This window comes from Ambystoma mexicanum, chromosome 5q (genome assembly GCF_040938575.1).
Source record: "Ambystoma mexicanum isolate Mex_15411 chromosome 5q, UKY_AmexF1_1, whole genome shotgun sequence".
NCBI classification, from domain to species: domain Eukaryota; kingdom Metazoa; phylum Chordata; class Amphibia; order Caudata; family Ambystomatidae; genus Ambystoma; species Ambystoma mexicanum.
In genome coordinates, this window is record NC_090933.1 from 354649343 (window position 1) to 354721431 (window position 72089).

The following is a 72089-nucleotide window of genomic DNA, read 5'->3' on the forward strand; positions in this document are numbered from 1 at the left end:
TGAATTGCACAATGCTGACCAGAATCTGGAGGTATACTGACTGCCCCTGTCTGAAATTATCTTTTGAGGAAGGCCATGTAGCCTAAAAATGTCCTTGAGGAATACATCGGCCATGATCGAGGCAGACGGGATCTTTGTCAATGGTGAAAAATGTGCAAGTTTCGAGAAGGCGTCTACGGTTACCATTATGCAGGTACAGCCTCGGGAAACCGGTAACTCCACAATAAAATCCGTAGAAATGCATTTCCAGGGACCATGTGGGACTGGTTCCTGTTGCAACAGCCCCATAGGTTTCGAGGTGGTATATTTGCTTTGTAAGCACACCATACAGGATTTGACATAGGCTTGAGCGTCGGCCTTCATGTTGGGCCAGATGAAAGCTCTTTGGAGAAGTTCCAGAGTGCCTCGTACTCCTCGATGACCTGCAGTCCTGGAATCGTGGCACCACTGAGTGACTCGTCTTCTGAGATTACTGGAAGGAATAAACAGTCTTCCGTGGATAAAGTGCAACCCGTCCTTAGTGGTGACTGGTTGATTTCCCATATTGTGAGTAGGTTCTTGGAGGTAGGCTCCTCGTACTTCTTCCAAGAAGTTAGACACTGTCGATATGATCCGGGTACGAGGGAACATAAGCTCCTTTCTGTAAGGGAAAGTAACATCGTCTTTGCGGGAGAGAGCATCGGCAACTAGATTTTTAGAGCCAGGGATGAATGTGATGACAAAATCAAACTGGGCGAAAAAATGAGCCCATCTGGCCTGACGGGTGTTATAACACTCTTGCTGCTTGAGTATTTGCAGATTTTTATGGTCTGTTCGTATCTGGAACGGGTGTAGGCTCCCTTGGAGCAAATGCCTCCACTCCACACAAGCCAACTTCATAGCAAGTAATTCCTTTTCTATGACTTAGTAGTTGTGTTGGCTAGGATTCAAGGTCATGGAGAAGTATGCCACCGGATGCTCGAGGTCCTTGACTCTCTGAAGAAGAACAGCCCCTACGGCTGCTGCAGAAGCGTCAGTCTCCAGAATAAAGGGTAGTAGTTGATCTGGTTGTTTCAAGATAGGAGCTGAACAGAACTTTTTCTTTAAGCTGAGGAAGCTTTCTTCAGCCTCATTTGACCAGACGAAAAGACCTGTGGATTTCTTGAGAAGGGATGTAATGGGAAGAGTGAGTAAGGAAAACCTCGGAATGAACTTCCGATAGAAATTTGCCAGCCCCAAAAAACGTTGAATGTCCTTAACTGAAGAAGGCGACGGCCATGACAAGATGGCATCTACCTTCCTTGGGTCCATAGTAACGCCTTTGTCGGATAGGATGAATCCCAAGTATGGCAACGAGGATCGAGCAAATGCACATTTCTCAGGTTTTACCAGAAGACTGTGATGTTGTAGTCTACGCAGAACTTCCTTGACATGTAGGGTATGTTCCTCCTGGCTCCGTGAGAAGACTAAAATGTCATCCAGGTAAACCACTGTGTTAAGGTTCAGAAGGTCGGAAAACAATCGGTCCATGAATCTCTGGAAAATGGAAGGTGCATTTACTAGGCCAAACGGCATGACTTGATATTCAAACAACCCATAGGGAGTGCGAAACGCCGTCTTCCACTCATCTCCTGTTCTTATGCGGAGTAGATGATACGCATTCCGTAGATCAAGTTTAGTAAACACAACAGAGCCTTGGACAGCCTCTAGAATCTCTGATATAATGGGCATAGGGTACCGATCCTTTATGGTCACTCTGTTTAGCCCCCGATAGTCGATACAGGGCCGCAACTCCTTAGTATCCCGTTTGGGTATGAAAAATAAAGAGGCCCCAGCGGGGGATTTGGAAGGTCTTATGAGTCCATTTGCTAAATTATCATCAAGGTACTTTCGGAGCACAGCCTTTTCTGATACAGAGAGGGAATACATCCTCCCAAAGGGGACCAATGCCTGTGGTACTAGGTCAATACCACAATCCTCTGGGCGATGTGGAGGAAGTTCGATGGGGGTCTGCTCCTGAAAGACTTCTGTGAATTTGGAAAAACGTTCCGGTATGCAATGGATGGAACTGCTTTCGACAGCAGACATGGTCTTTACAGTTGCGAATGTTGGTTCCGGAAGGCATTCTCGCAGGCAGAAAGCGGAATGAAAACTCAGTAGATTCTTAGACCAATCCACCGATGGGTTGTGTTTCCTGAGCCAGCCTATTCCTAAGATGACCGGGAAGTGGGCCGCCCGTATAATGTCAAACTTTATGAATTCAGAATGCTGGTGAATGGATACCTGAATCTCCTCGGTGGTGTGAGTAATGAGTCCCGAACATAGGGGTGTACCATCCACTCCTTCAACCTTTTGGTCCTCTTTTTTTTCAATCCTTAGTAGACCCACCTTATCAGCCCAAAAGGTGTCAAGGAAGTTACCAGCCGCCCCACAGTCCAGTAGAGCCTGCGTCTCTACTTCTCTCTTCCGGAAGCAGAGTTTAATGGCGATAACCATGAGACGCAAATCTTCGCTCATCTGAGATGAGGCCACAGAAAGTGTAGTGTAGGAACAAGGTGTAGCCCCTCGATAGTCTGTTCCACTGACTACCGAGGGCGGTCGTTTCCCGATCTCCTTGGGGGCACATCGGGACAGTCTCTCAGCAGATGGTTGGCGGTTCCACAATATAAACAAAGATTTCCTTCTCGTCTCCTCTTCTTTTCTTCGGCAGTCAACGAAGATCTGGTGGTTCCGACCTGCATGGGTTCATCTCTGGCGGGACGCGATACAGGTGAGGAGGCTGACGGGGGTGTTTCCAAGAAAGGATGTGGACCTCGAGCCTTCTTCCTTTCGTTTCTCCGTTCCGTCAGGCGGAAATCGATTCTTAGAACTGCAGTCTGAAGATCTAAAAAGGTTCCTGGGCGCGGGATCCGAGCAAGCTCATCCTTGAGCTCCTCTCGCAAGCCCCTGCGGAATATGGTATACTGGGCCTGCTCTTGCCAACCAGCCTCTGCAGCGAGCTTTTTGAAAGTGGAGATATAGGTTAGTAAGTCGGTACTCCCTTGTCGCACATCCAGCAGGTCTTCGCTAGCCACGTGTGAGCTTTCGGTTCGCAAAAAGGTGTGCAGTAATAGTTCCTTAAAGGCCGCATAGTCCTGCAAAACTGGGTCTGATAGGGATACCAATGGAGTAGCCCATGACAAGGCGTTTCCCGTCATGTGCGTAATCATGAAACCCACCTTGGAATGATCTGTGGAAAAGGCATTTCTGCGGAAGGTGAAATGAATATTACAGGCTTCCAGGAATTCCTTAACTTTTCTTTCCGAGCCGTCGAATTTACCCGACACTAGGGGTAGTGGGGGTAAATCAGTTGTCTGTTGTTCTCTTGCAGCTACTCTTAGTTGGAGCGCCACGTTGTCAGCCTTTAGTGTTTGGACTTCTGCGTTGAGGATTTGGACAGCCGTCACCAGCTCTTGCAGTTGTTGTGGCGTGGCCATGTCTTCTTTCAGGCGTTGCAAGCTATCAGGACTGGCGCTATGGGCTACGGGACTTGCTAAGTAATCAGCTATGTCTTCGTCTTCACTCGATTGATAACTCTCCCCAATCACTTCCTCCTCACCTGAGTAGTCCAGTTTCTTCCGGCGGGTAAGTCCAATGTAAGGCTTCTTCTTTTTTGGAAGATATGGTCTACCTCGGAAGGAAGCCACCGTGACTCCCAGACAGAGAAAACCCGCGGTGACTCCCCTCCGCGATAGCCAGAGGGGAAAAAGCCACTGGAATGGCAAAAAACCCCTGGATCCAAGGTAGTCGTGAAGGCTGTGGAAGTCGTCTGCACTGTAGGAGGTTGAATGGGTCCTCCGCCAAGCACCCAGGAATGGTAAGGTCGGCGTGTCTCAGCAGCTCGAGAAGATTTGATAGGGCGGTAAACAGGTAGGTAACCTCGGAGAGAAGGACAAGTGTGAACTGGAGAGTCCGGGAATATGAGAGTCCTAGAGCGAAATAAATGGCAGCAGAAATTCAGCACGGGAACAAAACACAGGAGAAGGCAAGCGGGAACCAGAGAAGGGGGGAAGAGCCCATACGAAACGGGAGGAGGAAAAAGACCAGAAGTGTACGGAAAGTGTAATAGTAAGGCAGAACAGTCAGGAGGGATACTAGCGCAAGCAACAAGGCGAGGAAAGAAACTCAGTTGCAACGCGCCGAGCCGTCGGCAGCCGAGTGAGATATATGAACGGCGGCGGCCATCTTGAAAACAACTAGACCGAGTCTGGTAGGCGAGAAGGAACGTAACGGAACACTTCAATGGCGTCCTTGTTTCCACCTTCGCCACAAACACCAGTCGCCGGCGGCAGTGACACATGAATCTAGGAAAGCACGAGGGTCTTTGGAGAGCCATCATATTTGTCCACTACTCCTCCCAATAACACACTTTCCTTGGTAGCAGAATCACGAGACAATACCAGCTGCTTTAAGGCAGCGTTCTCAGCTTTAAGGTTTTGAACTTCTGTGGTGAGTTTCTGCATGCCTCGCATGAGGTCTTGAACCGTGGCTTCCATCCCTGTATCATTATCGATTTTGAGGCGTCTCAATCTGTCACAAGTCTCTTCCCTTCTCACTTGTTTTTCCTGTTTGCTTGCGACCTTCTTTTGTGACTTCTTCCGCACGGTCCGGGATTTATATAAGCCCGTGCGCGGTTCTTCGGATTCCGGCGTGCTTCGTTCAGATTGTCCAGGATGGAACCAGGAAGGAACAATGTCCGCGCGCTGAGGCACGGAAGCCGTGACTCGAGCGCGGTAAAAATCCAGGAAAGTTCGGTAAATTGAAGGATGAAAGGAAAGGAGGAGGAATCAACGAACCGGGAATAGGGAATTCAGGAAAATAGCCCAGAGCAAACTCCGGCAGCACACGTCCAGCTACGGTGAGCAGTCGCGTTGAGACGCGCAGAGCCGCGGGGGTGTGTCTGTTTAGTAGTGCACCGAGCGTGGAACGTAAAGTCTGGCAAGCTGCGTTTCGTATTCGATGGCCATGTTGGGAGGGTTACTGCATTCAGTGCTCTATGGGTCAGGGACCACAAGGTCCAAAAGGGATGTAGGCTATGGTTCATGACAAGTGTAGGAGGGCTTTGTGTACCGTTGCCATCTGCTGCATCACACGCTGGCCATTTTTCACGGTCTTATGATTCCTTCTACAAAGGCTTTGTGGGTCTGGGTCAGAAAGGGCAAGGTTGCTTCTCTCCTTCTCACACCTTCGGTTCTCGCTGCCTTTTTCGTCCTCTTGAACTTGAACCTTTTATCCCTGTGGGGAAGGGAAAGGACTGTCAGGTTTGTGTGTGATTCTGGTCAATTGCCTGACTTTGCCTGACCCATGTTTTGGGATATGTCAAGTAAACGGCTCTGGTATTAGTCCATTGTCTTTCCTAATGTGCGAAAGTGTTTATGTCGGAAAAGGGGGGTAGGGTTTCTGAGTATCCTACGTGGTAGGATGGGGAAAGGGTGTTATAAGAAGGGGATACTGAGTCTCACCCGCCGGTGTCCCACTTCCTCTCCCCGAGGAACCCCATCCAGGTGATCCTCCTGCACTGGTCCACCCCCAGGAACTGGATCCAATAGCGATGGCCATGTCCTGGCCACCTGGATGACAGATCCCGGGGACTAGTCAGGGAGACACCTTTAGGTTTTTAACAACCCCTTCTGTTTGGCCGTCTTTCTCCTTTCATTCAACTGCCATCTTGGAACTGTTGTTTCCTCGTTTGCTTTGGCTTGTTCAGCGTGTACTCTTGTGCTCCGCCCTTTATTTGTGTGGGGAAGTGTCATGGAAGTCAGGTGTGTGTGATGATCAGTAATTGCCTGACCTGGCCTGACCATTGTATTGGGGGACATCAGGTACACGGCTCGGGTGTTAGTCTGTTTTCCCTTAGAACAGGCTGTCAGTGAGAAAGTGTACGTATTGCAAAAGGGGGGATAGAGTTCCTAATTTTCCTACCAAGTAGGATGGGGTAAAGGTGTTATAAGGAAGGGGATACTGCATCTCGCCATCCGGTGTCCCAATCCCACTCCCCAAAGTCCCCTTACCCAGGTGATCCTGCCACACTGGTCCACTCCCAGGAGCTGGATCCAAAAGCAATGGCCGTGTCCTGACCACCTGGGTGACAGATCTCTGAGGACTAGTGGGTGAGACACCTTCTGGTTTCTGACAATAGTTGCTTATCGAATTAGGCCTGCTCATGTGCAGTAACACTTTAAACCCTCGTGACCTTCGATTTAATATTTCTCAAAATCAATATTGGCAACAGTGCCACAATTCAAATTCTTTACGAATATGCATATCTACCTGTTTGTCCTTTTTGCAAACCCCAACTTTACCATTGTCAATTCGTTATTACATCATGACAACATATTGGATCATATGTTTGCTTTTTACTTATCAAGTGTTTGCTTCCCATACCGTGTACATCTTTTTATTAATTTATTATTTTTTTTATTTAAAATGATACAGTTTATATATAAACTTTTCACTTATAATCTCATTCAAATAATTCTATTCTCCTTTCCCAATAAATCACAAAAAAAAACAAAAAAATAGTTTTAATATCCTGACTCAACATATGACATATGAGAGACCAACATAATGTATAAAAATCATCAGTCTGTCAATTTTTCAAGTTCTAGAATGTTGGCAAGAAATTGCGTAATTGTAAAAAATTATTTTTTATCTTGGCCGCTCAGCATCTGCCCCCATCTGGTTGCAGCCCTGAGTTGTTGTAACAAAATCTTTAAAAAAGTGCCAAATAAAGCTCTCTTATGGACAAGGGCCGGACAGATCATGGTTAGATGATATATTGTTTCTGAAGCATTCATGTCCATACAGAACCGACAATATCGTTATGTTACTGGTGATTGTCTCATATCCGTTAATCTTTCTTGTGTCGGCAGAATATTCAACCGAATTTTCAGAAACATTTCTTGGACTTTTGGGTCTGGAAATAAGATGAGATATTTCGGAAGTTCATTACTGGCCCGTATATCTGCATCGCAATGGATATTCATGGAATATTTTGATTTCTTTTTGATAGTCTTCAGCCAATCATTCCTTTGCAGCTTGATTTTTGCCTTCTGAGGTCGTTGTATTAGCATTTCAAGAGAAATTTCTTCTTTTATCAATTCCTATTTCAGATGTTTTATCAAGTTTTTCAATTTGGTGTTGTTCATTGTATCATCTGCACATCGTAGTAGTTGAATCTCTGGTGTTTTTTCATCAGCAAGTACCTTTCGCAATAGATCCAGTTGTTTCAAAAAGGACTATCGAGGCCATAGACTGCGTTGCTATTTCGTGCCTTATTCTAGGCATTGGATAGTTCTTTGGCAGTCTCAGAATTTTCTGCCAAAATAAGGCTTCTGGTTTTTGCCAATTGATATTTCCTGCAAAGATCATTGCTTCACTCCCATAGGTGGTAATGGGGATCACTTTTTGTCTGTAATATATTATTATCGGTTTCATGGAAAACTTTCCATATTTTCTATGCAGGAAACATCCTTGTCTCGCCATAGACTGCATTTTCCCCTCCACATTGGTCACCCGTTCAATTTAATTTCTGGATTGATTGATTAGTACACCTAGATACTTCTTCCACTGGTTTGCCATCAATTGAAAACTTATGAGGCCTTTTTCTATTTGGCCTTTGTTTCATCAAAGTCATAGATTCGTTTTTTTTTTATTGACTCGTAGCTCATTGAGATCAATGCATTCTGCCAATTTTCACAAGCTCACTTTTAGACCAGCTATCGTTTTGTCCAATAGTATGATGTCATCTGCGTAAATCAATGCAGGGATCGGAACAGAGTTGTTTTTTGGTGGATTAAGGGCAATGTCTTTGATCGACTCTTTGAAGTCTGCTGTATATGGACTGTACAAGGTTGCCACGAGTGGGCAACCCTGTTTCAATCCATTCCATGTTTTTATTGGAGAAGTGCTCAATCCATCTTTTGATAATATAATAGTAATTGTCGTGTTTGAGTACAACAATTTGATTGGTTCAATTATCTCTAGTGGACAGTTCCAGGCTGTTAATTTGTTCCATAATTTTTGTCTGTTTATGGAATCAAATGCCATATTAAGGTGGACGAAAGTTGCATATACAGTAGACATTGACTTTAGAGATTCATGTTTGATTAAGTTCAAGGTCAAATGGTTGATATTAGTACCTACATTGGCAGTAAATCCTGTTTTTCTTGTCACAAATTGATTATTGTGATTAGCCCATCCCTTCAATTTCTTGAGGGGAAATGTGGAAAATACTTTGCCCAAAGGGTCAAAGAGAGCAATGGGACGATAATTGGCTGGATCATCTCTCGCATCCTGTTTGAAGATTGGTATTAGGGTGGCCTTTCTCCATGACGGCGGAATCTGATTTAGCTTGTTTATCAAGATAAGTAGTTGGTCCATCACGTTTGGCCAGGTTTCAGGATCCTGTTTTATGATGGCGTTGGACAGGCCATCAGGGCCAGGATGACGCAAGGCTTTTAGCTTAAGGATCATTTCCAGAATATCTTGGTTTCCCCATTGTAGGGTCTACTTTTTTGGGATCTGCGGAGGGCATGCGTCGGGTACTCGTGCTTTATAGAGGATAGAGAAGTGTCGAATCGAATTGGTTTCTGTCACATTTGTCACGAGGAGCTGTTGATATTGAGAGTTATTATTAAGATGGTTCCAAAGATCTCTCAAATTTCAGTTTTTAAAGGTGGCCATTATAGTTTCTGCGTCTGTTTGTAGCATCGTCAGTGTATGATTTCTTTTCTCCAGTTTGTATATGCTTGTTTGGCTTTTTTTTATCTTTTGCTTATTTTCTGTATTATCATTTTTCTTCAATAGCCGTATGATTTTGCATAAGCCTTTCTTTTTTGCAGCCAATTCAGGATTATAATGATGTTTATGAGACATTATTCCTGATAGTGACTTTGCTTTCTGGAAGGGCAATAAAAGCCATTCATAGTTCAATTTTGTTTAATCATCCAACTTAGTGTTGCGAAAAAGTCTAGGCAATGTCTTCAATTGAAATTGGTTTATACTTAATCTTGACAGTTTGCTGTTTACTTCAAGGTGCACTACCGAGGATTTCTTGATTTGATGGATCAAGTCTGTGCCATGAATTGTCACCATGTTATGGTCACTTTTGAGAGTTGTTATGATTTTTGATTTCGTTATTGAATTGTAGAGTTGGGTTGACGTATATGTGTAGTCAATAGTTACCCTTGAGTTACCACGACCCCAGGTGGATGTGGTGATGATTTGTTCCGCACTTGATGTATTGATTAAAGTCAGGTTTATTTATTTCTGCCATTGTCGTGCACGCTGTGAAAGGTCCGTTTGGTCCTTTATTTGTCCCATATTATCCAATAAATGAATATTCAGGTCCCCACAGACAATAAACTTGGATTTAGCCTGTACCTTGATGATGGTATATTGGATCCATGGATTTATGTTCACAGACTCGACCCAGATCCAATCCGGGTTGAATTGGATCATGGTGATAAGACCAGAAGAAGGCTGACCTTGTTTTTTCTGTATAGCCGGGTTCAAAAAGGTTAAGAAGCCATCACAGCATGGTTTATTTGTCAACCAGGTTTCCTGGAAACATATGATTTGGAAAGATACCAGTTCAGGAGCTGGTTGGTCAAACAGGTGGGAATGGCCTCTTGTGTTCCACGAACATAGAGACCAGTTATTGGCCTTTGATACATTTGGTGGTGATGAGTTACAGTTTATTCTGTCTGAGTTGTTTGTTAGGTTTCCATCTTATTCCCGGTGAATGGGTTAAGTGGTTTGATGACTTCTGGATCTCTTCCTAGGGCTATCAATTAGCAGACCAGTAGCCCGTAATGTCATGTTTTCTTCTTTCTGTATGTGTTGTGCCAGATGTTGGCCGTCCTTTTTCCTACGATTGTTCACTAATGGCAACTTACGTTTAACGATGGGCTGTGTTTGTTCATCCTCTAGATTATTCTCTCTTGCATACATTTGAATCCCAATTTTGTTAATGTTCTTTTCATTGCTAGTATCTGATTCATAACTGTAATATCCCACAATTCTATTCTTACGTTGTCTAACAGATTCTCTTCATCGAACCTCACCACCTTAATGTCCTCTGTATGAATGGACTTTAGTTGGGGGATAACATGGAATAGTAGCAGAACATTTGTTCAGTTCAATGTCAAAGGGTCATTGCCTTGGCCACTTCTTAATAGCCTTATAGCATGAGGTCTTCTCTGGATCATCGGGTCAATAAATTATGGTAACTTTAGATCATTAACTGGTGCAGTAATCGTGTCGTTAGACTGTGGTTGATGGTGCATATTATGTCTTGTTTTAGGTGAAAAACTTTTACCTGTACTCACATCCTTAATAATACATTGCATTTTTGAACTCTGAGGTTCATTTACATCTGTGGACCCCGTCACTTTTATTTGATCTTATGTCATTTCTCACAGTGCGGAAGTTCTATGGAGTGTTCTCAATGGTTGCTAGAACGAAACATGTTGGGTAGACAATAGATGGTTAGATCTATATGATGATCTATGACAATTGTCCATTTGCACAAAGTTAGGGTGAGGGTGAGAAGGTGTTTAAGGCCAGTAATTCAAACGTGAACTGTGTAGCACATTGCACTTTACGATCATTTTTTTAACAATCATGCTTTTATGCAGATGGTTTTACGTTGTATATGGTTTTTATGTATGGTTTTTATGTAACGTCCTGTTGCTGCAGAACCTCAATGTGACATTGTTTTGTTAAATTGTGGATTGATTCCCTGTGATAATAAACTTTGAATGAGAAAAATCAGTGGTCACTCTGTCCTATATTAGCAGTCCATAGAGGTGTCAAGTGTTGATAAAACTGTCCTACACCTACAACCGCCAAAGTTCATCCAGCACTAAACATCTTTCTAAACAAAAATATCAGTGATCAACATCTTTCTCTGTAAACTATAGCAAGGACGATCCCACCATCCAGCACCAGGAATCTTTCCAACAAAAGTGTCAGTGGACAGCACAAATCCTGCAAAAACGACAGCAAGTTTGGCATTTTGAAGTTCTTCCACAGTTTGCTGTTTTGCATGGCTATCCCTTGTTTATTATTTGGAACATTGGCCTTTGTCCCAGAAAAGCCTAGAGAGCCATGAACATCTTTTTTTTTATACAAGAGAACTGTAATGTACCAGGCTCAAGGTCGCTGGCACTCAACCTAATTTCTTGCACACAGCACTGATGTAATGTACTTTAACTTTGCAAAAGCGAATCTCACAGCTTGCATTTTTACTAGATATTAGCCTGCATTGCATTCTCCTTTAACACGTTAGCATCAATGCTGGATCTATGGCTCAGAAAAATGGTTAGACATAAAATCACATATCAGTATCAATAAAATGAGGAACCTTGACAATGCGTCTCTCATGCTTCTGGAAAGCGTGGCCCTCTTTTCATGAAAGACTCACCCTTATGGGACATGACTGCTGTGGACATGACTGCCCCTTTCATATGCTTCTTTTCTTCCTCCTCTTCCTTCTGTGCCCAACGCCTTTGTGCCACCCATCTGGTGCTCCCAGGTTTGCCTCATTTCTCAACTGTGGCTTCTCCATCTCAACTCCCCCCTGTCCTTCTCCCCTCCCAATACTCTCACGCCCAGCTTTCTGAGTCCCTCTTTTGGCTCTAAAGACTGCTTGTTGCTCCCTGATTTGTTGGTTTGTGGCATGGAACATCGGATGCACATGACCATCTGAACGTGTTGTGTCCTTTGATGAATCCAATGGAGTCATCATGGATTCCCCAGCGATAGCCTCCTCCAATGGGGTCAGGGGATGGCAGCCGCTACCTGATCCTGACCCTGTGGGCGGCTACATGATGGAGGATCACATGGGAAGAGATAGCCACTGGGGGATGCCATGGTTCAATTGGGTGAGACCCGGTAACCCCCACTTTCCCATGAGGGAGACCCCCTGTTGCCCAATACCCTAATGGCCTACGTCATGCTAGTTCTCCTGCAGGTAGAGCAGATTTTTCATTTGAACTTATTAAGAAAGATCTTGCAAGAATTATGCATCAGAAACCATCAATGGACTTTAATTCCCACAACCACCTAAAGCCTCCGTTTACATACTTGGACTTAATTCCCCTCAAACCCCCAAGTACTGAGAGTGGCAAGCGGGGTGAACATGCTAGTCATTGTATGACAGCACCTGTGCGCGGGACCTTTAACAATGGTCACTGAGCTGAAAGAAGGAGCTCAGGAGAAGGCTTTTTATCTCCAGGGAAGACGAAGGAGGCTGGAAGCACGAGCCGATGTGCGGGAGCCCGAGGCACGAGTCGGTGTGCAGAGGCTGGCGGGAAAAACCGGTGTGGTGAAGTGAAGGGGTTCACCCGCAGAGAAGAAGGAAAGAAACGTGGTGCAAGAGAGGCATGCTGTGGAGATGCCAGGAACCACAAGAGGGTATCTGGGTGTCCAGCAGCCAAGAGAAGGAGCATGGTCTTTACTGAGAACTGGAGAGAAGCCAGGGTTCGAGCGCAGCTGCGAGGGAGCCTGGAGAGATGTCAGAGGCACCCAGAGTGGGAGAACAGTGGCTAAGGTGCACTGTGTAAGCGTGAGGAAGCCTGGAAAAGCTCCAGTGAGCCGGTGAGTCTGCCAGAGCAGAGTGGGGACTGCAGGGTGTTTCGGCAACTGCGCAAAAGAGAATCAGAACTATGGGAAGGTACAAAAAGTGAAACAACAAGAGAGTTGTTTTTTAATTAAAAGAGCAGAAGATTTTGAACATTTTGAAACTTTGGAAAGTAAAGTAAAAAGAGGATTTTTGGTCAAGTAGTTGTAGCAAGCCAGCAGGAAGGGTATATGCTACTTGAAAATAAAGAGGAAAGTGCAAGACAAGAGACGCCCTGGCAAGAGAGTATACAAGGCATTTCAAAGTACAAAAGAAGTCCTGGCAGGAGAGTATACCAAGCATTTGAAAGTGCAAGAAAGATCCTGGCAGGGGAGTATATCAGGTAAAGTGCAAACCTACAAGGAGTGTCAAGTAGAAGCAGTGTTTGTTAAAAAAAAGAAGGAACCTTTGTTAAAAGGAGGAACTTTTGTTTAAGGAGAACATACAAGATTGTTGTGGAGCATGAAAGGCATAAAGAACTGTTAGTCCTAAGAAATGTGTGATATCTGCTGTTTGCATCCTTAGTCTGCCTTTTCTTTTTCCATGGCCTCTGCCATACCTGGCTCTCATGTTTGACCTCTGCACTGCCCGTTTGCCCTTTTTTTATTCTGCTCTTTTCTGCTGTTTGCATTCTTCTTCTGCCTTTCCTTTTTGTACGGCCTCTGCTGTACCTGGCTCTCATGTGCAACCTCTCCCCAGCTGTTTACCCTCTTCTTTCTGCTCTTTTCTGTGTGAAGGTAAGCATCTAGCTTTTGGATCTGTCTGTCCCCTGGGCCTGATTTGTTTTGTGTCATTTATTTTCCAACTTCTCTGTGCTCCGTGCGTTGCCCCATAGTCTTGCTGCTTCCCGCTTCCTTCTCCAGCCCACTGACCACTCCCACCCCGCCCGCTTGGTTGAAGAGATTCACTTAGCTAAACCAAACAGGGCAGCCCCTGCCCAGGGAGCTGTCTGCTAAGGGTCCCAAGGCAAAGGGCAGCTCCTGTAAAAGCAGCTCCAGTCCGTGTTTGCCTGTGTTTGCTTGGGAAGCCTGCCGACATCAACCAGAAGCAACTGACAAGGTAAGAGTGGTCTGGGTGGGGAATATAGCAACTTCTGTATTCCGGAAAGCCTTACCGCCTCTCTCACCTTCATAACATAGTTTACGAAGGTCTGCAAGCTAGAAAGTAATAGTCATTTCACTACTACCATTAAATACCATTTCATGAACTCTTGGGTCCCATCTTAGATTTTTTGGAAAATCTAGGTGTTATCGCATTTGATGCTGTATCCCCAATTTAGGCATTTTCCCCTGTATCCAGGTGTCCAAAATCTAAGAATTTCTTCATTTACGGTGTGCCCCCATTTTCCGCGTTTCTCCCTCTATCCAGCTATCCCAAATGTAGGTATTACTGCATTTACTGTTATGCCCTCATTTTAGGGGTTCTCCCTCAAATTATGGTGTCTCAAATCTAGGTATTACTGCATTTAATGGTGTGCCCCTAATTTAGACCTTTCTCGCTCTAGCCAGGTATCCCAAATCTATGTGTTGTTGGATTCACTGTTGTGCCCCCATTTGGGCGTTCTCCCTCTGGTCGTGGTGTCTCAAGTATAGGTTTTTCTGCATTTGCTGTTATGCCCCTATTTTGGGCGTTTCTCCCTCTGTCTAGGTGTCCCAGGTCTGGATGTTGCTGCATTTGCTGCTGTATCCCCAATTTTGGCATTTCTCCCTTTATTCATGGTGTCTCAAAACTAGTTGTTACCCCCTCGCCCCCAGATGATCGTACATTACTCTCCCTTCCCTTCGGGCCCACTGCTCAGGCTCTCAATCTAGGCAGAACACAGCTGGGGAGACCAGCCAATCGCGTGGGACCTAGGAAAATGGCATTGAAAATGAACTCCATCCGAGTTTAAGATATGTATACCTTGTACCACGTCTGTGGACACAGGCCGCAGGCATGGCCCCCCATCCATGAACCATGAAATGCAGCTATGGCTATGCAATTCCGGTCTAGCAGCTCGCATAGCCGTCCACACTGAAACCCCTGGTGTACCTCAACACCTCCCCCATTAGTATACAGAGACAAACTACAAAACATTTCGGTCTAGCTGGGCACACATCGAGTCTCCAGCACTAGCACTTTATCCTAAACCACCAACAGTACCCCCCCCCCCCATGTGCCTGACCTACGGGCTGCTTACTGGAGCCTATCCAGCCCATCTAAGTCCTAACTTGGCAAAATGCACATAAGCATCTTAAAAAATTAACTCTTAGAATCTCCCACACATGGACTTCGGTCCCTGAGGGCGTTCCAACCACAAAGCGCATTGAGGCCATACAAATGGGGAAAGCGCACTATATAAATGACAAATACAATACAATACAACCTGGAAACCAGAGCTCAACAGCACCCATAACTGAGCATAATCATTATCTTCCCATAAGGAAGCACAGGGCTATCACTTCATGAGATGCCTACCACTGTCATACAACCTATTAGCAGAATCCTATACACCACCACAATCCCAGAGTGTAATAGATCCTCTGACAGCAAAATGTGATTGGACCTGCTCTTGTCAAACTTTACCCATCAGGGAATTTATACGCAAAGCCACCATCGCAGGCTCCCCTGTCAGCCAACTACGTTTGGCCTGGTTTCCTGTTAACCATGTGTCACGCTCTACCTACCTGGGAATCATCCAACAGAGCTACTAATGCAGAGCTTCATAGCACCTATCCAGTTGCTTAAAATCCAGTTGTTTTCACATTTGCTACTGTGGCCGGTTTTGGACACTCTCTCCCTCTCTCAAGCCTGGGTGTGCATTTGCTAATGTGCCCCCATTTTAGGTGTCTAAAATCTGGGTGTTTTTGCATTTGCTACTGTACCCCCATTTTAGGTGTCTCAATCCATGGCCCTCATTCCGAGGTTGGTGGCAGTCATGGCGTAATTTGCGCCATCACTGCCACCAATAACGGGTCCGGCACCGGTATAGTTCAATGGTGACTTACCGGTGTAGTCCGACTTTGCGGAACCGGTAAGTCCCCATTGAAAATGCCATTCCCCATTCCCATTTGAGCCCCCATAGGGCTCAATGGGAATGGGGAGGGTGCAAATAACAGGCTCGCAAATGGCAAGTCCCTTATTTGCGCCCTGGTCCCTTAACGGGTCCCGTCCAGAACGGCTGCTCAGATCAGCCGTTACTGGTGGGACCCGCTAAGGGACCTTGTAGTAGGGCGGTAAGGGATTACCGGCACCGGTCTTCTTACCGCTGCCCGGTATCCCTTACCGCCCACCTTGGAATGATCCCCCATGTGTTGTTGCATTTACCACTGTGCCCCCATCTTAGGTGTCTCAAATATAGGTGTTGTTACATGTACTACTGTGCCCCCATTTTAGGTGCCTCAAGTCTGGGTGTTTTTCCATTTGCTACTGTGCCCCATTTCGGACACTCTCTCCCCCTATCCAAAAGTCTCAAATCTAGGTACCATTGCATATACCACCATCTCAAATCTAGCTATCTAGCTATTACTGCATTTACTGGATTTGGGTGACTCGTCCACTGAAATACCCCTGTCCATAGCACTCTCTACCTCCAGCGACCCACCCGGGCCCGAACACCCCCACCTGCCACAATGCTCCCCCACACAACCTCAACCGACAATTCCAACCTGACAAACATGAAGCGAGAACCAAGACCTCGTTTCCGCCCCCTCAATTCTGGCCCAGCAACCACTCGGAACAGCAATCCCTCACACAGCTTTTCCACTCACACTTCCCAAACAGCAAACAAAGGAAACACACTGGCAAGCAAATAAGCACCGCGCCCGAGCCACCACCGCCAATCTAGCACCCTCATTCTCAAACCCCATCCACACACTACCACTTCTCTCTAACCCAGCCCCAGAAGCATCCTACCCTTTAACGCCCTACATCCTCACACTCTCACCACACTGCCTCCATCCCTCAGACCAGAGGAGCTTTCTGGCCCACTACAAACCATCCCCACCCTACTGTGCCCTAGCTCACTTCCACTCATGCTCTCACAACACCAAGAACTCTCTTCCTGCCTTACTGCCATTAAGAACTGGATGTCCTCCTGCTTTCTCTCTCTTAACACCAACAAGACCGAAGTCCTTTTCTTTCCCTCCAACTCTCTTCCCCCTCCATCTCCTCCCCCATTCATTCACTTTCCTCCTTCTAATCTCCCTATCTCTCTCCAAGCTCGTAATTTAGGCGTTCTCTTTGACTCCTCTCTCTCCTTCTCCCAACATATTTCCCTCACTTCTCGCACTTGTCTCTACCACCTCTTCAATATTTGCAAAATCCGTCCCTCCCTCACATTCCACGCTACCAAACTCTTAATCTCCTCCCTCATTTTCTCCCGCCTCTTCTATTGCTCTTCTCTACTCTTTGGACTACCTACATCTCATCTTGCCCCCCTTAAATCCATCTACCACTCTGCTGTTCGTACCCTATGTCTCCTTACCTCCCATGACTTCATCTCTACTTCGCTCTCTTACCTTGGCTGGCAACCATTTCACTCCCAGCTTAAATTTCACTTTCTCTGCCTTGTCTTCAAATCCCTCCATGGTCTTGCTCCTCCTTATCTCTCCTCCCTTCTCTCTTTCTACTCCCCCGTCCCCTTCGATCCGCTGACCATTTCCTTCTCACTGTACCTCCATCCCCCTGTGCCTCCTCCCATTTCCGCTCCTTCCAACTCCTAGCGCCTCTGCACTGGAACTCCCTTCCTCTCTCAATCCGCTCCACCCGACCTTCTCCTCATTCCGCACTTCCCTTAAATCCCTCCTCCTCCATTCTCCTCCTTGAAACCTCCCCCCATGCTTCCACTCCCTCCTTATTCTTTCCCCTGACTATCTCTCTCCCCTCTCTCTCCCTTCCATTTCCCTCCTCCAACTCATCACCACCCCTCCCCCCCTACCCAGTCCCACTCCCCTATTCCCCCGTCCCCCTTCAGTTAATTTCTCTTTTCACTGTTTTTTTTGAATGATTCATATTGTAATTTTGCTTCCACCGTTATATTGTTTATGTTTTTATGTATTATGTTGTTCCACTGTACAGCGCCTTGGTGCAAGGCGCTTTATAAATCAATAAATCAAATCAAAAAAATCAAATCAAACACCTCCACCTGGCCATATGCTGAGAATGACCGTCACCCCCACTCCTCCACACACTGTGCTACCTCCAAATCCCAAGCCAGAGGAGCACTCTGGCACTCCAAACACAACCTCCAAGCAATCACAACTGCATTTTCACCTCTGCCCATAAACACCACGCCCAACTCCTTAGCCCACCCATATCTGCTGCCTTCATCCCTGTCCACATCAGCCAGAACCCCACACTGATTTAAATCCAACTCCCAAGCTAGAGGAGCACACTGGCGCTCCATTAACAACCCCCTCGCCACCACTGTTTCTTCTGGTCCAACCCATGGAACTTCAACCCGTGGGTCATCTCGACCGCCCACATCCCTCCACACCTTAGCTAGAACCCTGCAGACCCCCCTACTTTCAAACCACACCAATTGGTCATTCAGGGAGAGGTCCATGTCCCACCACTAACCCCATCGCCCCACTGACACACCCACCCTCCTGCCCCTCCAACTCCGACCAGCCTCACCTCACCATTTCCCCACTTCCCAACAATACCAGGCCTCCCCTCAGCAGGCCCAACCAGCTCACACCGCCTCCTCCTCAATCTCCCCTCACTAAAACCCCTTTTCCTCTTCACCGGCTATGCCCACCCCCACCTCACACAACCCCAGCATCCACTCACCCTCCATCCCAAGACCGCCCCCTTCACCCGCTTCCCTTCACTCAGCATGGCACGACTTGCTCTCTCCAGAACCATCGCCTCATTCCCTTTCACCTTTGACCCCCCTACCCTATCGCACACACTTTCTCCGCCAAAAGGCACTAAACCCAGGAGAAATGCCGGCCCGCCCTTTGACTCCCTATGCTTCACCTCACGTGCATCAGTCCTCCCTCTCAAGCACCCATAGCCCAGCTGTCAGGAATTCCCCGTTAGCTACTCCCAGATTGTCCCACTTTGCAGACTACCTATCACCTACCACCTCTACACCTCCACTTCCCTCCAGATTTGCAGCCCATCCATCAGGCAGCCAGTACCCACACACCACACCAGCACCACTCTTCACCCACCCTCCCCCTTTCACCTACCTACTTCACATGCAACCCGGCCAATGCACGTTCTCTCTTCCCGCTCCCACCGGACCACACTCCCTCTCCCCCCTCAAACACTATCCCTGACTATTCAGACTGTTCCGGCACGTCTCACTACTCAGCCTATCACTGCTACAGACCCCTCCCCACCAGCTACACAGACCCACCTTGTCCATCCAGCCACTAGCACCTGTGGAACCACCTCCTCCCACAAAGTCACCTACTTCCTATTAAATTCCTGCTTCGTAGCCAGAAACAGACACAGCATCTTTGACCTACTATCCTCTGACAACCCTGATCTCATGGTTCAGTGACGACTTTAAAGCAGTCGCACACGAGGCGTTCCCGACTATGCACTCATCCCCCACAAAAGAGCCACCCGAGGTGACGAAAACGCCATCCTCCACACACCCCACATATCCATCTCACTTACCGAAACCCAGCCATGCACAGCTAACTGCGAATCCCTGCTGGTCAGACTCTCCCTGTTGCCCACTCTCTCACACACTTTCCTACTCGTCTACAGGCCACCGGGATATGGCAGACATTTTGGCAACAATCTCTGTGACTCACTAGCTACCATTCTGGTCAACTATCCTTCACTCAATCTACTGGGGAACTTCAATATCTGCTTTGATATACCCAGCTACTCCATGAACTGACCCCTGGTCGCCAACCTTGAGGCACTCAACCTCTCTGGGCATACCACAGGTCCCACCCACACCGGAGGCCACACCCTTGAAGCAATCTTCAGCTCCTCTGACTTCATCTCAGTGTCCCTCCCCAAACCCCTCATCTGGACAGACCACTCAGCCCTACCTTTCTCTATCTGCACACCGACCCCACCACCCAAGGTCTGCCCGATGTCACCACATGACCAAAAATGCTGGAACATGGTCAAGGTACTGCCTGACCTGGCTGAAGCCTTGCTATTCTCACTCGCAACCACAGACATACCTCTACCCATTGAATCCTTTGACTCTTGGCTCAATGACTCACTCCTCCCTCTCAACCCCTTGTGCCCCACCCAAACCCGATAAGGGCCTATCCCCAAATGGTGCACGCCCCACCTGAAGACTGTCAAAACCCATAACCGCTCCCTTGAGCGAAAATGGCTAGCATAAAAAAAACCTTAGCAAATCCCTCTTCGCCCAGGCCAAAAGAAACTGCTATAATAAAGGAATCCTGAACTGCCACAGCAGTAGTAAAGAGATCCACAGGATCATCTCAGAATCTGTGAAGCCTGCTTACAGCACTGCCCGACCACGCCCACGCAAGCGCTCTGCAACTCCCTCTCCCATCACTTCTACAGTACAGCACTTAATGGCAAACTCTCCAACCATCACCCCCACCCAAAACCCGCCCCTCAAACACCCCCACCCCCGCAGCGCCAACCTTCAACTTCTTCAAGCCGATCACAAGCGACAAATTCCTCAAACTGCTGTCCAGCAGCAGACCCTCTGGTCCCCCTTGCCCTGCCTCTCTCCTCAAATAAATATTCTCCTCCACCTGTGCAGGAGAACAGGCTAGGTCCATACTCAATGACTCCTTCACCCCTGGCTCCTTCCCAGACCCATTCAAAGTAGCACACATAAAACCCTTTCTCCAAGACCAGATTCTTGGCGAAACTCATTGATCGCTTTGCCTACTCTCAACTAAACCTTTTTTCGCTGAATCCAACCACCTACTAGACCGGCTCAGTCTGGCTTCCAGCCACCATGGAACTGAAACCACACTGATCCCGACCTAGGTCGACCTCAAAGTCACGGCAGACTCTGAAGGATGTGCTGGTCTGGTTCTCCTCGATCTCTCAGCTGCCTATGACACCATTAAATACTAAATCCTCCTCGACTGGCTCCACTCCCTTGGAATCTGAGATTTGGTAATCAGCTGGATTGCCTCGTTCCTTAACAACAAGAAACAAATCACTATCCTCCCCCCTTTTACATCCTCAGCTCAACACTGGAGTACAGCAGGGTGGCTGCCTCTCTTCGCTCCTCTTCAACCTCTACATGACTCTGCTGTCCGAGATCATCCACTTCACAACCTCACCTGCTACAAATTATGCTGATGACACCCAAATTATTCTGAGAATACCCAAAACGAGCTCTGATCAAGGCCCCGGCCTAGCAGCTGGTCTTAATGACATAGACAAATAGATGACTAGAAACCACCTCCTTCTCAACCCAGGGAAAACAGAGGTCATGGTGTGTGGCAACACAGTTCTATTCCCGCAACCACTCCCATGGCCTCCCTCCCTCAGCACTCCTCCCCCTACCTCCAACACAGTCAAAAGCCTTGGCTGCACATTGGACTTGGGCCTAACCCTGTCCCACCAGATCAATAATGTATCCAAAATCTGTCACTACCACCTCAGGCTCCTGAGACGCATCTTCCCTCATCTCACCTTCCCGAACAGACTGGCTTCTGTTATGATATATGATATAATATGATATGGCATTCATAACGCGCCTATACACAAGTGTTTCAAGGCGCAAGACTGGACTGGATTATGCGAACTCCATGTACCTGGGTACTCCAGCCTACCAACTTAACAAACTCCAAAGAGTCCAAATCACAGCTGCTAAACTCCTTCTTGCACTGGGACGAAGGGACCACATCTCACCTGCTCTCTGCACCCTCCACTGGCTACGTATTGGACGAAGGGCCACGATCAAGATCTTGTGCATCACCCACCGAGCAGTGCACAAGGCCAGCCCGAAATACCTCCAAGAGGAGACTATGCCCTACCGCCCAACTCGCAACCTAGGGTCAAGCACGGCCCTCCTACTAATTATCCCAGTCTCCAATTCAGACAGACTTGAAGGGTCGGCCTACTCGACCTTGGCACCAACTCTATGGAATTTGCGACCTCCCATTCTTCCACACAACCAGGAATACATGGCCTTCCGTAAAGCGGTGAAAACATGGCACTTCCCAAATCCGTGAAAGGGTCCGCCAAAGGCCATAAAACAATCCCCCAATGACCAAAATCCTGTGATAATCAGCACTAACCTGAGACAAAACAGGAGAGCCACAGAAGACGGCTGACCAATTAATTAATTACCACACCCAGAATAACAGGAAAAATCAGGGCACGAAAGTTGGCCTATGGACCAAGGGCTTCTGGCCTGTACAGTTGCAAGCCGCATGCATCTATCTCAAAGGCCAAAGCGTAGCTTGTGCTAAATGATCAATAGAGGCAACCCCTGCCTACCTAGGATTTACAACCTACAACCCTCCACCGCTGAAACAGAAACAGCTATACTTGTCTACAACCCTACATAGAATCATACAATAACCCAAGAAGCACCAAGCAAGTGAGCTTAAAATCCCTCGAGGAACTCGGAAAATGGGCCCCCGAGTCCAACTACAGAACGTCTGGAAAAGGATGGCCTCACCAAGATAACACAACATACCCCATTGATCAGTTGACCTCTCTGAAATCCACTACCACAAACCACCGGGGCAGACACAGCCGGCACAGCCGGCGCACTGAGCTCTGAAAGAATCCCAAGTAAGGAGGCCAACGACCAATAAACGCAGACACTGATTCCTACCAATATGCTCACTCTCCACTTAACATCAACAAACAATAGAGCACAGCTAAACTCCTCGTTCAATTCGGCCTAGCTGCACATATACCTTCATCATTCGTAGAACACCTCAACAGTAGAACACCTCAACAGTCTGGTAGAATGCTACTATACCCCACAAATAAATAAACTACACTGATTTCACCATAGCCACACACAGTCACACACACAGAATACACAAGTATACCTCTGATGCTTTACTCAACAGAATTTCACAATTCATTACTCAGCTATGATACAATGCACCATCACTCACCAAGCAAAGAAGTCACCGACACCTCGTGCCTTAAATCTAACAGGTAGAAAAGTTGTAAAATTAAAAACTGACTAACCGAGCATAGTAAGAATAGGACACCCAATATTATGCATGTCGACCTTCTCCAAAATGTGTGGACATTTCTATACCACAGGAGTTCAAACCCAGGATTACAACCATGCAAAGAGAACCATCACTCTTACCCTAATACACAATACACCATCATCAACACCAAAGGTCAGATTTCCAACTGTGTTGAGGTCCCATGCTAGAGGCTAGATGATGGGACTGGGATAATTCTGTTGCCCAGGGACCTCTACCTGCTCCATGATGCAGGCTCTGAATGGTCCCCCAGCTGCCCAGTTCATCTTTAGTCTCATATCTTTTACCCATCATATTATCTCTGATCACACTTAGTGCTACGAGGCTATGTAACTATATGGGCAGCCTAATGGAAAGAGAGAAATAAAAACAAGTGGTCTGCAGAGCCTGAAAAGGGGGTGTCTGTTGAGATAGTAATAATCATAAGGAAAGCTGGTTTATTAAGAGAATGCAAGTTGCGGGCACCACTCACATTTTCAAATACCCACATTAGTCAGAAACCCAAGGTCTTACTTAGTGCTTAACTTGGAAGGAATTACGTGCTAGGGTCCAAATATCTTCTAGCACTCCTGTGACACTGCGGGTTGGCCCCACTGCTACCATCACCCATCGCAGCTTCCCACAGTGTTGACACATTTGGGGTTAAACTACTGCTTGCACCTACTCACTGAGGTTGATGGATGCTCTGGCTATCAACACTTCATAATCAATCTGAGTATGAGATAATAAGTGCTTCAGCTCAGAAATAAGTGCCAGGGCTGAGCCCTGGCAAACAACCCCACATAATAAACACTGGTCATACTTGTTTATGAGAAGAATGAAGGGGTGGCACTGACAGACAGTGGTGACTGCTGCAGTTTTCAGTGTAAATTTAAAATGGCAGATGAAGGTAAAATAGTTTCAGCTAGCAGAGGTGTAACACGGTCTGTTAGTCAATTAGTATCACGTGATGATTCCATAGTTTTTGTGCTTGGAACCTAACCCCAATGAACATTTAGATGCTGTACAAATCTGAGAGTCCTTGGGCAATCATATGTTCTGCTATCCATTCAGAAGATGGATAAAAGGAGACAGCAATCAGTAGGTCAGTTGGAGTGAACTAAGATTAGAGATGAAGGACTGTGAGTTAAAATGAAAGGTCAAGGAGGGCAAGTCAAGAGCACAGGTGGAGGAGGGAGCGTTAGGAGCAGGGGTGAAGCAGGATGAGTTAAGAATAGTGGTATGTTTATTGAGTTAAGGGTGGAGGTGATGTGAGCGAGACAAGATCAGAGGAGGATGAAGAGTTAATAGCCGAGGTGAAGGAAGATGGATCAATTGCAGGGGTGATGGAAGGTGACAGAAGAGAGGAGGTAAAGGAGGGAGAAACCATTGTGGAGGTGAGAGAGAGAAAGAGATTGGGCTATTTTGAGGTCAGAGCGTGAGGATTTCACTGCCGTCTCAAGTTCCATGACTAGATTCTCAAACTTGGAAATTCTCTGTTCAGCCTCTGTTAGTTTGCTACACATCTTGCCAATTTTGGCATTGGAATTTTCCACTTTCACATATTGAGCATCTATTTTGTCACTGATTGCACCAATTCTCTCCCACAAATTCCATAGGGCCATCACGACCAAATCCACCTGAGCGCTCTGGAGACATTCTTCATCTCTATTATGCAGGTTTGGATCACCTGGGCTCACGGCCTGCAAGACCTTTTTTGCAATAGCCATCCAGTTTGGCCTGTTTCTTTTATAAGCTGCTTTTGTTAGCCTTTGCAAGCCAGTGCAGTTGATAGGCCATAAACCAGGGATTAGGCCCCACACAACAGACTACAACAGGTTGTCAGGTCTAATCAAATGCTGTATACAAGGAAATGGAATTCATTTAAGGCCACTCAGCTAGCCAGATGGGAAAATCTGCAGCTGCAAGCTCAGGCTGCACTCCAATCAGATGATGTGTTTGCCTGAGCAATTAAAGACTCTCAGTGGGCACACCTGGGTAATTGTTACCATGTACATTATTACCTGCGATCCTTGAAGGGATATCTACATTGGGTTACCCAGCTCAGCGAGCACAAGTTGGAACTCAGCGCTGTGTTGTCAGCTTCCCCAAATCCCATGTACTGGAATATGGGCACAATCAGCGCTGGCAATTAAGCAGGAAACTTCACCAATACCTGTACAGGCAACTGTATCATCTTCACATTGGTTGTTGCAGATGGTAAAAATACTTACAGGCCTCCACATTCTCTCCCCAATGCAGCTCCGGAGCTCCCACATATGGGAGTGCAAGCACAGGCACGGCTGCACTGAGAGTTCCTCTCCTGGTACCTCGGCTATTCTGTGAGCCAAGTCATCTTCTGGATCTTAGTCTGGTGATTCATTACAGCACCTCCCCGCCTCCTGCAGCACCCAGAGTTCAGCTGTCCTTCATACATGTATAGAACATCACACGGTGGCTGCAATATTCTTTGATGGTTGTTCCCCCATGGAGGTGCTTACCATCAACAAAGTAGGCCAGAATATTCCACAGCTCCTACAATCTTATCCACCATGCCCAGGCAACCCTCAATCAGGAGACTTTGAACGGGTTATTGTATGCAAGCACCAGAGCTATAGTAAAGAGTGGCCATATTAGCAGCTGAGCAAAAGCGACCCTCACTCCCCCCCCCCCGAGATGTACATTTCTTGAGAGGGTGTTGAAGGTTTGCTCAGAGGGTGATAGTATGTAAGTCTATGGACGTCCTATGCAAGGCTTAGGTCTTGTTTGAAGTGAGAAACTGAGAAACATAGTCTAAGTTGAGTGACATCATCCAAATAAAAGTGAGAAGGGAACAAGGGCAAGGGGCATGTTTGGTACCCACGTGTGCAGGTACACACACATGCACATGAGCACACACACACACACACACATTTATAGATTTGTAACTTTAAAATCATAGTGTGAATTTACTATCACTTTTAAATTGTAAAATGTTCTGCACAGCAGAGAAAAGTATTATTAAATGTAACAGAACATACACATTCATTCATGACCACATTCCCTATTCTATTCGTGAAAATTATAGTCCAGTTTGTTTTTCAATTTGATATACTTACTCATTAGACATCCACCTCTATTTCTAATTTTCTTCTCCTTTGCCCCCCTATTCCAGGGAGCATAATACCGCTGGCAACCCAAAAAGCCCTAGTTGCTTTTGTTCCTGCCTATTGACAGGACTCCCGCAGAGTAGCTGGGCTACTTTCATCTTCTTCCTCCCCCTGCTGAGCTTACAGGAAATGTTCCAGTCTTCCCCCTGAAGGGCCGACAGGTGAGCTGTCCGGTGGTACCTGGGGTTGAGTTGCTTTTGGCTCCCCTGCGGGGCGAGGCGTGCTGATGATGCAGCTATGCAGGGTGGACTTGGCAGAAGTGCTGGGTGGGCCAGTGGGTCCATGGCTCACGCCGCTATTTTTGCTGGGCATGGAGGCAGCATTTTATGTCATGCAGCGACTGCTGTACGGATGGCCTAGGCAATGGAGTTGCCACCCCTGAGCCTCGCAGCCTTGCAGGTAAAGAGGAGGGGGCAGGCTGTTCGGTCATGTTTCTCCACTTATTATGTTTAGCAGTTGCCAGGCTTGTGGGCACTGACCCAATGGTCATGAAGGGGGCGGACTCTGCTTGTCCCGCTTCTGCTCACTTCTTTTATGGGCTTGCCTTGGTGAGGAGGTTGTGTGGAAGGTGTTCGGTTTACAGTTGTCTGCATGGGAAAAATGTCTGGCAAACGCTGCAATGTAGAGGTTTCCTCTTTCACCTCCAGCACTGCCTCCCCAGATGTTCATCGCCTTAAGAGGCAACATTCTACACATGATGGTGCTGATAGCTGGCTGGTGCGGCTATTTCACAAGCCATTACAACAAGATGTTAAGGGAAAGGGGAGAGCCCTGCCTCTCTCCTCTTCTTCTTCTTCATCATAATCAACCTCCTCCTCTTGAGTATCTGATCCTGAGTCTATTCACATGAGGAAGTACTTGGTTAGGGAGTTTGTGGCCTGGGTCATGGTCTAAATGGTTTACTTCATGGGGTTTGCTGAACAGGAGTTGTTGATGGCCGATGATCGGCAGGGGAAGCCAAGATCTCCCCAATTCAGACAGACCTTAAAGGCTGGACTTCCACTCTTGACCGAGGTGAGGGATGAGGTCCTACAGGAATGGCGTGATCCATAGAAGGCGAGTATTGTCAGGTTTTGTCCAAAATCTATCTTCTGCATAGTGAGGAGAAGACATTATCGCAGGTCATGGCGCTGGACACTATCATCCTCAGTCTGGTTGGCAAATTGTCTGCTGCTGCCCGGGAGATTGTCTGAGCTGGCGTGGATCGCAAAGTGTGTCCCAGTCTCAAGGGAGTTCATTCTGGCCCCCATCTGGTTTGCAGGCTGCTACTTATTCCTCTTATACAGCAGGGATGGCCCTGGGGTCGACACAGGCCTTGGAATGCACAATGGAAGATGGTGCAGATTACGCTCCAGTGCTTCAGGACTTGAGGGGGGAAATAGAATTCATGTCTGATCTGGCCTATGATAGCGGCCATCTCCATAGAGTTGGAAATTGATGGTCAAAGGCATGTGCATGTCATGGATGAAGCCCCATCAGAACACTATGGCCACCATGATGTCCTTTGAAGGGAAGGTGTTGTTCGGGGATGACCTGGAAAACATGATCCATTAGGTCTTCAAGGCCGATAAGCATGCCATCAAGTTGCACAAGAATCCTGAGGCAAGGGCACATTTTCCTGGCTAGCGGTAGCATTCTGGTAGGAACCTGCAGCCTCACAGGTGTTTCCAGCAGAGGGGGAAGCCAGAGTCATCCAGGGGGCCCAGGAAGGCTTCCTTCCCAGTGTATCCTCAGAAGCCCTTATGTCAGGCCAGTGGGGGCCAGCCTCCTGTCCTTCTCAGAGACTTGTATATCCCTGTTCCCGGTGCTTGGTGTTCCCAGGTGATGCAGTCAGAGTACAGGATGGAATTTGTGTCGTCCCCACCCACCTATATCCGGCATGGTGCTCACAGGCTGGCCTCAGAGCCTGATCAAATGTTGGGCCATGTGCAGCAACATCCAGGAATTGCTGGTCAAGGGTAGTCTTTGGGGAAATTGTGACTCATACTAGATCAGAAGTGGATGAATTGGGTTGTGGCCAATCGGAGGTTCAATATGGAGACTCTCCTGATCATCATTCCACTGAAAAAGGAGAGGGATTTCCTTGCCTCCTTGGATCTTCAAGATGCATACTATCATGTCTCCATTTGGCTGGCTCATCAGAGGTTTCTGCGGTTTGCTGTTGGCAGTCATCACTATCAGTGCATGGCTCTTCCCTTCGGGCTGAAGTCTGCTCCTCAGATCTTCACAAAGGTCCTCGTAGTGGTGGCTCTTCATGCTCAGGGTTCAGAATTTCCACTACCAGGATGACTGGCCGGTCAGGGCGTCTTCCTGGGAGGCTCTTCTCCAGCAGGTGGTCATTGTCTGTAGGATGTTGGAATCCGTGGGGTTCATCCTGAACGTGGAAAAATCCCACTTGCAACCTGTGATGCTGGAAATGCATCGGAGGGACAGGGCCTCCGTTTCCTTGTCCTTTATTGCTTTTTATCGTGTGTCCGTCGTGTTTTCCATGCAGGAGTTCATGTGGGACTCCTGGCAATGCAGCTCTCTTTTGGTTTGGTGAACAGACCCATGGGATACCCTTATGGCACCCATGGGTAGGTGTGCAACCCTGTGCTTCTAGTGTATTTTTTTGGGAACCTGTGTGTGGCCCACAGAGCAGGGTATGGGCTGGTGGCAGCTCCGTGCTGAAATAACTGGTGCCCGAGCGTCCTCCATTTTGGGATGCCGAGGCCCTGTCATTGGAATCGGTAGATTCGTGATGGAGACAAAATGGCCCCCGTGGCCTCTTGCCTTCCATCACCTGTTACCTTGATCTTCCCGAAGTCCCGAGAAGCCCTGCCTCTGTCCCTTCCCCCTGACTGGCTGTTGGGTGGAAGTTTCATATGGTAGTGTGGGGAAGTGCCGACCAGACTGGCTGGAGCCTTCTCAACGACCGTATGCTGTGGGTACGCCTGTGGGTGGGACCTGGGTGAGTGGAGTGTGTGACGAATACGCATTCTATGTTGTGGGTGTCTAGTATCTGGTGGTTGACACAATGACTGAGACAGCCCTGCCCGAAACCGGTATGAATACAGTGTGGAGTTTTGAATGGCTCGGCACTTGTCCCAATACACATAACTTGTTGGGAGTGTCTGGAGAGAAGTGAATGGCCTGAATGCACTGTGTGCCTGATTGGCTGCCTGCCTGCATGAATGCCCTTAGTCGTGATTGTATGCCTGAGTGTGACCCAGCGGAATGAATGGGAGATCAACAGTATATCTGGGGACCTCTCACTGCTAGGAATCGTGTTCAGAAGCTGAAGTCCACTACGACGAGTAACTGGAGTAACTGAAGCTTGACCTTGAAGCCCTGCTGGACGAGAAGAATTGCTGTTGCTCTCCTTCACAATCTGAAAGCTGCTGTGCCTCCAAGGACTGACCCAGAGAGGACCTGGTAAGGCGCCCTCTTCCCGAGCTACGAGGGACCATCGTGCACCAGCTGATCTTTGCCTAAGCTCCCTGGTAGACAGACCTTCGACAGGCTGCCAACCCGATACGTGGAATGCTGCGAAACTTCAAGGAGAAGCGCCCGGACTGTTGTCCGCCACTGTCGACGACCGCCATCGCCTACCGGAGCCGCCGTGCTTCCGTTTGCCTAAGAACTTCATTTGATACAAGGACGCTCTTGTCCGCATCTTCGCGGCTGTATCCTGCTGGAGAAGGCCTGACCGTCGACGTGCCAAGGAGCATGCACCAGTGGGTTTCCCGCCACCCAAAGACCACAGAGATGGCGACGATCGACCCCCTTGCTGGGCCACAGTTCTTCAAACTCTTTGCGGTCCAGAACTATTGACACCGAGGTGCCCCGCACGCCTAGGAACGACGCGGCCACTTCACCGTCATAGCTTGACCTGTTCTCTGTCGGACGTTCAATGACCCGTGACTCGTGTCTGAAAGGGAGGGCACTCAAGAAGGGCCGTCGATTCCCTGACGAGGAACGCTACAATGCCAGGTACTTTGGGGTTGCAGAACTATTGGGAAGTCTAGTGTGAACAATATAAGGACTGGGCTTGTATCTTTCTTCTACAGGTTGCCCAGGTGGGGGGATCTCCACACAGAACGGTGTTTAACGGTAGTTACCAGTATACTGCCGATTGTTCAACCATCTTGCTTTCCTTCCACTCTCTACTGATGGTTTCCTCTTTATTTTGATCTGTGTGTCATTCTGACCATATGCACTTTAATGAGATCTAATAACGTTAGTGGTACCACTTTAGAACTGTACATATTTACCAATGTTGATTTTCGGAGTACAAAGTGAGTTATCGTGATAGTGTACGTGACCTTAAATATTAATTATATAAAGACTGTGTTTTAACCGATACAGTGTGTGGACATTCCTTTGTGGGTGCTTGGGGACTACACTGTACTTAAGAACCAGCCTGCATCACCTCTTGAGGAGCTAGGCCTTGATTGCTCGTCCATTGCTACCGTAATAGAAAATCTTGGCTGGGGTCCTCTGTGCCTCTTCTCTACCAAATAGAGAGCGGAAGTACAGATCCCCCCCTCCGGTCTTTACACAACCTTTGCAGGACCTTCAGTTTATCAGGGGTCAGTTCTGGACTGGCAGGGATGTCGTGCTGCTTCTGGAGGACAGGGTGGCCAGGTTTCGTTCCCTATTTCCGGACTTGGCAGACTGGAGGCAGGCCTTGCCGAGGTTGTTTTGCAGATCCTGGGACATATGGCATTGTGTGTGTTCTTGGTCCCATAGGCAAGGCTGCAGATGAGGCCTCCCATGTCTCTCCTTCACAGACACTAGCGGGTAAACTCACAGGACGTCTAGGACCATCAGTGCTGATTGCCTTGATAGTGCAGCTTCAATGGTGGTTGCACCCAGTGAATCTCCTGCTCTGTCTCTGCTGCATCAGCCTTTACCGTTCATGCTTACCACAGATGCCAGAAAACTGGGGTGAGGTGCCATGGTGGGGGACCTCTCACATCAGGAGAAGTTGTGTCCCCTGGGGCGTCTCCCTCCTCCAACTGGAGGGAACTGGCTGCATCTGCAAAGGAACTGCAGGTGTTCAAGTCTATTCTCCGGGGGAGAGCTTCAGTTCTCAGGACAGACAATATGTCAGCCGACAAGGCAGGTATCAGGTCTCAGGGTCTGGAGGCACAGGCATGATCCTAGGGGGCGTAATCGGGCAGCTTCTGTTGTTCTTGTTGGCTGTGCACATCTTGGGGCTGGACAATGAGGTGACAGACCACTTGAACAAGGGTTTTCCATCAGTGGAGGTGATACTCCTGGCTCCCTTTTAGTCAAGGTTGTTGTGGGATCCATTGGAGTTGAAGCTGGCTGTAGTTTCTGATTCTGTCCTTTTCATGTCTGCTGGTGCTGGAGTCCATTGTCGGGGTTCCTCGGTTGGGGCCTGGAAACTGAAAGGTAAGGCCTGCAGTGGCTAGGGGTGTCTGCTTCCTTGGTGCAGAATGTACAGAGGGCTCAGAAGCCTGACACTTTGAATACATATTATCAGTACTGGTTTGTGCTTTCCAAGTGGTGTGAACATTTGGGGTTCTCAGCCCTTGCAGTGTTCTACTCCGGTTATCCTGCAGTTTCTGCCGGAAGGGTTTGATCTGGGTCTTGCTGTGTCTACCCTATGTTCCATGTGGGTGGCGATCAGGGTGGTGCGAGCACTTTGGGAGGGGGTTGCTGAGCACGCGCATCTGCTGTCCAGGTTGTTAAAGGGGTTTTCTCTTTCCCACCCTTGTGTGGTTTCTGGTTTACAGAAATGGGACTTGCCGTTGGTTTTGAGGGCCCTGCAGGATGCTCTTTTTGAGCCCGTGTCAGAGGTTGCCCTGAAATGTGTCACTCTGAAAGTGGTGTTCATGTTGGCCATCACTTTGGCTTGACATGTGGGTGAGATTGGAGCTCTGTTGTGCAGAGCTCTCTTCTATTTGGGGGTTCACTCTGATGCCTTATAATTAAGTTTTGCTCCAGCCTTTCAGCCTAAGGTGGTCTTGAAGTTTCATCTGGCGCATGAGGTTGTTCTGCCATCTTTCTTTTTGTCTCCGAGTTCTCCTGAGGAAGCTAGGTGGCATACTCTGGATGTCCATAGGGCAGGTCTTGTGTACTTGGACCTCATTGTTTCTTCTTGATGGTTGCACAGTCTCTTTGTTACCTTTGGAGGGCCAAATCCAGGGGGGTATCTACGGTTCCTTCCATCAGTGGGAGGATCAGGAATGCGATTAAGTTGACTTATGCAGCTTCTGGTCAGCCCCTTCTCTCTAGGGTGCAGCGCCGGTCTATGAGTGGGATAGTGGCTTCATGGGCAGAGGAATGTGGGGTGGACTTGCTGAACATTTCTAGGGTCGGCTACCTGGCCGGATCCTAACACGTTCATGCAGCACCACCATCTGAACCTGAATATGGGTGAGGCTACTCCTTTTGACAGGGGGGTCCTGAGTGGTGAAACTTCCTGATTCTGTTGTCCTTTGTTCTTATATTGGTTTTGTAATAAAGTGGTGGTGGTGTGTGCGCTCAGCATTCCTTCTGGCTGGGGTCTGTTTTCTCGTGCCATTCCTTCGAGCTTTGGTATACGTCATGAGTAAGTACTGGATGAGGAAGAGGTACAAGAAGGTAATAATCGGATTACTTATCTGTAGTCATTATTACTCCCAGCCCTGCTTGTCCTCATCACAGTACTTATGTCGCACTGCCCCCATGTTTTTGGAGCCTGGAATGGGCCTCGGCAGACTGGGGGTGCATTAGATAGAACTTGGCCTTTCCGGGTGCTGGCGGTATTATGCTCCAGGGAAGAGGGGAGGGGGAAGGAAGAAGAAAAGTAAGATGAAACGAGGGTTTCCTTTCATGGGCGTGGATGCATCATGAGTACGTACTGTGACGAGGACACTACCAGCTGCACCTCCTCAGAGGTATTCTTCCTTTCCTCTCCTTCCCCCAGAAGCTCACTGTCTCCAGAGCTCTGGTTCTCTCTAGGCTGGACTAAAGCAACAGCCTCTTTCTAAATCTGCCTGCCTCTACTCTCCGCCTTCTGCAAGTCATCCAAAACACGACTGCAAGACTTATCCTTGGCCTCAAGCCCAGGGATTGTATCTCTCCAGGACTGAAATCTCTGCACTGGCACCCAGTGGCTGCAAGGATTAAGTACGTTCAAAACCCTCTGCATTGTCCACAAGGCCTTCTGGGGCCTGGGACCTCAATAATTCCAACTCTCTCTTCCTAAATATCTTCCCTCTCGAGCTCTTCGCTCATCCGCCTCCAACTCCCTCAGGGTCAGTCGCTTCTCCAAGCAGCAAGTTGGTGGTAGATCTCTTTCCTGTGCTGGGGCCTTCCTCTGGAACAGCCACCCTGCCTCTCTGAAACTTGAGGAGATCCATCTCTGGTTCTGGAAGCACCTCAAGACCTTCCTCTTTGCTTCTGTTTTCTCTCCTTCTCTCCCCTGCTAATCTCCTGACTATATATGAAACTGCACTGGTTACCAGGCTACCCTCTGATCTCGGTCCGAGGCCCCCCCCGCCAGTTGCACACCTGCACTGGCCCCTGGCAACCCTTGCATTCGGGGTCTGTTTCCATATCCCTACAGCCCCTACTAGCACTTGACCCTGATTTCTGCTCTTACCCTTGCACTTGCCACCAGCTGGCAACACTTTTATTTATTGTCTTTATTTATTTTATTTTTTACTGTTATTCTATGTACTGCACTGCCCCCTCCCCTTTCCCCCTGCACGATCTCAATGTCACCTGGCCTAGTAGGATGGTTGTCTGTCTTCCCTCTGTTTCCCCTCCCTTGAAACACTTGTGTATATGCGCATTATAAATGCCATATCATATCATATCATAAACCTTGGTTTTCCTAACAATGAAAACTAGTCTATCTTGCACCTGCTTCAATGACATGAAAAAAAGATAGAATTTTTTCATCATATTGCTTTCTAGTACTCACAAGCACGACTTAATAATGTGAAAAACTACAAATGTACAGGAAAGATAAATTACATGCACAAAAAGCAATCCAATTCTGCAAATAGTTTGAGAAAAAAACGTATTCAGTGGTTTGTCTTTATTACTAGCATTAATGGGCATTTAAATACCATATATACAAGAAATGAAAGCAAGATATAATAAATGTCAGAAACATGTTGTTTATAGTAAAATATGTTTGTTCTGTCTGTGTTCTATATGTTTTTATTTCTTACTTTTGAGACCTATCCACAGCGTTTAGGTGTGTGCTTGTTGTTTCTGCTTATTTGGGTGGGAGTCAGCTTTTGACCTGGCAACACTACTCGGAAGTTGCTTTTTTTCAGGCGCGAAAAGCAAAGCAACAGAATCTCGGCAAATTTCAAGGGCTGAATTCCTGGTCCTGCTGCTGTCAAGAGCAAGGGAGAAGGTGAATTTATAGCCTATGACAACGTCTGAACTGGATAAAGAAGGTCCACCGATTTAATAGGAGTCAGGCTCGAAATGAAGATCACAGCAGAAAAAACAATGTAAAACAGGCGAAATTGGAAAGGGTGGGGCACAAACATATTTTTAAAATTAGAATCCTTGTCATGCTATTTTTAAATACCATTCCCTGGGCACACAGGAGTAGACTGAGTCCCCTGTGTGAGTGCAATGACTCTGGCCCTTTTGGCTGGCTTGGGAAGGAGGGGACTGTTTCTCATTTTAAGCACTGTCACAGTTTGAGTGTGTTTTTTCCAAAAACCTCGCATGGCCTCAGGTGCTTGCTCAATATTTAAATACATTTTAGAAAATAAAAACGAAATAACATAAGTTCCATTGTAAAGCTGTTTGATTTATTTCCAAAATCACTTCTTGTTTTCATGTAACTCATGTATTTTTTCTGATGAAATACTGATGTAATCTGGTGCATTAAACAGCAACCTGTGTGCTTGTGTTAAGAATGGCACCTGTCGTGACATTGTGTCTTTAAATTCTCAGCATAGTGAACATAGAGCTCATTTTTGTCCCTTATCTGGTGTAAGCTGTTCAGCATAAAATGCACACGTGGTTGCATAATGTTACTTGACCACCATAGCGTTTAGTCCCACAAATAAGCTGAAGCTACTTTAATGAAGTACAAGTACGTGTGAGATGGCAAGTCAGGAAAGACACACTGATATGTGGGTGCTTGGCTTTTTATCTACACATTGACCACCCATGTCCATGCAAAGCAAAATGTCACGTCCCCACTGCTTAAAGCACACTCTCCTGGGATCACATTGAGCTAGTCCTATCCCACATTAATGTCAAGGTTTTTTCTGTACAAGGCCTGCCAGTGTTATTTCTTAGCAGCCATATGAGAACTTAATTGCAGTTGTATTTTAGATATTTGTGTCAGGTCATTGATTTATAAACAGTATGTGTGTCCTTGCATCTGTTCCGTGTACTTAAGTCCAGTAAAAAACAAGCATTGCAAAGCCAACAGTTTTGGTTGTTTATAGGTGTTAGAGGCACATTTGTCAGGCACTGATACCATATGCCCAGGTAGTCTCACCATTTGCCAGCTCCTTTCATTTTATGAGCAGCGAGTACCATTATTGCAGTGCTTGACAAATGCCTACCCCATGTCTACACATAAGCTAAAGCTGTTGAATTTGCCATTGTTTGGTTTTGAATTCAGGCCACATTCCCGCTAGCCACTAAGGATCCAAGTGGCCCTGTAGCAGTCTGTTAATTGGTAGTGAAATGCGTGTCTGCTAAATCACGTTTCATGTGTTTACGTAATATGTTTTTCTCAGTAACAGTGTATATTTCAGAAAGACTGGCTTGAATTTCTCATTTTTTAGAGGAGCTACTCTGGTTTACTCTGATTTTGCACCCTTATTAGCCTCCATACGTGTGTCACAGTGAACTTCATTCCGCTACGATTCTTGTTTTTTGTTTAATGTTTAATTAGGCAAAGGGGTAGCAAAAATGCTAAAATATTATGAAAGCTGTACTCTCTTTTCTCTAAAGGTATGTTGATGTTATTAGGTAAACTTTGACAATGGAGATTTTACTGTTCTCAGATCATGACCATACATGGACATGGCCACCGCTAGTCTGAAACGCTCTGTAAATACTCTGGATAGCAGATCTTGTGCTCCATACCGTGGGTGCTTTTGGATCCAAATCCATTCAATCTGATGAAATGTAAAACATGGATGGACCAGCTTCTAATTGGTTTAGTGGGCCACTGGATCTCTCGCTATAGGCTCTGCCTCTTTGTGGCACCCTTCCTCTACTCGTCTGTCCCAACACTTTTACCCGGGCCGCACCGCTAAGTAGCCCTTTGCGTCTAGTTCTCTTGGTTTAATTCTGCATGCTTGACTCAGACCACTACCATGCCATGTGAGGCTGCTCTATGCCACATCACCTCAGGAAACCATATCCGTCAACTTCTGTGTCTGGTTTTGTTTTTTTTGCTCAACCAGCTTGCCTCTTTTTCAGTGCTCCCCTTCTGCTTTTCACCTAGAGGGCCTGTCCACTGTCTATGAACAGGTGGGACCTGCCCTTTGTACTCGGGTTGAAGACTCGAAGTGTCTCCTATGGAATTGGCTTATTAATACTCTTAAGTAATTCCGAGCCCAAAAAGGACCAATATGAATCAAATATACCTTCCTTCAAAATATACAGCAAGCATTGTTTATTATCACATGCATATGTTATAAGAGTGTAACCTCATAATAGCTAGGCCCTAATTGGGCCGTGGGTTACACAAATTTTATGTGTAACATCGTAATTGTCATTGAGTGTTTGTGTAAGGACTGCAATGATAATTGAATGAGCAGCAGTGTAATTCTAAATGGAGTTGTAATTTCATTTTAAATTGTACTGTGATGAACTGAGACATTCCCATTTGGGTTGCAATGGTCATGATGTTTATTTTCATTGTTTAAAGTGCAGACCTAGCTTGAGAGCAGCGGAGCAAAGTACAGAATGTGGGTAGCCAGCAATTGGTATGGCATCTTTTATCCGTAACTCAGTACTTTGAGTTCTTTGCGTCGGTATGTGCGTACATTGGAATTAGTCATTGATCAGGTGTTGTTGAAAGAGCCATTTTCTAAGAGATTTGCAAAATTGGAGAATTGTGGGGGCATTCCTTGCTGACACCGGGATCGAGTTCCAGAGGGTGGGTGCGTGATAAGGATTGTTTGCTGGTCCTCTCTTTGCAGAAGAGTTGTGATTCAAACTGGTGTGTCGATTTGCTGCACAAGGAGCATGTGTCAGCAGGCATGTGGAGCTGGAGTTCTACTCGTGACTGCTTAGCAGATGATACATGCAGTCTTGTACAGTATCCTGACTTGGAGTAGAAGCCAATGCAGTTTGTGTAGGGTGGGGGTAATGAGACGTACTGTAGTGTGGTGGACTCTCAGGAGAACATTTCCCCCATTGATATGCAAGACCACAAGTGCCTGCACTACAGTCCAGAAGCCCTGCGGTGAGATGGAGGGTTTGATTTTTCGAACGCTAGAGATTCTGAGGCAGCCTATTTGGGCCTTCTTGGCTATGTGTTTCTGGAAGGACAGGCTGCTGTCAATGGTGAAGCCTACGGATTTTAGTGAGTTTGATTGATGTGGATCAAATCCTGCTAGGCACATATCATTGAGCCATTGTTGGACATCTTGTTCTTTAGCAGGCAGCTCAATGATGACAAACAAATCTGTCTTGGATGGGTTTAGTTTGAGGTAGGCAGTTGGCATCCAGAACTGGAGGATGACTAGGTAATCTGAGAGACAAATGATGTCCTGCGTGCCATTTACTCTGATGTACAACTGTCATGATGCCTACCCCCGGGAACCCAGACCAAGTCCACCAACCCAGGAAGCAGGCATCAAGTTATCCCAAGCAAGCCCAACAACCCCTGCTAGGGGCTATTTGGGTGCAGTCCTGGCGCCTATGGCGCCAGGCTCATATGGAGAGTCAGTCCGGGCGCCATAGGCGCCAGGCTCATAGATTAAAACGTACCTGATGCAGACCATGCTGCAAACTTACCTGATGCAGACCATGCTGCAAGAGCTCCAAGCCAAAAGAGGCTTGGAAGGGACTACTTTACCTAGGGACTATTTTTTTACTCGGGTGGGGCTGGGGAGGAATACTTACTTGGGACTACTTTGGGGGCTATTTAAACCACGCCCAAAGAGCAGCACACGCTTCACGTTATTCTGCATCCAGCAGCGTAACGCTCACTGTGCCTGCAAGTCTGCATCCAGCCTTTTGCCACGCCCGCCTCGAATTTGGAGCTCCTAGAAAAAGGGAGAAAGAAGGAGAAAAGGTTAGAACAAGAGCAATACCTTTGATCCTTACCTGAATTCCCGATCCATTGCGCCTTCGAGTTGGAAGAAAGAAGTTATTTTTATGCGCGTCGCCTCACCTGCTGCAGCGCTGCGCTGAACTCACCAGCCTTCGCAGCATCTTAACATTCCACCGTCCCGCCGCACTCCGGCACCTAAGGAGAAGACAAGAACAGCAAGGTGAGCGAAGGGAATACACAGAGGAATATTAGTTACCCCCCATAGACTTACCTGATTTTACCACCGGGGGTACTATTCCTCTTCACGGGTCGGCGCAGCTTCCACAGCATCTTCGCCGAACCCCGGCCCCTAAGGGGAAACAAAAGGACAGCAAGGTGAAACAAAGGGACTAACAGGGGGAACCCTCCTCACCACAATAGACTTACCTGATTTTACCGCCGGAGGTATTATTCCCCGATACTTCATACTTTCTCTCAGCGCCTGAATAAGGGACAAAGCAACAGGTTACATATTGACATTATTTTATCGAACTGTGTTGGATAATACAAATCCTTACCAGAATATTACCGGTTGCCACGAGGAACTCTTCACTAGGGTGAAGCTGCAACCTGCAAGGAATCGGACAAGAGTGAAAGTCAGGCATTTGAACTCTTACGAACTACATACTTACGGCATCTTGCCGGGTATCTCGGAGTCAATATTGTTCTGGAACTCACCAATTCCTTCGATCCAGTGAAGCAACTGGTTATCTACACGCCACTGTGCTCAATGCAGGATGGAGAGCTCATCTTTTCAAACCATCAGGTGAGACTATAAGAGGGGACATCAAAGGTGATCAGTGGGGAGAACAGTGGGGGTGGGGGGATTTACACTCAACTCCACGAGTGGTTAATTCCCTTTCTCCATTTGCAGAAGAATATTCCTACGGGCCAAGCAAACAAAGTAAGTTGGGCCAGTCCAGTCTGTCATCTCAGCCCTATGCGTCACATTGGTGGAGACCGCAGCTGTCCAGTTCAGATCGACGCCTCTGTGGGAGCCAGGTGAGCGTAACAACTGAGTATTGTCTGCATATTGGTGGATGGTTACATTGGGATCTTTGAGGTGAGTGTCCAGAGGCTCTATATAAAGGTTAAAAAAGATTGGTGAGAGGATGGAGCCTTGGTGTACTCCACAGGATAGAAGGAGTCAGTTAGAACACAACATGTTCATCTGGACGGCCTGGTGTCTGCCTAAGAGGTAGGAGGTACACCAATTCAGGACGGTGCCAGAGAATACCTTCCTGTCACTGAGGATGGAGAGAAGGATGTGGTGGTGGACCGTGTTGAATGCAGCAGAGAGGTCAAGGAGGATGAAGAGGCATAAGTTGCCCCTATCCATGATTTGATGGGCATCATCCACCACCTGGATGGTAGCCATCTCTGCTACACTTGGGGCAGACCCCTGACTGATCCCACACCCTCATTATCCCCACAAGATATTAACCACTGCCTTCCTCCCATAACATCCTGTTTGGATCTGAGACAGCCATAGATAATGCAGCATTGACACACCTGCTATTGCAGGAGGGTGAAGACCAAACTTATAGGGCTAGGTGATATAGATTTTTGGAGATATATTGATATATTTTCTAAATCGATATAGGATGAGACCATATCATTAACATCGAGATATATAAATACATATATACTTTATTACATGTACTGCAATTTCTTAGTTACATTTTGATATTTACAGAGCTGTGGGAATTCTCAAACAGGAAGAGGAACCCTGTATTTGCACTACATTTTGATAATAATAAAGGTGTTTGTGATATCTCACATGTAGATGGCGTCTTATAACTGAGCATTAAACCCACATAAACAATATAGAGATATGTATCTTATATCGCCATTCAGCCCAAAATTATGGAGATGTGACTTTTAGTCCATATTGCCTAGCTCTATGCAATAGGAATGTAGGCAGGTGGTACCCAGTGCCTAGGACTCAGAGCCATGCTGGAGCTTTCAGATTTGAGCGAACATCAACATTTTTATTTTTTATTTTTATATAATGTGTTTCAGTTAATTGAACTTTTCACATTTCATACAATTCAATTAATTATTCATATATACACAATTTAACTTCTTTTAGAATCCAACATAGTAACACAAAACTTTTCAGTTAATATACTTAAAATCATAATCAATTCATATTCTAAATTGAAATGATTCAAGGACATTTAAAAGCCTAAAAAACAAATTCCACATATCATTATTAATTTATTAATTTCTTTCCAATAAGTTAAGTACAGTTCCTGCATCTCAAGCACATCCTGCTGGCCCCACTGTCTTTCTGAAGTACGTAAGGTCTGGGAATGAATAGTCTTGTTTTCAGAAACCTTTTAATATACAAGCAATATTCTTCCATACACCAAACAGGAGAACACATGTAGACATACTGCTAGTGTTCATAAAATACTTCCAAAATTCCTCTGTCTTTATAGAGTTGTACTCATGAACTAGGGATCCCAGTTGATCCATATGAAGATAAACTTAACACGTGCCTATTGATTTGCAGAAATTTCTCACTATTGCATATCCTGCAAACCCTTTTCTCGTATGGAATTCTCATGAACTTGCCTAACACCATTAAAGTAAGCAATTGTCTCAATCTTAGCAATGGAGCAAACCTTCTTAACTCTTTTGAGGGACATAACAATAAATAGTGTTGGAGCCTCGCCATGTTATGTATTCAACCAATGTACTCTTTATCACTGACCAATGTACTATTTATGTACTGTCCATCCTCTCCTCCCCTATCCCCTTCTCTCCCCTCTCATGCATGCTGACCCTCCTTCAACCACCCTCTTTCTCGTCCTTTCCTCTTTTCTCCCCTGACATGGTCACTAGAGAAGTCCGATCTATGAAAGGTTTGTCTAAACAGGTTCATCCCTGTTCCTCTAAAACCATCAAGGACCACACGGATACCCTTTTGCTCTGGCCCTCGCCGACTTCTGCAACCTCTCCTTGACCTCAGGAGCCTTCCCCTCCCCTCTGAAGCAATCCCTTGTTCGTCCTCTTCTCAAGAAACCCACAGCTGATCCTTCTTGCCCAGCTAACTATTGCCCAATTTCCATTACTCCTTTTCTTGGCAAACTCCTGGAAATGCTGGCCATCTCTCAGCTTAACCTTCATTCCGAATCTCTTGGCAGTCTCCATGGCCTCTCAGTCTGGCTTTAGAGCTTCCAGAAGCACTGAAACCGCTCTCCTGAACATCCGTGATGATCTGCTCTCCAACCTTGACTCTAACATTCCCTCAGTCCTCATCTTACTCGATCTCTCTTCTGCCTTCGACACAGTCAACCATAGTATCCTGCTCAACCATCTCCGTGATAACCTGGGTATCGCGATCAGGGTCTGGCTGACCTCTTTCCTTTCTGGCCGACTCTCCCAGTTCCAAATTGGGTCCTTCCTATCATCTATCTCCCTTTCTACCCAGGGGTCTAACTTCTTGCCCTGGCTTTTCAATCAATATGTGGCAACTCTCGCCCACTGCATTGCAATTTTCTGCTCCAATTTCCAGTGCTATGCTGATGACGCTCAACTCATTTACAGGCTTCCCTTGGCACACTCCTCTCCTTCTCTCATCTCTGATTGCCTAACTGCCATTCAAGTTTGGTGTGCCGCCAACAATCTTTGCCTGAATGCCAGCAAGACAGAGATCCTACTCATCGGCACACCTTTCCCCTCCTTTCCCCTCACTCTCTGGCCGGCCTCACTTGGCCCTCCTCCTACCCCCAACTGCGAGGCCAAGAATCTCAGGGTCATCTTTGATTCCACACTTTCCTTCTCTGCCCACATCTCTGATGTCTCTAAAAAAATCAAACTTCCTACTGCACCTCCTCAGAGGTACTCTGCCTTCCTCTCCTTCCCCCAGAAGCTCATTGTCTCCCAAGCTCTAGTTCTCTCTATGTCGGACAGCCTCTTTCTAAATCGACCTGCCTCTACTCTCCACTCTATGCAACTAATCCAGAACAGGACTGTGAGACTTGTCCTTGGCCTCAATCCCTGGGATTGTAGCTCTCCTGCCCTGCAATCTCTCCATTGGCTCCAGCGGATGCAAGGATTAAATGCTAAACCCTCTGCATTGTCCACAAGGCTTTCTGAGGCCTGGGTCCAAAATACCTTCAGCTATCCCTCCGCAAATACCTCCCCTCTCGAGCTCTTCGCTCCTCTACCTCTAACTCCCTCAGGGTCAGTCATTTTAAAAGATATGAGCTGGGGGAAGATCCCTGTCTTCGGCCGGGGCCTCCCTCTGGAATAGCCTCCCTGCCACTCTGAAACTTGAGGAAAACCATCTCCGGTTCCAGAAGCACCTCAATACCTTCCTCTTTGCTTCTTCCTTTGGGCCTCCTCTCCCCTGCTGATCTGTTCTCTCTCAGCACTGTGCACCTGGTCTACCCTCTATCTTGCGGGCCCAGGTACCTGCTCACTCTGCCACCAACCCGCACTGGCTCCGGGCCACTCCTTGTACTGGGGTATGTATCTGTACCCATACAGCCCCCCCACCCCCTTTTCTCTCTTCCTGCACTTATCAGGCAAACCCTGTCTGCTGCCTTAAACCCAACACTTGCCACTTGCTGGCTGCACTAAATAAATACAAATGTTTATTTATTTTATGTATTTCTTTTATTTATCTGTATTTCCTTTGCTCTGCACTTTCCACTTCTCCCCTCTTACATGCACTTTTCTCCTTTCCCTCTCCCATGCACTTGCACGTTCTCAATGTCACTGGGCTTAGTAAAATAATTGTTTTTGTTCTCCCCTTTTCCTCTCCTTTGCCTTGTCGCATTCTAAAACACTTGTGTATGAGCACGATAGAATTAAAATATCAATATATAGCTTTTCAGGGCAGCCAGATGGTCGTAGTTCCTATACCAGTCATATAGCTCTAGGTGTTTCACATATTGCTGTTTTAATCTATGGAATTCATTAAACCATTCTGGTTCCCAACCAATCCTCACAAATACCTTGTTGGTAACGGCTTGAAAGTCCCTTACTAAAGATCCTTCTACATATTTTGTCGCAGTGCCTTAAAGGGCAAATAACAGACACAAAGGGTCTTTCATCAGACCAAGCTACAACCGTAGTGCTTCCATCAATATACTAGAGGAAATGCCTCAAATGATTTTCAAATATGTTCCTTCTAGAACATTCAACCAGCCCATTTCCTCAAAATGTACAATGGAAGCATACAGCCCATAAAGTGTGGTTGTGCAATAACACTGCTGGTGCATCAAGAGGGCCCTTGCAGGCTATAGCCTCCAGTTTCATGAGAAATCTTTCTAGACATATTTGCCAACAGTAATGCTTTCATATCTTTACAAGTAATCAATTCTCATGTGTCTTGGCAGCAACCATAGGCACCCCTAAATAACAATAATTCTGGACTTGCTCAATTGGAACATCAGTGATGTACATCGAGTGGATGATCGCCTCATGCACCTGACATGGTTTTGTCCAAATTGAGAGCAAGTCCATTTTCCTGGGCATAAATACTTAACTCAGCCAATGTATGCTGGAGGCCGATGAAAGTATAGTCAGGTAAAATATTGTCATCTGCGTATGATAAACATACAACATGCCTAGCGCCGATTTTAGAGGAGCAATTCTTAATCGCAGTCAGCCTACTCGGTAGGTCAGCCAAATAAAGGTTGTGTAGCAGGGGCACCAACACACATCCCTGCTTCAGACCCTTGAATGATGGTATATCCTTAGAGCAAGCGCCCCGGCCATATATATATATATATATATATATATATATATATATATATACACACATACACACACGCACGCACGCACGCGCGCGCACACACACACACACACACACACACACTCTCTCTCTCTCTCTCTCTCTCTCTCTCTCTCTCTCTCTCTCTCTCTGCTTTTGGTAATTTGCATTACTCAATTCAAAATAACAGCCAGCACACCACATTTGCTCAGCTTTTTCCAAAGAAGCCATCTATCTACTGAATCAGAAGCACCCCTAAAGTCAATGTACGCTACATAAAGCAGGGAGCTATTCTTAATTTGCACTACTTTAATTAACAGATTAAGAGTAAGAATGTTGTGCGTAGTCGCTGACCCAGATCTTAACCCCATTTGAAACAGGCTTAAGAAAATTGTTTTATCTGCCCAAGCTTTCAGCTCTTTCCCTACCTGGCCTGCAAACAATTTCCTAGGCACATCTAGTATTGATAACTGGTGATAATTTATGAGCTCCAGGTAAGATTCCTTGTTATAAATGTAATTAAAGTTTGCTGCTTCCAGGAGTCGGATAGAATGGCATTTTCACAGACTTTCCTGAACAGTATGCCTGATATAGCAGCCCATTGTTCCACATTCTCATTCAGGACCACCTTTGCGAGGCCATCAGGCACAGGGAACCTAGACTTATTCAGCATTCTACTTGCTGCCTCAATGTCTTCGCAATAGAAGTGAAGGTATATATACCCATCAGCTCATGGTGCCTTCTTGGGGGCCTCACGCCTCTGTCCCCCCAGATTAGCCTTTATGTAATTATACCAGACTTTTTTCACTGATGGGGTTGATGACCCCTCCACTTTATAGTTATTAAATGCTTCAAGAATTTCCAGATTTGACTTAAATTTCTGCTGTTAAGTATTTCCACTCAAATCTGTCATTGCACGTTTCTTTTTCACAATTGTCTCGTCCTCTTAGGTCAACAAGTATGTTTGTTCTTTACTTTCCGAGTATCCTTTGTGCTGCATTCTGGTTAGACCCACTGATATATATAATCTTTTTCCTCATATCACGCTTTGCGTCTCATACCTTCTTAACAAACTTCCTCAGATGGGGCTTTCTTGTTTCAAATAGTAATATCCTTTCTGCACTATGAATCCCGAGGTGAGAGACATAAACCAATTCAAATTTTCGTTGGCTGTCATAGTGTTTAATAAACCCAATGTCCAAGTGTCCCGTGGCAACAGCAATTACTCATTTTCTATAGGTTAGCCTCAGTCCAACTTACCCTCTTACCACCATTGTTGATATCCAGATCCTCTAACACCAGGGCTCGACAAAGGGCCTGACTTCTCTCAAGCCCAAGGATTAATATCATTATTGCATGATCACTGTGCGCTATTCTCAATGGCATCCAACTTGCTAACCAAAAGATGTGATTCACAGTGACAGAAAAAATAATCAAAGGTGGCCATCTTTTTACCTCCAAGACAGGTGAATCTACCAGGAATATCCCCTGTTGTTCTACAATTTTAACATCACCATGGCACATTCTCTGATATAACAAATTCAGTGAATACCATGTTTATTACTCCTGGCCTGAATCATTGAGCTGACATCCCTAACTTGGTTAACTTAGTCTGCCATCTCTTCTTTTATGCAATGTGCATTACAATCTTCCCCTACTAAAACCATGTTGGAATCATTGTTAATTTGCCAATGAAGCAGAATTCCCATCAGTGCCTCCTGTATGTTATCAGTGTCATGACCGACTGGGGGATCTACTAATGCTTTCCTTTCCCCAAGATCATTAGTGAAAGCAATTTCAGTTGCCAAGATACTCTTCTCCCAAAATGGGACTAACACCTGTTTAGCCAACAAGGATTGTGTATGGCGATCAGCAACCCACCATAAAGGACGCCCCTTAGAGCCTCGAAAGGTAATATTCAGGAAGATGTTATAACCATCTAAAGAATAATTAGTCACTAACCAGTTTCCTTGTATTCAAAAGAATATCCACCCTCCTGAGTCGCATCAATGAGGGCACAGCTCTACAATAGTACCATGCCTTCTCGTATTCCACGACATGATGTTATACGGTCTGGGACTACAGCAGAGCTTTACTGGCAAAAAAACTTGCAAGTGAATTCCAATCACAATTTGACTTTCCACAAACAAATTCTAGGCTCTCACTTATAAACATTCTCCCCTGTTTACTGGTGGTAATTTTAGGGTGCCTAAGAGCCTCCACCTGTGGCCCTTCCACCTTTTTGTTAGGTATGTCCACACCCATTTGCAGGTTATACCCCATTCTTCAGAATGTAGGTAAATTTTGCATAACAATATACATTTGTGTCATTCTTAATGCAGTCTTCCAAGGACTCTACATATTAAAAACCAGTAGAATTCAGAACCCTCAGGAAAGGAATCCTGGGTAACAGATGTAATAAATAGGAGTGATTAATCCATTGATCCCTTCCTTCCTTAAACAGGCTGACAATTGAAAACATCCTGGGTTTCTTCGGACCCGTATCAACCATTTTAGGGTCATGATTACGTTCAGCCGTTAAGACAGTCTGGGGGGTGATGTGAGCTACCGTGCCTATTGCGGGGCAACAGACAGCAGAGGCCTGCTTTGCTCTTCTTTTGGGAAGCATCAGTGATGGTCTTATCAGAGCACCTTTCAATTACATCCTGCTTCGTTCCATTTATGCACCAATCATAACAGCTCTCATGTATAGCCTGGGTCTCAGGAGTTTCCTCATATTCTTCCATAGCTTTCATAATTTTTTGGGTTCTTCATAATACAACTTGTCAGGGTGCCTTTGCTTTTATTGAGGCATGTAAGTCACGGTTGGCCTTTTTGCATGCTCTCTTGGTATTCAGTTGTACTGCCAAATCATCTTCTTTCTCAGTAGCTGTCACATTGGTGTTGTTGGCTTTCGCAGTGCACTTTTTGGATTTCAGGATAGTCTGTCTTTTTAACCGCCTCCGCTCTTTCTTGTAGACGTAACATCCCGTAGTGTCATCACCGTCATTAAGTGGCTCCTAGAGTGGCATTATGTTGTATCATTATTTAGTGGGCTCTAATGAAGTGTCTCAGCAGCTTGTGCATGCACACTCACTCCATGTTCCCACATCTGACAGGGCTGGGAATCCATGCCCAGTGCTACTTCTGTGATGCAGCGCTCTCCCATGCATGCATAGATCTTCATGAAATGTATTACAAAGTTTCAACATAATATTTACTGCAAACCGCATAGTGGTCAACAAGGAAATAGGCAAAGTAATGCTTGACAGAGTTGAAACATCAACGGCCAAGCTATGTCTCTCAGTCAAAATATCCAGAGTCTTAGTCACACTCTGATTTAGAGGTTGTCTTGTGGCCTCCTGCTTTCTGTCACCATTTCCTCTGAAGGGCTTGTGGGGATCGGTTCTGCCAGTTGAATGCTATCCATAACTTGAGCTTGCAGGGAATAACAAAGATTTGGGAGAGATTTCTTGTCTATGATGATGGTGCACTTCCTACTAGGCAAATGACAGATAATTTCTTCCTCTCCAGATTTGCCAGTTTTAATTTTATCTGGCTAAAAAAATCAGTAATTTTACCCATCACCAAGACTTGTTGCTGATCGGGTTAGGACTCTCTCGTACCCTCTTTATCTAGTACTTGCACGTCCATCGTCACCCTACCATCAGGGTCTGCTCTCATTGAATGCAAGGCATAGACAATGCCCTTACTTTTTGCTTTCCCCGGCATGCTCACAATAGGAAAGGAGAAAGAGGGCAAACATGATGTGAAAAACCAAAGGGTGTTTAACCATCTAAACCCCGGGCATCTCTGGGGGTGGACAAGAGCGGGAGGATAACCAGGGTGAGGGGTTCTCTGGGAGTGGGTGTAAGACATCCGATGGCGGTGTCCCCCCTTTCCTACTACCCCTATCCCATCCTATTTGTATAGGATATTCTGACTTTCCAACCCCCCCTTTCTACAAAAGTCCAAAGTCGAAGAAGAGGAGGTCTGAGATTGAAAAGACTAACATCCATACATTACATTGGACAGGTCCCATTGGACAGGTCCCACTAATACGGTCAGGCAAGTTCAGACACTTGACCCTAATTGCAGACCTGGGACCTATTAACCCTTCCCACACAGTTAAGAGATGGAACACTGAGACACACTCTTAGCAAGGCGAGGCACGAGAAGGAGCAGTTCTTCCAGGGCAACGGCGAACCAGGTGGAGCAGAGCGACAGGCCGAGGGGCAGACTCGAGGAGTGGAAAAACCTTGCGCACCCCGGCGATAGATCATTTCCTCTGAAGAACCTTGAAAGTTGCGCAAGACAAGTCTTTCGTGGGTGCCAGACACCCTCCTGGGTGAACGACAGAGTTGGGCAGGCAAAGTGGCAGTTGTGGTATCAGCCTTGACTTCAGGATCAAAACCACGAGTAAAAGAAAAGGAATTAACACAGCTGGTGAGTTGAAAGCAATGGAAGGCCGGTCTATGCTGAAAAGAGATTGTAGCAGCAAGAATGTATCCAACGAATGAATGTTGCACGTGTACCATTAAGACGCGAGAGAAAGTAAAGCATTGTTTAACTGCAAAACCAAAGCTATTGAGTAGAAGAGTGGTCTGGTGAAAAACGATTGCCCAATCGAAAGGCTCTGTGAAATCTTTGATGCCGTAGAAGTGGCAAAGTGAGCAAAAGATGAAATGCAGGAAATTAACTTTGTGAACATTGAATTGTTCGTTTTGATCCCGGCAGGGGGAAGCCTTGATTTAAAGGATTTCTTTGAGCTTTTTTGTGCTCAAATTTACATGTACCAAGAGGCTTTGGTGTAGGAGACAAAACGTGATGGTTAAGTGGTCATGCTGAGGTATCAGTCAAATCCTTGCACATTCGAAAGTCTTCAACAGTGAAAATGAAGTGAAAGGAGGCCTGAACCTGACCAATGGCAGCTCATAGAGTGTGATTAAAGCTTGGGGAAGGAAACCCCTACAAGTACTGTGATTGAGAGGCCTGAGCCTGACTGATGCAGACCTACTTTGAAATGTGATTCTTTGAGAGGTCCGAGTCCAACTGAGGGAGACCTACATTGAATTTGATCTCTTGAGAGGTCTGAGCCTGACAGACGGAGACCTATGTGAACTTGTGAACAAACCTTTGGTGAATTGTGAAGGAACTGTTATGATCTCTTGGTGAGCTGAGAATGAGTCACTTTATCGTGGAATGCTAAGTAGGCCCTGGTCCACGCTTTGAACTGCATCCTTGTGTCCGAAGCCAGAGTGTGTTGCAGGGTCCAAGTGTGCCACCATTTCCCGTGCTACAAAATGTGGGGATGGGAGTTTGCTCAGTCACATTGACTTTTCATTTGAACACTAATTTTCCTTTTTGCATTTCATACTTCCCTTTTAACATTTTCTGTGTAAGATTGAGGGCAGGCATTCGTTTTTTTTAGTATAGGCCATTTTTATTTGACTAGACGACTGACTAGGACTGTATTTTCTTTTATTTGATGGTCGAGAACACTCCCATCTTAGTTATTGGGCAAGATAGGAGTTTTTCAATCCCTTTAAACCAACATGTTAAGGTTTTGAAATGTGCAGCTCTTGTGTCAGTGTCTCCATATGATACCACGCCTCCATTGCAGTGACAAAACAGAACTCCCCACCTGCAAACCATTTTCCTCGTCCTCAAACTGCCAACTGGAGCACATTTTCAAACGTGTGCGCTATGAGCTGCGTTTGTTAAGTACGGTGTTCCACGTTGAGCAGGTGCGTCCAGGTAAGCCCTAACAATCAATTGCCAAATCCTACAGCCAGCACTTGCAGATAGCCAAGTCTGATCAGCACAACAGTCACAAACTCCTTGCTGCTGACTGCAGCACACTTGCAAACTCACTTTCAAATGCCATCAACATTGCAATGTGTTAGATGATGCTGTGAAAAGGCACATTCTTGGGTGCATAAAAGTGGACTTATTTGATTCCATGAGTCTGACTGGTGATGGATGTGGAGACATGACACCTCTTATCCCCCACAATCCCTCTTTATTCACATTGGTGGCAGAACATGAACACATTTCGGAAAAAAGGTGAACCAAGGTACTCCAATGTAGGGAAGAACAAGAGGGTAGACTTGAAAACTGAGAACAGAGCTCAGGAGACAGTAGAGCGGAGGATACAGTGTAAAGAATCCCATGTGGTGGGATGTCATAGAAGTATGTGAATTCTGCAGAATATTTAGCCAACTGCAAGGTGGAGGTGCGATGCAGACATGTGAGCAGCAAAGTGGAAATTTCAGAGCAGAACCAAGTAGGAATGCAACCAAATGTCATTTTCTGCTGCTTACACTATGTATGTCTGCTTTGCTGTTATCCAGCCAGGAGACTGTGCCTCAAAGTTTGGTGACATAAGAGACTTAGCAGGAGATGTTTTGAAAGGGTTTTATAGAGTGGTGGGGGCGTGTGGTCCCATAGACTACTGAATACAGAGGGCGGAGCTAGAGTACTGTACACATGACTAATGTCAATGGCTGTCTGTGTCCACCATAAATCGCCTGGTTCCAGCCTCCTATTAACTCCTCTTCTGTAATCCCTATGCCCCCCAAACAGTAACTGCTGACCCCAGAACCTGTCATCTCCCATGATGAACACAATAGTGAAGCCAATATAGGATGGAAGTCATGGAATCAAAACGAATTGATTCATTTTAACCTCCACACGTTCAAAAGACAGTACCTTTATTGACCATCGGTGAGACGGCAGCGTTGCAAATCCAAGCTCCCATCAGATAAGTAAAATGTTCTTGTAACACCTTTCCTCACTTAAATTACTTCTTCTGAATGTCTCTGTCACTCGCAGTCGCGGCCATCGCCGTGACTGGCGTTTACTTCCGCGTTGGAGTTTGAGAGGTCATGGGGGAAGGTTGCTTTAGTCCCTTTTTTGTGTTTATGGCCGCAGCTCCTAACGCGAGACGCAACGCTGCCGGGAGTATAAAATCCCTGCCTCCCGGCAGGTCATTGCGTTGCAACCCCTCTCCGTTGTTTACTTCGTTTCTGGGTCCTTCGCTCTTCCTCTGCACCTCGCTTTGGATTCTACTAGGGGTTAATATTTACCCCCACGCGGTTACTTCTCATAGGTGTCCAGTCACCAGTAACCTCCATACTTTGTTTCCCTTTGCCATCCGCCGACCCCCTTTAGGCGGCGTCTGCCGTGCTCTCTCTCTCTCTCTCTCTCTCTCTCTCTCTCTCTCTCTCTCTCTCTCTCTCTCTCTCTCTCTCTCTCTCTCTCTCTCTCTCTCTCTCTCTCTCTCTCTCTCTCTCTCTCTCTCTCTCTCTCTCTCTCTCTCTCTCCCTCTCGTCCTCTCACCTAGCTCTTGAGTCTGGTCATCTCTCTCCCGTGCTCCCGTGTTCCTCCGCAGTGCCTCTCGGAAGACTTCTACCTTCAGTCCGGACCTCCCAGCTGCTGTTTCCCTCGCCTCTCTCCTGGTCGACCGCTACAGTGGACGTTTTCAGCGTTTGGTGATCCTTCGCTTCCTCCTCTTCATCGGTGGACTGCTGGCCTTCTGAGAACAGTCTTGGCACCTCCTATCAGGGTTTTTTCCCCTAGTGGGTTTTTCCCTGCTTTTTCTGGTTTGATTCCGGAGAGGGGGTCGCTGTGCCGCTGTTCACACCCAGCGGCCACAGTGGCTTCTCTCCGTGACAAGCCCTCGCACCAGAGGAAAGAGAGAGACTACCTGGCACGTCGAGGCCTGCAAGATACCATCGACTCGGAAAGCCCAGGTGAGGAGAACGTGGGTACGGAGGGAACACAGTCAAAGGTACCCCTTCAGTCACAGATTGCAACGCCAAAGAGTATCACGATGTCAGCTGACGAACAAGTCCAAGAGCTCTGGAAGGCATTCCAAGCGATGTCCCAAGAGCTACAAGGGGTCAAGACTGAGAACGCTTTGCTTAAACAGATGGTTGCGGCTAGGGAACCTACTCCCTCGGAATTGCCACCCATGGCACTGTCCTCGGGGAAATTTGATGGCTCCCCAAAGAAGGTAAAGGAGTTTCTCGAAGCATGCCTGGTTCACTTTACGTTCAGACCCCGTACCTTTGCTACAGATCAGGCCCGGGTGGGTTTCCTAATAACCAACATGACGGGAAACGCTCTTTCCTGGGCCACCCCTCTGGTGACTAGCGGAAACGCCATTCTGCAGGACTATCCGGGGTTTCAGAATCTTCTCAAGCACACCTTCGAACGACCAGAGCTCTCCTTTACAGCCTGCGAAGACCTGTTGGATGTCAGGCAAGGCTCGCTAGACGTGTTATCATACATCTCCTCTTTCAAGACATTAGCAGCCGGGGCCGGATGGCCCGAGACAGCCCAGTATGCCATTTTCAGAAGAGGACTGAAGGAAGAAATTAAAGACGAGCTAGCCAGGTCTCCTCGTTCTCCTACTTTCACAGATCTACTTTCTGCTGCTCTTCACATTGAGTATCGCCTTCAGGAGAGACGAGTTGAACGTCGTAAGCAAAGGACTCCTGGCCATAACTCAGACCCCTCTGTACCCGTTCTCCCTGGTCGCTCTACTAACATCATTACGGAAGAACCTATGCAGATCGGTGCTACCAGGGCGCCCTTGTCCGCTGCTGAAAGACGTCGCAGAAGAGAGAAAGGACTGTGTGCCTACTGCGGATCAGAGCAGCATTTTCTCAGAGACTGCACAGAACTGTCAAACAAGAGGTCGGGAAACGACTACCCTCGGCGTTAGTAGGGACAAACGACCGAGGGTCTTTAAGAAATCTCCATCGTCCCTATGTTTCTCTGTCAGTGACCTCTTCCGAGTCTAAGGAAGATTCCAGGCTAATGGTCATTCCAGTACAACTCAACCTCGGAAACCATCAGGAGGAGACACTGGCTCTGTTGGACTGTGGCGCGGCAGGGAACTTTGTTGACACCGTGTGGGCTGACAAGGTGGGCCTCCGTCGAATTCCCCGGGCAGAAGGTCAGAAGGTGGAAGGAGTAGACGGCTCGCCTTTGTCCTCAGGTCCTATCACCCATACCACTGAGGAACTCACTTTGACGATCAACCAACATAAGGAAGTCCTGAGTTTTGATATTATCAGAGCGGCTCATTTTCCCATCATCTTGGGCATTACCTGGCTCCGACGACACAATCCTCTGATTAATTGGACCGAGAACCAAATAAGCTTCAGTTCCCCATATTGCGCTACTAACTGTTGTTCTCTGGAAGGTCGGGCTGATCTTCAGCCAGTCAAGGTGTTTCCCAATAATCATGTAGGTATCCATGCTTTACCCTATTTCTGCTCAGATTTTTCAGACGTTTTTCAGGAGTGCCTCCATGCCAGACTTCCACCCCATCGGCCAGAGGACTGCACTATCGACCTGGAGCCCCATGCCTTGGTGCCATTCGGAAGGATGTTCGCCCTCACTCAGACCGAGAGACAAGTGCTTCAGAAATACTTGGATACCAACATGGAGAATGGTCTCATACAACCTTCCAAGTCTCCAGCAGGAGCCCCTTTGTTTTTTATAAAGAAAAGAGATTCCACCGATCTTAGACCTTGCATCGACTACAGGGGTCTAAATACAGTGACAGTCCGTGACAGGTATCCGATGCCCCTAATCACGGATATTATTGAGGCAGTGCAAGGTGCTCGAATCTTTACCAAACTGGACCTACGAAACGCTTACCATTTGTTGCGGATAGCCAAGGGTGACGAATGGAAAACTGCGTTTCGTACTCCTCTGGGCCTATATGAATACAAGGTAATGCCGTTTGGCTTGGTGAACGCCCCTGCGGTATTTCAGAGGTTCATGGACCGGATGTTCTCCGACATGCTTTCCATCTCGGTCATCATCTATTTAGATGATATCTTGGTTATGTATCTTGGTTTTTTCCCCTAATATGAGAGAACACATAGCACAAGTACGACGAGTTTTGGAGCGTCTTAAGGAAAACCATCTTCTGGTCAAAGAGGAGAAGTGCAGCTTCGCGGTACCTTCGGTACATTATCTGGGATACGTGCTATCAGAAGAAGGGATCGCCATGGATCCTGACAAGATGCAAGTGATTCTTGGCTGGCCGGCCCCGACCTCTGTCCGGGAGGTTCAGAGGTTCTTGGGTCTTTCAAATTACTACCGAAGATTCATTCCGAACTTTTCAGAGGTGGTGTTTCCCATCACCCGCCTACTCAAGAAGACGGCCTATCCTTTTTCCTGGTCTACTGAAGCAGAAAGAAGTTTCTGTCATCTAAAAACCCTCTTCTGCTCTGCCCCGATTCTGCAGCATCCAAACCAAACTCTTCCATTTATTCTGGAGACGGACGCCTCCGCTATCGCTGTAGGAGCAGTGTTGCTTCAGTCTTTCAACAAGGTGGAGCATCCGGTCGCCTATCTCTCTAAGACTCTTTCTCCCAGCCAGCTCAACTACTCGGTTTTGGAGAAAGAATTGTTGGCGATGAAATTGGCTTGTGAGGAATGGAGGCACCTTCTCATGGGTGCCCGTCATCGGTTTCTCATTCGCACTGACCACAAAAACCTCAAGGCTTTACAGGACATGGAATGTTCTAACTCCAGACAAGCTAGATGGGCCTACCTGTTTTCGCAGTACGACTTCCAGATCACGTACATCCCTGGGTCTCTCAACCGTCTGGCTGACGCTTTGTCTCGCAAAGATTCCCACTTGGAAACGGTAGCGGTCAAGTCTGAGCCGTTATTCCACAGAAATCGGATCTTAGCCACAGTGAGTTCTTTCCTTCAGGAGGTCAAGGCTGCCGTTGCGCAAGAGGCTCCCCAGTTCTCTTTTTCCGTTGATTCTCCTTTCCAAATCAAAGACGGCTGGGTCTTCTACAAGAAGAAGTGGTATATTCCTGAGGGGTCACTGCGCCGGAAAATCCTTAAATGGTGTCACGACTCACGTCTAGGTGGACACCGAAGCGGGAATGGTACGTTGGAACTCATCTCGAGATCGTTCCAGTGGCCCAACATCAGGAGAGACGTGTTTAACTACGTAAAGACCTGCCCTACTTGTGCCAGTGTCAAATATGCTTCCGGGAAGCCCCTAGGACTTCTTACCCAAGCAGAGATGCCGACTCGCCCGTGGGGTCTCATCTCCACGGACTTCATAGTGGAGCTTCCCGACTCCGAGTCATGCACATGTATCATGGTGACAGTGGACTCTCTAAGCAAGCTAGCCCATTTCTCTCCTCTTCCAGGACTCCCTTCGGCCACCAAAATGGCAGAAACCTTTGCCCGAGATATCTTTAAGCATCATGGCCTCCCCGACAAGATGATATCCGATCGAGGAAGCCAGTACATATCCAAATTCTGGACGGCTTTATGTACTCGATTGGGGATGGAAAGGGCCCTATCCTCAGGGTTTCACCCCCAGACAAACGGCCAAACGGAGCGACTCAACGCAACTTTGGAGCAGTACTTGCGATGTTTTATTTCCCAGTGCCAAGATAATTGGGTTTCTCTACTCCCTACGGCGGAATTCGTGTACAACAACTCCAAGCACAGTGCCACTGGCCTATCACCTTTTTATTGTACCTATGGCGTTCACCCGCGTTATCTAATGCCCGAGGTACCCAGTTACTCCAACTCTCCCACTGCAGAAGAGGTGTTAAGTAATCTCAAGGAGGCCAGGGACAGTGCATTAACGAGTTGGCGAATTGCAGACGGCGGAATAAGACCGAGGCCGATAAACACCGCAGGGATACACCTTCATGGAAACCGGGGGACAAAGTGTGGTTGTCCACCAGATTCCTTCCCAGATGGACAAGGCCTTCTAAACTATCTCCTCGTTTCTTGGGACCTTTTCCCATCCTCTCCAAGGTCAATCCAGTTGCCTATCGCCTACAACTCTCTCCGTCTCTCAGACGCATACACCCTGTTTTTCACGCCTCTCTTCTTAAACCTTACTATTCAGATCCCAATCACCGGTCTCTCCGCCGGAAACTACCTGTCACTACAACCGACCAGGAGGAATACGAAGTTTCCGCCATTCGTGATTCCAGATTCCTTCATGGTCGGTTGGAATACCTCCTGTCATGGAAGGGTTTCCCAAGGTCGGAGGATTCCTGGGAGCCAGCTTCCCATGTACATGCCCCTCAACTGTTGGCAAAGTTCCATCGCTTGCACCCAGGTAGGCCTGGGCGGTTGCACTCTAGGGGGGGGCATACTGTCACTCGCAGTCGCGGCCATCGCCGTGACTGGCGTTTACTTCCGCGTTGGAGTTTGAGAGGTCATGGGGGAAGGTTGCTTTAGTCCCTTTTTGTGTTTATGGCCGCAGCTCCTAACGCGAGACGCAACGCTGCCGGGAGTATAAAATCCCTGCCTCCCGGCAGGTCATTGCGTTGCAACCCCTCTCCGTTGTTTACTTCGTTTCTGGGTCCTTCGCTCTTCTCTGCACCTCGCTTTGGATTCTACTAGGGGTTAATATTTACCCCCACGCGGTTACTTCTCATAGGTGTCCAGTCACCAGTAACCTCCATACTTTGTTTCCCTTTGCCATCCGCCGACCCCCTTTAGGCGGCGTCTGCCGTGCTCTCTCTCTCTCTCTCTCTCTCTCTCTCTCTCTCTCTCTCTCTCTCTCTCTCTCTCTCTCTCTCTCTCTCTCTCTCTCTCTCTCTCTCTCTCTCTCTCTCTCTCTCTCTCTCTCTCTCTCTCCCTCTCGTCCTCTCACCTAGCTCTTGAGTCTGGTCATCGCGGGGTTTTCTCTCCCGTGCTCCCGTGTTCCTCCGCAGTGCCTCTCGGAAGACTTCTACCTTCAGTCCGGACCTCCCAGCTGCTGTTTCCCTCGCCTCTCTCCTGGTCGACCGCTACAGTGGACGTTTTCAGCGTTTGGTGATCCTTCGCTTCCTCCTCTTCATCGGTGGACTGCTGGCCTTCTGAGAACAGTCTTGGCACCTCCTATCAGGGTTTTTTCCCCTAGTGGGTTTTTCCCTGCTTTTTCTGGTTTGATTCCGGAGAGGGGGTCGCTGTGCCGCTGTTCACACCCAGCGGCCACAGTGGCTTCTCTCCGTGACAAGCCCTCGCACCAGAGGAAAGAGAGAGACTACCTGGCACGTCGAGGCCTGCAAGATACCATCGACTCGGAAAGCCCAGGTGAGGAGAACGTGGGTACGGAGGGAACACAGTCAAAGGTACCCCTTCAGTCACAGTCTCATGCAGCTGCACAGTGAAAAGCTTTACTTTATTTGTGTTTCCTATAGGCTAAATAGAAGACCAGCCGACAAAGGACAATCTTGTTGACCCTTGCATCTTTGGTATGTTAAAAAAATATATATCCTTTCCCCTTGGCCAATACTGTGGGCATTGCAATTAATGCTGGATTTGGGTACTAAACGTGACATCCTTATCAAAGACTGACCTGCTCATGTATATGCATGACTCTTTCTTGCATTTATTCAACCTTGTGTAATTCGACCGCTTTGCTGTGCACTGATAGACCCATCCACAGATTCATTTGTGCTGGGGCAGGAGAAGTTGTTTGTGTCATGGGGCTGTCCTTTGTGTCTACATATACTGTGTAGTGTATTTTATTTTAAAATGTGTGTTTTGGTATAATCATCAACCAGCAGGTGCTTACAACAGTCAGCTATACAACTGTGGGAATATCGTACATAGCTGGATTTGTAATCAGATGCAAACAAATAAACACACATCTAAACAAAGGAAAACAAAACATAACAACAAAGAAAAAATGACTCTCCAGGCATGTTAACTAGGCTCAAGCATAAGTAAAAGGATTTAGGGTGCACAGTGACGGTAGTATTTCACTCCAAGCTTAATAGTGTGGGGAGCTCAGCGAGAGTGGGATCAGGTGAAATTAGTCTAGGGGGGTAGGGTAGCGGCACAAAACACTGGCATTTGCTCTCAATACATGCAATGTAGCGGGCAGGTAGTAAAATGTTCACAGTGGTTTATCATCTGAGGGGTGACATTTCAGAAACTAGCGTCTTCCAGGATTCATTCATAGGAGTTCTTAGGGGTGTAATCTAAGCCATACAATGATCTAGCCCACACTCTTGTTTCAGTTTCACACCAAACCTCAAATTCACGGTACCACTGTTTGTACTGTGGGCCCCCCGGTGACTTCCAGGACATAGCGTTGCAGCGTTTAGCTAGGATGAAAGCCAGATCCATGAATTTAATAATGTGCTTATGTTTGCTACTCCTAAGGTACGCACCAAGGAGGCATTCTGTAGGGTCCCAGTTGTATCTAACAATCCCTGCTATTTCGCAAGCCACTTCTATACAGGTCCAAAACCTTTGCACCTTTACACACTTCCAAAAAATATGGAGTAAGTCTGCTTCATCTTGGTGGCACCATGGGCAGACCGAGTGCTTGTGTTTGTTAAATTTTACAACTCTACTAGGAGTCATGTAAGTGCGGTGAAGCACATTAATTTGGACCAGTTTAAAGCCGGCGTTCCGGGACCCCTTTTTGGGAAAATAAGCATCCACTCCCAGGCCTGTTCCGCAAACCTTTTTCCCAGATCTGACTCCCAGCAAGTTTTTAGTTTTAGAACTAGAGGATTACGCCTGTTCAGCAATCTGGAAACCAGCCTCCAGCCATCCTCTAAGGCATACATTAGAGGCAGTAGTTCAGTTTCCTCTGGCTCAGCAGGCCACTCACTACACTTTCGTCTAGCCACCCCCTTGACACTAAAGTACCATAGGAATTGTACCCTGGGAGACTGGTTAGTTGGGCCAGATTGTCCAGATTACTGAAACTACCTTTCTCGTACATGTCACCGTATGCGAAGATGCCCCACTCCTCACAGTGCCTCATAAGCCCAAGATCATCCCTGTTTTTACACAGATCAGCTACTATTGGGACATTAGACGAGTAAGAGTGGGATATATTAAGCAGTCTCAACACCCTGAACCATATCTTCCTACCCAGCGCCACTAGCAATGGGAGGGAGTTCATGCAGGTACTTGGAAGCCATAGCATGTCATTAAGGCGGGCAAGGGGTAGCAAGTGTTTAAGTAACAGCGTTTCAGAGGTAGTGTCATCGGATAGCCATTTTGTTACAAAGCTGAGCGGGGCCGCTTAGAAGTAGAGTTCTAATCTGGGCAGTTGAACACCACTGTCCTTGTAGGGTAGGTATAAAACTGTCAAAGCCAGTCTGTGTCGAGCAGGGCCCCATAGGAACACCCTAATCAATGTATCTAATGAGCGAAAGAAGGAAGTCTTGATGTAGTAATGGACATTTGTGAAGTAGTAAAGAAATCTTGATAAAACAATTATTTATATAATTGCTATTCTACCCATAAGTGAAAGTGGTAGTTGGGAACAGAAAGATTTTTTTAAGACCAGGGTGTTACGGGTGTGCATATATTCGGGCTTATGCATGATCTGAACATCCAAGTACTTAAAAGAACGCACAGCCCACGGGAGCTACAGGTGTGGTAACGCGGTTTCACTCTCTCCACAAAGACCAGTCATGGGAAATAGGCAGGACTTCTCTCTATCAAAGGAGATCCCAGAGAGTGTAGCAAAATTATCCAGCATGTCTAGGATTATTGGTAGGTTGTGGTCTGGCTCACACAGCTACAGTAAAACATCATCGGCGTATAGTGACACAAGCTGTCTAGTACCGCCGACCATAATGCCGTCAGCCAGGTATTCTTGCCGCAGGTAGCCCACCAAGGGCTCAAGCGCTAGTATATATGACATAGGAGATAACGGGCCGCCCTGGTGTGTCTCCTGTTGGATATTCCATGTATTTCAGATATATTTGCCAGATTTGACCCTAGCAGTAGGTGATGAACATAAGGCTACCCAAAGAATACACCACTCTCCTATTCCAAAGCTTTGCAGCACAGCAAACAGCCATTCCCAATAGAGGGAATCAAAGGCTTTGATAGTATCCAGTGACACCACTATGTACTGTGTAGTGTATGTGTATTATTTGGTCATGTTTGCGCGTATGCATTCTCCGTGTTTTTAGATATCAGGTAGTCTGTGTGACTACGTCTCTATTACCTCAGTCAAATTATATGTTGCTGCCATCATTTATAACAAGGTGTTTGGTATTTGTGCCAGACTGTGCCAATGAAGCTGAAGATTGGTGTGGCACCAGGAACAAAGCAATGTGAGGACAGCCACAGAATGTTTGGCCTGAGCCTTGCACAAAGTTTATCTGGGCAACTGGTGAAGTTTTTGTTTGTGTGCACGGGTCGCCTGGGGGAGTGAATTTGCACCAGATAGTCCAGTGTTAGCAGCAGAATATGTTTTTTGCATTGTGGAAAGAGTACACAAGAGCAAAGATTTGCGCCATTTGGCAAATGTTGGCACCATGTGGAAGAATGGACCTTTATTTCTCTTTTCTTGTTTGTCCTCCTTAAATGGAATGAAGGAAGTGAAACTGCTCAGAGCTATTTATCTCATGCTTTTAGCTTCAAAAAGCCTAGTTGGCTTTATACCAACAGCTACTAGGAGCGACGTGCCTAGTCAAACTGGTGACATACATATAAACATTTGCGAAAATATGTATAAAGGAGCATTATGACACATATAAGACATTTAAAAGTACATTGAAGAATATCAATACAAAATATTGTTCATAGTTTAAAATAAACTTTCCCCAAAACAATAACACCATAATAAGAAACACATTATCAAACAAAATTACAATCACATTAAAATTACAATGATGCATATATGGTGGACAGTAGTCTGGATTTCATATGAAAGTTGCATTTGTGGCATTTCATGTACTTGCAGATAGTTCTTCAAATACAATTCCTGTCTACTAGATGCTGCCAGAAACCTAGGAGCTGCACCTGGGTAGAACCTGGTCATTACATGTTTGTTTTGATCAGTAGGAACATGTACACACCCAAAATCTCATAAACTAATTGCAGGCGATACATATTGAACAGCCATTATCATGCATTGACCATCAATATCCGACAGTGCATACATATTTGGGCCTAGTGATGCAGTCTGCACCAGTGTCCCAGTCTTGTGAACATTTTTAGATCAGCTCACCATTTAAAGTTAGGTCTTGCTTGTGCCTTCCTTGTGCAACTCCCTCTGCTCTCCAGTTTAGGCTTCTCTCTTCTGGCCTTCTCTCCCTTGGACTACTTATTGAATATCTATCTAACCAGTCTGCAGCACTTTTCTAATGGTCATCATCTTACTTGTCTTCCTTTCTTTGAATCAGAGGCACTGTGGAGGCGCTCGCTCTAAGCGGTCTGCCACACATTGCTAATGGTTTGCCTACTTTCTTACAATCTGCCATGGGGGAGGCACTCGCTATAAGCGGTCTGCCACTCTGTGCTAATGGTTGTTTTCTTTCCTTCTTTCCTTCTTTCCTTCTTTCCTTACTAAGCATTAAGCAACTATTAACTAAAAGTCCTTGTGTTGCTTTTTTTAAATGTGATTTATGCATGCTATTTGATGCCATCCACACCATGCTAACTTTATATCCACATTAACAAGGGGTATACAGTGCTTCACAAAGTGGCTGAGGGAACCACAGTCCCATAACAAGGGCATACAGAAGAAAAAACAAAATTACGAAGTGGGTATGAGGAAAACATTGCTGTCGACACCTATTTCAAAATGAGTAACTGACATGCCTCGATAAGCTGGAGAATTAGTCCAGTTTATTTTTAACTATCCCACTTGACTCTGACCCTGGTCAGATTACTATCTCTGTTAGCCTGCAATACCTTTCATGCCATAAATGATGCTGCTTTCAAACAGGAAATATTCTTCCAGAAATCTCTTTTGAAGACTCTGAACACTTTACAACTGAAGATGGAATTTTTAGTTCTTAGTTTGAGCTATTAGGTAGCAGATCCACCTATAACCTGAAACTATTGCATTCGAGTAAAGATGGAGAGAAATGGCATATGAGGAGGGACGTAAAGCTTGAAGGTGATGTTTTGTTATTTGCCCACCCATTTACTGCCGTTATCCAATGCCAAACTCTATCACCATTCCCAACCAGTTCCTGCTCCTCCCTGCCCAAAACACCTCCTCATTCAAATTCCTTGAGCTCCCTTTAATCAAGCCTTATCATCAAACATTGCACTCAAAGTGACTGCAAGTGTTTTTTTTCAAAGCAGTCTTAGGAGAATGAATGACTTCAATGGGGCTGTAAACACCTTCTGGTGCAATACAAATGTTTAAACCTGGTCTGCCTACAGACACTCATAGGCCGATTCATGGAATAATTAGCACGGCGCAAGTGGGCAAAAACGTGCGAATCGCAGTGGAATAGCGAAAATCGCAGTGCAAGTGCGAAAATCGCACGAAAAGCAGCGCACGTCGATTCATGGAAGTCCGTGCGCGAGAAAACCAGCGGATGTGCGATAAAAAAGTGCGCGGCGCACGTTGGCGCACAGGCCATCTAACAGCGTGCGCCAGGTCACAGCGAAAATCGCACAGGCCACAGCGAAATTCGCACATAGCGCGGCGCACGCAACAAAAGTAGGCGGAACACGGGCGTAACACTCGGAATGGGGAACAACTTGCCAAAACGTGGGCGTCACGGGGGAAGTACAGGGCACAAGTGCGCGGAACGCCCACACGCTCGCCTACAACACGTATTCATGGAATAGAATAGGGCAAAAAAGCGCACGCTCAAACCAGCGCACAGGCACAAACACGACCGCCACAAGAAAGCAGGCGGTAGCGTCTCTGCGGCTGTAAGAAATGTGCGCCAAAAGGTGCGCCAACAAATAGCACCTATATACTGCCATGATGAATGTCCTATACTGTGGCCCTCCAGGACAAATGACGTGCAAAGGGGTACCCACAAACACGGACACCCGCTGACAAGAAATACGTGTGCGTGTATACCGGGGTGCGCGGGAAGTCTCACACGCGATTTGGCCGGGTACGTGGATTTCAGGGGTGCGCGGGAAGTTCCACACGCGATTTCAGCAGGGTACGTGTATTTCAGGGGTGCGCGGGAAGTTCCACATGCGATTTCATCAGGGTACGTGTATTTCAGGGGTGCGCGGGAAGTTCCACACGCGATTTCATCAGGGTACGTGTATTTCAGGGGTGCGCGGGAAGTTCCACACGCGATTGGGCCAGTGCGAGCAGGGTACGTGTATTTCAGGGGTGCGCGGGAAGTTCCACACGCGATTTCAGCAGGGTACGTGTATTTCAGGGCTGCGCGGGAAGTTCCACACGCGATTTCATCAGGGTACGTGTTTTTCAGGGGTGCGCGGGAAGTTCCACACGCGATTTCAGCAGGGTACGTGTATTTCAGAGGTGCGCGGGAAGTTCCACACGCGATTTCATCAGGGTACGTGTATTTCAGGGGTTCTGGGGAGTACCACACGTGAATTGGCCGTGTGGGCCCTCCCAGGTGTACGCTCCACAACCTCCACGGACCCTGCAGGCAGCCCACACCACGGGGGACTACCCTGCACCCATGCTCATGTCCCGCAGGCAGCCCATCCACCATGGGCATGCCCCCCAGCCAACCCACATGTCACCTTGCAATACTGATCAACAATGCATGTCTCCCACCATCCCCACCCCCCTGCCACCATGGGCAGCCTCCACCAGGCCCCCACTCATGTCTCCCACCACCCCCACCCCCCAGCATCCAGGGTCACCCTCCACCAGGCCCCCACTCATGTCTCCCACCACCCCCACCCCCCAGCATCCAGGGTCACCCTCCACCAGGCCCCCACTCATGTCTCCCACCACCCCCACCCCCTGCCACCATGAGCAGCCTCCACCAGGCCCCCACTCATGTCTCCCACCACCCCCACCCCCCAGCAGTGCAGGGGCAGCCTCCACCAGGCCCCCACTCATGTCTCCCACCACCCCCACCCCCCAGCATCCAGGGTCACCCTCCCCCAGGCCCCCACTCATGTCTCCCACCACCCCCACCCCCCAGCAGTGCAGGGGCAGCCTCCACCAGGCCCCCACTCATGTCTACCACCACCCCCACCCCCCAGCAGTGCAGGGGCACCCTCCACCAGGCCCCCACTCATGTCTCCCACCACCCCCACCCCCCAGCCACCAGGGGCACCCTCCACCAGGCCCCCACCCATGTCTCCCACCACCCCCACCCCCCAGCAGTGCAGGGGCAGCCTCCACCAGGCCCCCACTCATGTCCCCTATCACCCCCACCCCCCCGCCACCAGGGGCACCCTCCACCAGGCCCCCACCCATGTCTCCCACCACCCCCACCCCCCAGCCACCATGGGCACCCTCCACCAGGCCCCCACCCATGTCACTCACACCACCCCCACCCCCCAGCAGTGCAGGGGCAGCCTCCACCAGGCCCACACTCATGTCCCCTATCACCCCCACCCCCCCGCCACCAGGGGCAGCCTCCACCAGGCCCCCACCCATGTCTCCCACCACCCCCAGCCACCAGGGGCACCCTCCACCAGGCCCCCACCCATGTCTCCCACCACCCCCACCCCCCAGCCACCAGGGGCACCCTCCACCAGGCCCCCACCCATGTCTCCCACCACCCCCACCCCCCAGCCACCAGGGGCACCCTCCACCAGGCCCCCACTCATGTCTCCCACCACCCCCAGCCACCAGGGGCAGCCTCCACCAGGCCCCCACTCATGTCTCCCACCACCCCCACCCCCCAGCAGTGCAGGGGCAGCCTTCACCAGGCCCCCACTCATGTCTACCCCCACCCCCACCCCCCAGCAGTGCAGAGGCACCCTCCACCAGGCCCCCACTCATGTCTCCCACCACCCCCACCCCCCAGCCACCAGGGGCACCCTCCACCAGGCCCCCACCCATGTCTCCCACCACCCCCCAGCCACCATGGGCACCCTCCACCAGGCCCCCACCCATGTCTCCCACCACCCCCACCCCCAGCAGTGCAGGGGCAGCCTCCACCAGGCCCACACTCATGTCCCCTATCACCCCCACCCCCCAGCCACCAGGGGCACACTCCACCAGGCCCCCACTCATGTCTCCCACCACCCCCACCCACCAGGGGCACCCTCCACCAGGCCCCCACCCATGTCTCCCACCACCCCCACCCCCCAGCAGTGCAGGGGCAGCCTCCACCAGGCCCACACTCATGTCCCCTATCACCCCCACCCCCCCGCCACCATGGGCAGCCTCCACCAGGCCCCCACCCATGTCTCCCACCACCCCCAGCCACCAGGGGCACCCTCCACCAGGCCCCCACCCATGTCTCCCACCACCCCCACCCCCCAGCCACCAGGGGCACCCTCCACCAGGCCCCCACCCATGTCTCCCACCACCCCCACCCCCCAGCCACCATGGGCACCCTCCACCAGGCCTCCACCCATGTCTCCCACCACCCCCACCCCCCAGCAGTGCAGGGGCAGCCTCCACCAGGCCCCCACTCATGTCTCCCACCACCCCCACCCCCCAGCAGTGCAGGGTCACCCTTCCCCAGGCCCCCACTCATGTCTCCCACCACCCCCACCCCCCAGCAGTGCAGGGGCAGCCTCCACCAGGCCCCCACTCAGGTCTACCACCACCCCCACCCCCCAGCAGTGCAGGGGCACCCTCCACCAGGCCCCCACTCATGTCTCCCACCACCCCCACCCCCCAGCCACCAGGGGCACCCTCCACCAGGCCCCCACCCATGTCTCCCACCACCCCCACCCCCCAGCAGTGCAGGGGCAGCCTCCACCAGGCCCCCACTCATGTCCCCTATCACCCCCACCCCCCCGCCACCAGGGGCACCCTCCACCAGGCCCCCACCCATGTCTCCCACCACCCCCACCCCCCAGCCACCATGGGCACCCTCCACCAGGCCCCCACCCATGTCTCCTACCACCCCCACCCCCCAGCAGTGCAGGGGCAGCCTCCACCAGGCCCCCACTCATGTCCCCTATCACCCCCACCCCCCAGCCACCAGGGGCACCCTCCACCAGGCCCCCACCCATGTCTCCCACCACCCCCACACCCCAGCAGTGCAGGGGCAGCCTCCACCAGGCCCCCACTCATGTCCCCTATCACCCCCACCCCCCCGCCACCAGGGGCACCCTCCACCAGGCCCCCACCCATGTCTCCCACCACCCCCACCCCCCAGCCACCAGGGGCACCCTCCACCAGGCTCCCACCCATGTCTCCCACCACCCCCACCCCCCAGCAGTGCAGGGGCAGCCTCCACCAGGCCCACACTCATGTCCCCTATCACCCCCACCCCCCAGCCACCAGGGGCACCCTCCACCAGGCCCCCACTCATGTCTCCCACCACCCCCACCCCCCAGCCACCAGGGGCACCCTCCACCAGGCCACCACCCATGTCTCCCACCACCCCCACCCCCCACCAGTGCAGGGGCAGCCTCCACCAGGCCCACACTCATGTCCCCTATCACCCCCACCCCCCCGCCACCAGGGGCAGCCTCCACCAGGCCCCCACCCATGTCTCCCACCACCCCCAGCCACCAGGGGCACCCTCCACCAGACCCCCACCCATGTCTCCCACCACCCCCACCCCCCAGCCACCAGGGGCACCCTCCACCAGGCCCCCACCCATGTCTCCCACCACCCCCATCCCCCAGCCACCAGGGGCACCCTCCACCAGGCCCCCACTCATGTCTCCCACCACCCCCACCCCCCAGCCACCAGGGGCAGCCTCCACCAGGCCCCCACTCATGTCTCCCACCACCCCCACCCCCCAGCAGTGCAGGGGCAGCCTCCACCAGGCCCCCACTCATGTCTACCACCACCCCCACCCCCCAGCAGTGCAGAGGCACCCTCCACCAGGCCCCCACTCATGTCTCCCACCACCCCCACCCCCCAGCCACCAGGGGCACCCTCCACCAGGCCCCCACCCATGTCTCCCACCACCCCCCAGCCACCATGGGCACCCTCCACCAGGCCCCCACCCATGTCTCCCACCACCCCCACCCCCCAGCAGTGCAGGGGCAGCCTCCACCAGGCCCACACTCATGTCCCCTATCACCCCCACCCCCCCGCCACCATGGGCAGCCTCCACCAGGCCCCCACCCATGTCTCCCACCACCCCCAGCCACCAGGGGCACCCTCCACCAGGCCCCCACCCATGTCTCCCACCACCCCCACCCCCCAGCCACCATGGGCACCCTCCACCAGGCCTCCACCCATGTCTCCTACCACCCCCACCCCCCATGGGCACCCTCCACCAGGCCCCCACCCATGTCTCCCACCACCCCCACCACCCAGCAGTGCAGGGGCAGCCTCCACCAGGCCCCCACTCATGTCTACCTCCACCCCCACCCCCCAGCCACCATGGGCAGCCCCCACCAGGTCCTCACAATCCCCAATCATGTGCGTAATGGACAGCCTCCACAGCCAAAAAGCCCTACCAAGTAACCCATTCCCCCACATGGAAATGGAAATGACATGTTACACCCCCAATGTTCATTAAGCTAATGAACCCATGTCCGTCACACACAATGGTTGCAATTGAATGGGAAAACACACAACATGACATGCATGAAACCAATGAGATGATACCACACAGTGAAGTATGGAAACAAAATTGTATTGAAAAAAATAAAGAATGCTAAAGAAAGAAAACAAACTACAATGTGAATGAGAAAAAAAAAGCTGCATGTCCGTATAAAAACACAAAACTGCAAATCAGAATCCAAAAAATATTTGCCCAAAGTCAAAAGTTAAAAAATCTCCATGCAATAAAGAACTATGTAAAAAACTACCAAGGGTCCATGAGCCCAACTGAACAAAGGAAACCTACTAAAAAACCTACCTAAAAATCAACTATATACAAAAAGTGGAGCAGTGTCCGTCGACTCCAAATCATAATAAGAAAGAAAGGAAACCTAAAACTAAAGAACTATATACAAAGGCGGCGGGCAAGTCCAGCGGCTCACTCCGTGGTGTCCCGGGCCAGGGCATCATCGAACACCTGTTCGATGTCCCGGAGGCGGTCCAGTTCCATGGCCCCGAGGGTCCGCAGGGACGACGCCGTGTCCTCCTCAAACCCCCTGCGGATTGCCTCGAGGCACTCGGCCCGCCTCAGGGCCCTCCGCATGGAGTTCTCCGCCCTGACCATTGTGAGCCGCGCCTCTTCCGCCCGCCGCCGCTCCGCACCTAAGGCGTGGCCCAACCGCTGCCACACGGAAGACACTCTCTGTCCTGGGTCCCCCTGCCCTCCGGCCGATGCCTGCCCCTCCGATGTCGAAAGCCCCGAGCCTTCATGTCTCCCACCATGTTGCTGCTGCTGCTGCTCTGCCTCTGCCCGTGCACTGCCTCCTGCTGCCTGCAGATTCTCCGCCGGCTGCGGTGCAGTTGTTGATGTGGCCACCCCTGCTGGACCTCCGACTCCCGACTGTGGCAGGGATGCCTCCTCCACCAGCCTGGCCACACCGTCAGAGGCAGCTCCACAGGGCACCCAGGTGACTGATGGGTGGGAAGATGGCACAGAGGACGACTGGCGCGTAGGGGGTCCAGTTCAGGAGGGGGTCGGAGCAAGCCCCATCAGATGGAGGAATCCGGCCTGGGTGACCTGTCCCAGCAGGCTGACGTGGTCAACGAGCCATTCGAGATGACGTGCAGTCTCTCCATGAAAAGACTGCAGGTCACCTCGCATGGCCCGTTGACGCAACGCCACACCAGCCAGGACAGGCTCAACCTGGACCTGGATGGCCACGTCCGCAGGCAGAGGAAGGCCAGTTGACATCAGCTCATCCCCTGCCTGAAAACGGGTCTGGAACGTAGGCATCCCTGCTGGTGCAAGATGATGCAGGGACAGGATCGTGGACAGGATTGCACACAGGCACCTCCGCGGCCGCCTGTGCTGCCTCCTGTCCCTGGTCCTGCACTGCACCACTAGCACCAGTGGGATCCCCACCTCCAGACCCCGTCTCTGGTGCTTGCACGGCCCCCTCCTCCACCAAACCCCCACCAACCTGGATGACTCCGTGCCATCTTCCCCTGTTGGGCCCTGTGGGGTCCCAGCTGCCCCTTCTGCTGCCGAGGAGTCCAACTGCAACCTCCGCCTCTTGGACCTCCTCCCGGCAGCTGCGGCCTGGGACGCGGCACCGGACTCCTCACTCCCCGACGAGATGACAACATGGGAGGGGAGCCGGGCCTTGCGTCTCCGGCTGGCGGTCGGATCCCCGGCGCTGTGCTCCACAGCACCTTCTCCGCCCTCTTCATCAGTTGACGCTGCAGACAGGGAGAAACAAAACACAGGCATCAGGGCACTGTACAATGGACACATACACGCATGACAGTTGCACATGAGTGGCATTGGCAAACCTCAGACATGTCATCACAATCCCCAACACACATGTCATTGCAACTCACACACATGAGCCATACCACAGCCATATCGCAACTGCCACCACCATCCCTACACATACAACAGCATCAGCAGCCAAAGGGGAGCCAGACATCACATGCAACACAGGAAGTGCACCACACATGTACACACAGCACCACACTTGCATGCATGTCTACACCTCTGCCAAGTGTTGCACTGTTCAGACGGGCATCCATGTCACATCTGCCAATCAGGCTTCCAGATACCGCTGTCACATGCATCCATGTTGCATCACTGTTGCACCCTTGACAAATACACACACATGCACATGTACACAGTGCTCATACATGCAGCCGAAAACAACATACATGCCTGACATCACGGACATGTCTACTTACATACACATTCATACAAACATGTGTGCACGCACAACTGCATTTGCCATGCAAGCCCACACACACAAGCACCATCCATGTCTCACACATTACAGCCCTCGCATGTGTCAGACCCACGGCCCTGTACACCCCCACCCATACTCGACCCCATACAAACAGATGTGCAACCGGCACAATGCCGAATAATCACCACACGCACTGCTCACAATCAGGATGCATGTACACTCACCGCTCGACTCCAGACGGGTCTGCTTCTCTAGGACCTGGACGTGGAGCGCTGGGGATATGCGTTCCAGGACCCCCATCTGTTCTTCCGACAAGTGGCCCCGGCGCCCCTTGGCATCCGCTGCCTTCAAGAGGCGCCGGGCCTTGTTCAGGGTCCTGGACCTGAAGTCCTCCCAGTGCTTCCTGACATGTTGTAAGTCCCGGACTGCCACCCCCTCCGCGTTGATGGCAGTCACAATGTCAGTCCAGATCCGAGTCCGTCCTTCCTTGTCGGCACGGGAACTTCCAAAGAGGGCATCATACTGCCCCAGGACTTGCTCCACCAGGACACCAACTTCGGTGGCACTGAAGCTGGTGCCCCTCTGCCTCTCTGGCTGGGGGTTGTCAGTGGTCACAGATGGTGTTTGCCCCGACATGACAACCCCAGAGGCAGGAATGGGTGGGCAACTGGGTCCTGGGGCTGGGCTGTGGAGCGATGGAATTCCAGTCGGGAGTCTTCGGTTCCAGCAGGGGTGGTCACAGCAACAGCACCCCTGGCTGATGTGCAGGCAGCAAATGGCAGTGCACGTGGGCAGCAGGCAGTCAGGCAGCAGCAGATGGCAGGTGGGAGCGTGCTCGGGGCTCTGGGGGGCAGTAGTCCGGCCTTCTGGGCAGGAGCGTGGTCTTCCGTGTGCTTACTTGGTACGGAGTGATTTGGCACGTGAAAATCCTGCACGTCAGCGTGAAAACCGAGGAAAGGCCCTTAGCGCGTAAATGCGTCAGCACGCATACGCGAATCTATTGGACCAAAGGCCCTCAGCGCGTAAGCGCGTCTGTGACGTGACCCGCACGGGTGTTTCCCACACAGCACGTGATGACAGAGCACACGTGGAAAGACTGCACGTCAGAGTGTCATCGCGTGTAATTGGACAGCACGGCAGAGTCTCATTGCGTGTAATTGGACAGCACGCCAGGGTGTCATCGCGTGTAATTGGACAAAAGTGCGCGTACACGCGATTGGCCTATGTACGTGTATATCAGGTGTGCGCGGACACTTACACACGCAAGTACGTCAGCGCACCTGTATCCCGGTGTGCGCGGGAATTTCCACACGCTATTGGACTGGGTACTGGATTTCAGGGGTGCGCGGGTCACACGCTCGCCTACAACACGCGCAACGCATTAATTTGCGCGCTAAAAAAATAACAAGCTCAGACCAAGGATGAACATACCGTTCCTAGCAGCAGTGGGCGTGGCCTACCAAAGGAGGAGGAGGAGGAGGATAGTCAGGGCCAGAATATTCACACCCAGAACCAGCCTTTTCGGGATGCCTGATGACCAGGTGCATGGGAGGTACAGGTTTCCACCACACATCATACTGGACCTGGTGAGTGAGTGGGAGGATGACCTCACATCACCCACCCTGTGCTCCCAAGCACTCAGCCCCCTGGAGAAGGTCCTCAATGTACTGCACTTCTTAGCCACTGGATCATTTCAGCGGACACGTGCCATTGTGGGTGGTGTATCACAGGCCACCCAGTCACGCTGCCCACACCAGGTCTTGAACATCATCACTGCACGCCCATCAGTCCGCAGGCACATATACCTGCCCAGAACCCCTGCAGAAAGGCATGCTGCCGCCCTGGATTTCTACGCTGTGGCACGATTCCCCAAAGTGCTAGGTGCCATCGACTGCACCCATGTGGCTCTACGTCCCCCCAGGGCATCTGAGCACATCTATAGGAACCGCAAGCACTGGCATTCCATCAACGTGCAGGTAGTATGTAATGCCAAGGGAATCATCACCTCAGTATATGCCAACTATCCCGGGTCCACCCACGACAGCTTCATTTACCGAATGTCCACCCTAAGCCGGGACCTAGAAGCTGGGCGGCATGGCGATACATGGCTGCTTGGTGAGTATGAATGCCACTGCACATGCATGCATGTCAGATACTGAGCAAGGTCACAACCCCACCAATGATACCAATCACCACCTCCACAGGGGACACTGCCTACCCTCTCAGCCCCCACATGATGACACCAATTCGGAACCCCACCATGCCACCCCAGGTAAGATATAACGCAGGCCACATTACAACCCGGGGCATAGTGGAGCGCACATTCGGAGTGCTGAAGTCACGCTTTTGCTCCCTTGACCGTTCTGGCGGGCAGCTGTTGTACGCTCCCCCAGTAGTGTGCAGGATCATAGTGGCAGCATGTGTCCTGCACAACGTTGAAACACGCCGGGGCCTGGCCGTGGACATGGTGGTGCCCCCCCATCCTCAACCACATGCACAGCCGCTGCGCATGGGAGGGGAAAGGGCACGGGGGGAGGCAGCCCGTAAACAGCTAGTGGCTAATTACTTCACATAGAAATCACACCCCTGTGGAGTGCACACTGCCCTG